At 36.4% G+C, this 72,089-nt stretch overlaps 2 protein-coding genes across 2 annotated transcripts; both read right to left on the reverse strand.

The window, feature by feature from the left end:
* Positions 1-17,045: 17,045 nt before the first annotated feature.
* Positions 17,046-33,196, reverse strand: LOC140148027 (calcium-activated chloride channel regulator 4-like). The gene is made up of 13 exons (XM_072169862.1): positions 33,178-33,196; positions 32,054-32,155; positions 30,064-30,222; positions 27,977-28,154; positions 27,572-27,687; positions 26,770-26,932; positions 22,436-22,692; positions 21,811-22,018; positions 21,209-21,381; positions 20,634-20,805; positions 20,291-20,413; positions 18,958-19,101; positions 17,046-18,240 (listed from the first exon to the last, which is right to left on the reverse strand). The coding sequence occupies exons 3-13, from the start codon at positions 30,217-30,219 to the stop codon at positions 17,252-17,254; spliced, it is 2,679 nt and encodes an 892-aa protein (XP_072025963.1). The 5' UTR covers positions 30,220-30,222; positions 32,054-32,155; positions 33,178-33,196; the 3' UTR covers positions 17,046-17,251.
* A 22,078-nt stretch (positions 33,197-55,274) lies between these two features.
* LOC140147619 (hyalin-like) lies at positions 55,275-65,701 on the reverse strand. The gene is made up of 7 exons (XM_072169396.1): positions 65,452-65,701; positions 65,098-65,340; positions 64,095-64,334; positions 63,493-63,732; positions 57,374-57,538; positions 56,644-56,792; positions 55,275-55,939 (listed from the first exon to the last, which is right to left on the reverse strand). Exons 1-7 carry the CDS (start codon positions 65,627-65,629, stop codon positions 55,769-55,771), a joined length of 1,386 nt encoding a protein of 461 aa, XP_072025497.1. The 5' UTR covers positions 65,630-65,701; the 3' UTR covers positions 55,275-55,768.
* Between the last annotated feature and the right edge of the window lie 6,388 nt (positions 65,702-72,089).

The raw sequence follows: 72,089 nt of genomic DNA on the forward strand, positions 1-72,089 counted from the left end.
ATATGGGGTTTAGATGCTGTATCTGGGGTTTGTGTTCCTTATCTAGGGTTAAAGGTGCTTTATTTGGGGTTTAAACTGCCTTATCTGGAGCTTACGTCCCTTATCTGGGGTTACGGTGTCTTATCTGGGATTTAGATGCCTTATCTAGGGTTAAGATAGACTATGCCATAGTCGAATTTTATTAAAAATATGTTATTATTAGTCATGATGAACCCATTTCGTTGAACTCAAAATTTTACTGATGATGTTTATTAAAATTAAAGTATTCAATAGTAAAATGGTCATAAAGAGTTAAAAATATCAGATAATTAGTGACAATAAAAGTAACTGCCAGTAGTCCACTTGGGAAGCTAACAAACAGAGGGAGTGCAGTGACTGAAAAGATCAGATACAAATGTGAAAATCTATCAGTTGCACACAAATCAATATAAATCGGAGTTTTATGCTTAAATGTAATGGTCAGAGTATGCAAAATGGGCAAGTGGACTACGGAGAAGTCTAGGGTTAAGACTGTGTTATCCCCAACTAACGTCCCTTATCAGGGGTTATGGCATCTTATTTGGGGTTTAGACTGCATTATCCTATATTTACAACCCTTATCTGGGGGTAAGGTGCCTTATCTGGAGTATAGACTGCCTTATCTGGGGTTTACGTCCCTTATCGATGGTTAAGGAGCCTTATCTGGGTTTAGATGCCTAAAGAATGGATCTGGGATTTAGACTGCCTTATCTAAGGTTTACATTCCTTATTTGGGGTTTAGACTGTGTTATCCTAGGTTTATGTCCCTCATCTGAAGTTAAGGCGCCTTATCTGGGATTTAGATGCCGTATCTGGTGTTTACGTTCCTTATCTGGGGTTAAGGCGCCTTATCTGGGGTTTAGACTGCCTTATCTGGGGTTTACGTCTCTTATCTGGGGTTTATGTCTCTTATCTGGGGTTAAGATGCCTTATCAGGGCTTTAAGATCCTTATCTAGAGTTAAGGCACCTTACGTGGTGTTTAGATGCCTTATCTGTGGTTTATGTTCCTTATTTAGGGTTAAGGCAGCTTATTTGGGGTTTGGCCTGCTTTATCTGGTGTCTATACGTCCCTTGATCTGGGGTTACGGCGCCTTATCTGGGGTTTAGATACCTTATCCGTGGTTTAGACTGTTTTGCTAAGGTTAAGGATCGTAAACCCCGAATAATGAGTCTAAACCACAGATAAGATAAGATATTGGCAAAATTCTGCATTTTAGTGGTGGTTATTTTTCAATTTTGGCGGCCATCTTGGGATTTTAAGGTTCTGTGCTGTTCTAGATCATTCTAATGGATTTCTAGACCCTGTAAACATGGGTATAGACACCAGAATCACACTTCTAGGACTTTCTGCACCCGAGATATAGCCAAATTAATTTTCACTGGCGGCCATTTTGAAATTTTGGCAGCCATCTTGGAATGATAGGTCCTAGGCTGTTGTAAATGACTCTATTGGATTCCTTGACCCTGAAAACGTGGGTATAGACATCAGAATCGTGCTGTTGGGTGCTTCTCTGACCAAGTTATGGTGATTTTAAGGGATTTTGGTGGCCATTTTGAAAAAGCGCCCTCAAGTGATGAAAATTGTCACTGAGAATTTCAAACCAAGTTGGAATCAACTCCTTATGGGTTCAATAACAAGGTCCATATAAAAAGTCAGACTTGGCATAACTTTATGAAGTAGAATACGTGTGCCCCCTGGCTAATATGGACAAAAACGATTCTCTTATAAACATTCATGCGCACAGTTTCCACCTCGATACACTTGAGCACACATTTTCGTCCAAGAGCTCTCAAGCAAGCAGTGAATTGTCTCCGCAGAGTCTTTGATTACACTACACAGTTGAGTGCATAGCAATGTAAGAGCTGTGTAGCATCTTGCTGAAAAATGGGCCTCTTTGATTGGTTTTTGTAGAAACCTCAAGTGTTCCCTTCATCCAATGAGAATTTTTTTTATATATTAAACGGAAGCTAACACTTCCCCCTAAAAACACTTTTCGTCATTAGGTCAACAGATAACGCAATTCAATGTTTTAGAAAGGCGAATGTGGAAAATCTGTTGAAAACTACCTATCCAAGCACATTTTTTGACCAAAATGTAGGTTTTAAAAGTCAAAACCTCAAGTGTTCCTTACAATATTTTTCAAATTTTATATCATTAAATGAAAAAGCACACTTATAATTATTGTCCATATACTAGCATCATTAGAATGAACAATGGCCAATTCTCTTAAAATTGCAAATCTTGTGCAAAAAGTTACTATTTGCGCCTGTTTTGGCATACGGTTGTAAATTCAATGAACTATGACTTTGGCTAAAGAGCGCTTACAAATTAATATGATGGGCGGAGAGAGACAGTAGAGGCTAATGGCCTTGTCTAAGGACATAACACTATGACACCACTGAGTTTCGAACCCGCAGCTATCCAATCATGAGTAAAAACCCGTACCGCCGCGTCGCCATGCCCTCATTTAAAAAAAAAAAAAAGTAATCTTTTAAATTTTTTTTTTATAATTCGGACATTTTAAAAACAAATACTGTATTGTAGCTTTAGCGCTCATCTAAACCCGGTAAGGCCCAGCTTATTTTCTCGGCACTTTTTTTCTCGGTGTCACAAACGCAGCATATTCGACATTGAAAATTACGTCTTTCTGTTCTTTATTATGGCGATATTTTCCTTCAATCGATTGATTATTCAAATTTCACTACGCGATCTTTTTTCCATGTCGAGCACGCCTGACTAGATCTCTGCGTATTCAACGCCTTGCTCTTGATGGGAACACATTATGTAGTGCACTGGTAATCACATTTTATGTCGTGACAATATGAGTTGTAGATTTAAATACTATAGACGAATCTAATTTCACGCATTCCTACACCTTAATGGCTGCCAAAGTTGGGTCCGTCGGCTCCATCTCACCTAAAATGTGAAATGATGTGGCTTTGGAGGGTATTTTAAACTGCATTCTACCACCTGTGTTACACGTATAGACAAAAGAATAATGACAGTGTACAACACAAAAGAATCTAACATTGAATTTTAAGCGGCTTTAATCCACCCAATTGGCCAGTCACTACACCAGTTTGGGGCATGCGGGGACCCGTCATGGCCGACCAAATCCTCACCATGACTTGGCTCGTTGGATTCGGCTATAGTGAGTTTATATCCAGTGTTCTACCTATTTCTTCACGAGTGGGTAGCTATCATGGTGTGATTTCATTCTCCATAACAATGCCATTATTATAAAAAGGCGAAGGGCACAGAGGGTACCTGCTTCCAGTAATAATCTTGTTATAAAACTTTAACCTTGCTTTAAAAATTAGAAAATCTTCTGCTGAGAAATTCTAAATTATATACTAACAGCCTATATAGTGAAACCTTATCTTGGTTTCTAAAAAGAAATATCTATACATAACCAAAGTCATACTTTTAGGTTTATAATATTCAAAACTATGAATATTGAAAGATCATTTATAACATTCAAAACTATGAATGTTAAAAGATTATACCAATCATATCGGTCTTTTGTGAAGTTTTGGTGGCTCTGAAAAGAGCCGTTCATTCTGCGGTTCGAAAACCTTTTCTGTCTCTTTTTTAGAAACTATAGAGTCCTTTCTTGGACTCGAGTATGATATCAAGTCCAGACTAGGACCCGATACCGAATGATGAAACCTGAATAGGTTTCAAAAAACATCAAGGCCGCAGGCCCAATATAGAAGGGCTCCGTAAGGCATGAAAGCAATTATTTATTATTAAGACTGTGAGTCCTTTCTTGGACTCGAGTTTGATATCAAGTCCAGACTAGGACTTGATACCGAATGATGAAAACCTGACTAGGTTTTAATATTGACGGTGGTGACTGCGAGTCCTCTACTGGACTCTGAATTTGATAACGAGTCCTGACTAGGACCCGCTACAGAATGACGTTTCTTACTGAGAACATCGCTATTTATCATATATCTGCTGCACTCTCATTGGTCGGTAAACCGGGATGCCTGATTGGACGGTAAGATTGGCTAATCGCGGAGCTCGCTAAAATGGCCAATCAGAGACGATGCTATTTTTCTCGCCGTTTCTCGTTTATCTGCGTAGAATCGGCTAACATCTTAGCATCATATACAATGGTAGGCTTACCATTCATATATAAAACCTTTTTTGCTGTGGTTTTTATTTATAACTACGACATTCAGAACTTTGAATATCTTAAATTTAGAACACCCTTACCAAAATAGAGAAACCTATACTTAGTGCGTAAACACATCATCACTTTAAAACATGTATAGGTCTGCATGTTTTTAAACTTAAAAACACTATAAATATTTCTTATTATAAGTAATAACTATTACTTATAAATAAAATATCCATGCCGACCGGCTTGGATAAAAAAGCATACAGTTAGCTAGACAAGCCTGTTTCGATCCTCAAGGGATCTCATCAGTAGCACTGTTAAGGTCTATTTCTGACCTATGCATTAAGTAAAAATTATAAATAATTTCTACTCCTCAGAAGACTCGCTGGTCAACCGACTTTCTTTTTGAACTTTTGGTGGCTCTGAAAAGAGCCGTTCATTTTACGGAGAATACTTTCCGTAATATCTTGTGCGATAAACTTATCACTTTTGAAGGGTAAAAGCTGTCCCTTTCACAAACCTATATAAAAGTAAACTTACTTTTTAGAATTTATGGTGGCTCTTAAAAAGAGCCGTTCTTTGTGTGATGGATCAAAAACATAAACTTTGTTTTTGGTAGAAGGAAAACTGTCGTTCTTAAACGATACTAGGTTTTTCTGGATTTGGTATGAAGTAGGCCTTTCCCGAGTGCTTGAAATTCTTGATTCGATAATTTGTAATCTTACAAATTCATAATTGACTGTTTTGCTTTCTTAATTAAAAAAGTTCGTTGCTGACTTTTTAGTTTATATTTTGACTGTTCGTCTTACAGTCTGACGTTTTATTATATATATATTATTGCGATACTTTTGTTTCGCTTAAATTGTTCGACCCGTATTCTTGTTCGAAATTGTTGGAAATTATGATTGACCTCAATCACTATTTAATGCAATTACTTTGCATGAAATATTTCTATAGTACTGCCCTCACGTGGGCTAATTTAGATATTGATAGGCTTACTTGAGATCTAAGCTCGGTTAAAAGTTAACCTAACCTCACTGGGTTAGGCACAAGTTTTAAAATAGGTTAAAACCTTCAACGAGGGATTAACTGCCCACGAACCTATAAGGTCTATGCATCAATACTATCCCCCCCCTCCCTTCAAACCCGCACAAATGGCTGCATACCACTTCCACCTTCCACCGGTGGTACCGCTACAAATGGGGGTTAAAATAACAAAATTATAAAAAGGCGAAGGGCACAGAGGGTACCTGCTTCCAGTAATAATCTTGTTATAAAACTTTAACCTTGCTTTAAAAATTAGAAAATCTTCTGCTGAGAAATTCTAAATTATATACTAACAGGCTATATAGTGAAACCTTATCTTGGTTTCTAAAAAGAAATATCTATACATAACCAAAGTCATACTTTTAGGTTTATAATATTCAAAACTATGAATATTGAAAGATCATTTATAACATTCAAAACTATGAATGTTAAAAGATTATACCAATCATATCGGTCTTTTGTGAAGTTTTGGTGGCTCTGAAAAGAGCCGTTCATTCTGCGGTTCGAAAACCTTTTCTGTCTCTTTTTTTATAAACTATAGAGTCCTTTCTTGGACTCGAGTATGATATCAAGTCCAGACTAGGACCCGATACCGAATGATGAAACCTGACTAGGTTTCAAAAAACATCAAGGCCGCAGGCCCAATATAGAAGGGCTCCGTAAGGTATGAAAGCAATTATTTATTATTAAGACTGTGAGTCCTTTCTTGGACTCGAGTTTGATATCAAGTTCAGACTAGGACTTGATACCGAATGATGAAAACCTGACTAGGTTTTAATCTTGACGGTGGTGACTGTTTGGGGCATGCGGGGACCCGTCATGGCCGACCAAATCCTCACCATGACTTGGCTCGTTCGATTCGGCTATAGTGAGTTTATATCCAGTGTTCTACCTATTTCTTCACGAGTGGGTAGCTATCATGGTGTGATTTCATTCTCCATAACAATGCCATTATTATGCCAACGGTTCTCGTAAGATTGATCCATAACATACCTCTCATATAGTCCATTGTCTGAGGCCGATTCCGTGTGCGTAAGACCGCCCCTAAGTTACTCTCCACAGTTGTATAGTAGACCATGAGACTTGATAAAAAAAGTGAGGGTAGACTTTGTGTTACCCGGCAATAACTCCGCTAAGGCCCTGTATCCATATGCTGTTCCCTTGTGGCGTGTACCCTTGTTCCGTGTTCACTTGTTCCCATGTGACCTGCCACACAGACAACGAACCTTTTGCTCGTTTTATCTTTTCTGTTTCGGGAGCTCTATTGTTCAGAAACGAAAACGCAAGGGATTGTGTGAATTGATCTGTTCCTTGAATTCATTGTTAAGTTTGAAGTACCAATCAGCTTATTTCAATAGAGGTAGATACCTGTTGTTAATAAACAAGGATGGATAAGACGAGGTTATGGGACACCCACTGTGTGTGGAAGATCGGTGGTTTTAGTGGTCTAGCGCCCCTTTCGCTCGAATGTCCTCTAATATAATACCGATAGGCCTTTGATGTTGGTAAACTTTGGGCTTTCTTAATTCATCTTTTTATTGCTAATTTTACCCTGCTATGCAATTTGAAAACTTTAGCAGTTTGCCTATTATCAACATGGACAAATTTAAATAAACTGAATAAACTCATCACTCCTCTACTCGTCCTCCTCTCCTCTCTTTTCCTCTCCACTCCACTCCTCTCCTCTCCTCTCCACTCCTCTCCTCTCCTCTCCTCTCCTCTCCTCCCCTCCACCCCTCCACCCGATCATCTCCTCGTCTCATCATCCCCACTCTCTCATTTCCCCTTTGCCATCTTTAACATGTTTAACCTGGTCAATAAATGAAAAATATTATCAGATTACCAATTCCAATGAAAGAAATCCAATTAGTTTCACTTCAACGCACTTCTTTGGTGTTGCATATTACCAAATTTTAAGGTGTATTTGGGACAAAAATAACTCCTCGTTTCATCTCTACATAATCATATGACCGATTTTTGCGCGATTGCGCGAACAAGTAAGCCCCTTATACCTAATTCTTGGCAACACTGATTACTAGCGATTAATGTATATTAATGTATATTTCTATGCTGGGCTATTATCACGAGCCACTCCCGCCTAGGCTGAAGTACCTTTACACCCAACGCAAGTCAATTGAAGCCGTACAATTTATCGCGAATTTACGACCGTAAAATTTAGACACTTCTTTTGTCTAGATTAGCATCAACCCTCTCATCTCACGTTTTTCATGTCAGAAATTAACATAACTCCCGAAACCGAAACAGAAGTTATCTTCGTTCAACTTTTCTGTAGTCAACAAAATATTAGAATAAAAGGATTGTTCACACGTTCGATGCTAAAACCGAAACCGAAACAGAAACAGAAAAGATAAAACGAGGGATAGTATTATATTTTCATTGAAGACGAGCTTTTAAAATTGTCAAAAGATTTGCTTCTTGCATAATTAGAAAGAGTAGGCAACCTCAATCACTAAAGTACCTGAAACCTTAATCAGTCCAAGAGAACGCCAAATATGGATCAGGAGTATTACATAATAATACCCTGCTATGACAATAGCTGCACTAGGTTATAATCGTATAATCTCCTTATGTGGTTAGCATGACTGGGCCAGGAAATCCACAAGGTCAGCCAATGTATGTACATGTATTCGGTACATGTCCCATTCTTTTACAATGGGTGATAAATTTCTGGTTTGTTTTATTTCAAAACGCAACATTCGATTTTCTAAAGCTTGGTCCAAATCCAAGAGAAGAACCAACTCTAGTAATTTATGTGGTTTCAAATTATATCAGACGTTGCCTTTTTGATAGAAATGGTGTTTGTTGAAGTGCACAGTTTCCCATTAGATCATAACATGCTGTTGTACATCCAAGGTCAAAGGTCTTTTAATCCATATTTGGCGTTGTTCTGGGACTGTTAATCTAGATGAGAATCTATAATAAATTACTGAAACTGGGGAATTGGTAAGGTTAAAAACTTTTACGGTTTACATTATTTTGGAAAACAGACCGTTGCAATGCGTTTACGTTAAGGGGTCAAATTAAGTTAATTAGTTCCAAAAGCACTGAAAGGGCCTTTCGGGCTAAAATAATAATGCCATATTTTTCGCTCGCAACTACTTTTTTTGTCTCATACTCCGGTCACTGCATCAACTATTACATCACACAGTAGAAACTCATTAAAATGTATTTAATTTGTCAGCATTAGCATGTATTGTGTTCAGAGGGTGTCTGGGTTTTTTTTTATGGAGAACCTATTGTCGACAGTAGAGTGTCTGTTGCTTTTGTGTTGAAGGACAAATAATTCAGGGTTGCCAAACTTGTGGTTTGGTAGCCCAAATGGGTGACTTTTGAACATTTTCCCTGAGACTTCCCATAGGATGTTTAAGAAAAAATTGGGTGACTTCTCAGCAATGCAGGTGCAAGTCTGGTAAGGATAAGCATTTGGATGTCTTGAAGGCCTACATTTATTCAACTAAGGGACTGCGCAATTATTAATTATAAATCCTGCTCAGAACCTGGGTCGGAGAGGGTTTGTCTGGTATCGGGTCACTCATACAGGAGTATAGCTGACAGGTAATATGTGTCTCTGCAAAATATTTAGGCCCATGTTGAACGTGAGTGTCCTACAAAAGTGTAAATAATTTATTTTGATTGTTCTGAGACTGCACTTCAAGTTCAAATTGCGCTACATCAGGTGAAATTGACCCACAACTTACCCCAAGGTAAAAAAAATAACTCAAACATTGAAATTGCACCTGACCTTCTCAATTGTAATTTTAAATGACAATAATCCTCTCACCTCACTAACCACGTTAAATAAATTATATAAAATATCAGTACCGCAAAAGACAGTGACCGCGAAAGACGGTGACCACGAAAGACGGGTGACTGCTAGTACATATTAATTATGAGGAAAAGCAGAGTTTCAAGTTAAATTTGCCATAGTAAAACTAACTGTAGTGCGCCCAAACAGTATTATTGTGTGCGCTCGGCCGTATAATTCAGTAGGGCCTATACATGTAGAAATGCAACGAATAAGTTTGAAATGAGGGGTAGGGGCGCAATCTTTTTTAATTGAATAAAGGGTTGGGGGCATGAAATTTTGACCATAATATTGGAGGAGACATGAAATTATATACAAGGAATGGATGATTCGGGGGGGGGGGGTGAAATGTTTCCTGCGCAAATATATGAAAATCCTCCGTTCCCTCCTGGCGTAAATAGTGTTTCCTCCCTAAATAATGTGTTATAGTTACAGCTGTCTCACATTGTCACATTTTGGCAGCTATTGTTTTCACTATGGCGCCTGAAGTAGATGGCTGCATCACACATCTGCTCTGGTCTATCTCTCTGATCTAATTGTCGCGTACACTCCAAGTCGGGTTTTAAGATCATCCTCACAGAACTTGCTTCGCGAGCATTCCAGCCACACAAGTACTTATGGAAGGAGTTTTTCTGTGGTTGCACCCAAGTTATGGAACAGTCTTCCTTCTCATATTAAAAACTCCGGCACAATTTACCAGTTCAAAACACATCTCAAAACTCATCTTTTCAACCAGGCTTACCACGCTTACTGCTGAACTGCTCGCGAACCATGTTATTTCACATTATTTCTGATTATGTATTATATGATTGATTCGTGTATTTTTTAAATGACCTCAGCATGTGTATATTTGGCTGATTTTAGTCGTTTTTAGCTTTAAGTGTAAATTGGCTCAGCATTATTGATGTTTGTGTATTATTTTGATTGCTGGTTTCATCCTGTTGTAGATTAAGAATTGATTTTAATTTTGATGGGTTTTTATGCTTCTGTAGTTTTTAAGATGTTTTGTAGTTCACGGTATTTTTTCCTTTTGTGCAGCGCCTAGAGACCTCTTTGTTTTGTGCGCTTTATAAATGTCCATTATTATTATTATTATTATTATTATTATTATTATTGCCAATTGGAGCAATTTATTCCGGAGGTATCGAATACAAACCTACAATAAAATACAACATTGATCAAAGCTATATCAGCGCACAATATAACTATATTTAATTTGCATCATTCCTTACACACAATAAATAATACATCAAAATAGTATGCATAATGTAGTACAGATTTTTGATTTAGCATCTAGTTTTCCTACGTTAGTGGAACCAATGTTTTCTTGCATCCTTACACCACAAAGGATAAAACTAGAATTGCTTCCATTTTTTCTATGCTCCCTATACTTCCCACGAGTGGTCGCAAAGTTAAAATCTGTTATATCATTCTGTATACCGCAACTTGTTCCTCTCAAATATCTCATGCACAGAAACCAAATTTTCAAAATGCATCGACTCAATCGAAAGTTGTCTTAGATTACTCCTCTCGGCAAAACAAATAGGAAAAAAAATTGAGAAATCTATTACCTCAGAACCTCGGAATTTCTATTGGACTTTGGCTGCATGAACTCTGAAGTGGGACATGATAATACAAAAATGTACTTAAATTGTCAATTAGATATATGTTTGAGATTTCTGATGTTAAGGGGAGTAAGTTCAGACAAATTTTGAAGAAATCGGACCATTTAAAAAAAAATGACCTCTGTGTATGAAAATATTTTTACATTATTTTGATCTATTCCACCTTAAATGATTTTTTTAATTTCGTGTGATAATAGGAACAATTGGAGATACATTACAACATGATGGGAATTTTTTTAAGTTTTTGCCCCACTGTGACCTTCGACCAGTTGTGGGAACCACAAGGGGCATAAAAAAAAACCAATCAAATTTTATTATTTCAGGTTTAAGGATGCCAAAAAACATTGGTTCCACTAATGTATGAATATAAAATCCCAAACCCATAGTGCCTTGTAATAATGACATTAAAATAAAATAAAATAAAATAAAATAAAATGCCAAAAAGGTGCTATTCATATATTTGTTCTCAAATGTAGAAATCATCATATTCATGAGTTATATATACATACAATGTTTATAATGAAATACTTTGTTTACTTTCATTTTTCTTTTCAGAATAGTACTGTGAATTTAGAGTAAAATTTTTTATTAAACATACTTTATACATGAAATGAATAAATACAATAGCTTCATATCCCCATACTACCCAGCAAACATAAAACGTTTTCGACATCATTCGTAAAAGGTTAGGAAAGGTTGTCAGAAAACGTTTAAATGTCGGGTTATATAAAGGGTATATAAAGGGTATAAAATGTTTTCATAACATTCAAAAACATTTTATGATAACATACTGTATTCTAACATAATGTTATTTAAGTGTTGACAAAATATTTGGCAAAAAATGTTTGCAAAAAGTATTTTACAATAACATTTTACAAATATTTGTGTATATTTTTGTAGTGTGTTTTCATTCAAAACGTTTTAAAAGGTTTTCATAACCTTTATATAACCCGACATTTAAAGTTATAAAAACGTTTTTACCAAAACCAAAAAACACAAAAAAATATAACCTATATAAAACGTTTTTTAAACGTTTTGTGTTTGCTGGGTATGAAGGTGATTTGTTGATTTCTGCAAGTATATAGAGAGACTCGATATCCAATGATATCGTGTAAACTTAACAGTTTCTTGATCACTCCAAATGGGCTTTTCCATTTAAAATTCACACTACCCCGGTGGAAGACTTTGGAAAAATATTTCTCATTGGAGTATGAACTTCAAATGGAATGAACACATTTGGCATCTATATTTAAATTGTATGTACGTATATACCCTCTGAAAAAGATTCAAACACTGAGGGAGAGTGAATTTATTCACATAATGCGTTCATTCCATCTGAATTTTATACTCCCCCTGTGGAAATTGCCAAAGTCTTCCACAGGGGTATGGTTGGGGTTATGGTTGGGGCTAGGTTTGGGGTTATGACTCTCAAACCTACCTATTCAAATTTGAATAGAACCTATTACGAGGAACACTTAATAGTATTAGAAGGTAAATGGCGATGCCAAGGGGGGGCATTGGGAAACATGGTCTGGGAATGGTTTAGTCCCATATCATGTCATCAAATGCTTGCCATCCTTTTCTCTCTCAACTGACCTCCTAAATTGTCTTCATTTTGAATAGATTCCTATTAATTATTGCGTTTCCATCGTAATAGATTATATTCAAATTTGAATACCGTATTTCCTTGAATAAACACACACGGGGGTGGGGCGTTTATTAGAGGCAGCGGCGTACCTGGGATTTTTTCAGGGGGGGGGCAAGCCTGTATGGGGTGGGGGCCCAAATCCAACAAATTTGTCTGCACGGGGGGGGGCGGTGACCCAAATAGAAAAATTTTGCCAGGCTTATTGATAATCGTATGGTATTCGCTACTTGCACGGTTCCGCCATTATGCACTATGTGCGGGGAGAGCCTCGAACTGGCAGCATACATGAATGGGAATTGAACTACTGTCTGTTCAATTAGCTTAGATTCTTGAATTTTTAAAGATATTTGAAAAAATAAACAAATGTGGCCAAAGTCATCAAAGAAAAGTGTTAGCACAGCCTTAGACCTAACGTGATTTATACTTTTCAAATTCCAAAGTTCAAGTAAAAACCCCATTTCTTTTCAATTTTGCCTCATTTTAGGCAGTTACTTGGGTCCACCAAAAGGGTTCGCGACCTTTTTACCAATCGAGTGGGACGGTCCATTCTCAACTTAGGGCATAGACCCTATCCAATTTAGCAAAGCAATCTGTCCACTAATCTGTCCTGCCATTTCAATTGTTATACCGTTCCGGTTATTGGATAGGTTCTATAGTTGATGATGGTTCACCGGTTTTTGTTACAAGAAATTATATAGCGCGATTACGTTTTATGCATAACATTATTCTGAGCATTATTTATTTCCTAAACAATGACATTAAAATCATGGATTTCGTTCTTATTTCAACTGGTTTACAATGTAAATTAAGTTTTGTTTAATACCATCATTCCTTCCCAAGAATATCAGTATTCGCTTGACATTTTCAGATACAGTGACTGTTACAAGAATTGTTTTCTATAACCTGATTGTTTTAAATAATATTTTCTTGTACAAAAGTTCTTTTGTTTCCAAATGTCCTTCTCATAGTTTGTATTCAACAAACAAAACGAAATAACAAATTGAAAATAAATGTGTAGTTTTATAATAGGCCTATAGGTCTACACCTTCTCAGACCCATTTGCACAATAAATAAATAAATAAATAAATAAATAAATAGATAAATAAATAAATAAATAAATAAATAAATAAATAAATAAATAAATAAATAAATAAATAAATAAATAAATATAAATAAATAAAGACACAAGGAATGTATTTACATAAGCTGAGCCTATTTTAGAAAATCTTAGTTCATAAATAATAACGTAATGTTTCAACAGTAGGGTTTCAACACAATTTAGGCATACTCATGTAGGCCTACTGGCAAATAGCTATTTTGTTGGACAATACTTCTTGATGCGGATGGTCGAATAAATACTATCTCATCGCATTATGACATTCGTCCCCATTGCTCTAAATGGATTGATTCAAAAAAGTTTATGGTACCCGACGTTCTACGGCTTTTTATAAAAATATCGCGGGAAAAGACCAAAATTGAAAAGAAATGGGGTTTTAAATTGAACTTTAGAATTTGAAAAGTATAAATCACGTTAGGTCTAAGGCTGTGCTAACACATTTCTTTGATGACTTTGACCACAATTTTTTATTTTTTCAAATATCTTAAAAATTCAAGAATCTAAGCTAATTGAACAGACAGTAGTCATAACGTTCTGTGTAAGGTTACATAATTCTTCCTTTCATGTATGCTGCCAGTTCGAGGCTCTCCCGCACATAGTGCATAATGGCGGAACCGTGCAAGTAGCGAATTGCATATCGTATGGATTCCCCATCTCTCTGTCCCTCTTTTTCCTTTCTCCGTCCTTTTTCCTCTTTTTCCCTTGCACTAGGGGGCGGGGGCCCAAATAGGCAATTTTTGCAATTGCCCCCCCCCCCCCCCGGCAGCTACGCCACTGATTAGAGGTCATTTTCAGAACGATAATTCCCGTTAAAATTATTACGTAATCTGAAAACACTGAAATGACGAACTATGAACAAGAAACACTGACTTCTGGTTCACTTCCGGGTTTCCGACCAGATTTTAGCCGATTTTATATCGACGCTATTATCGACCATGTGAGCAACTTGGTAAGCTTACTACACAAGACAGCATGGAAATATCGGCTTTTTTGAATTATATTAAAAAAAAAAGTGGTGGCAGTGGTGGGGGGGGCGTTTATTTGAGCGACCTTATTGTCAACATACGTGCTGTAACCGGTACAGAATCTGTTCTCTATATGGAACCCTCAAAGGTTTTGTAATGATCCAAAAAGGTTCTAAAAAGGCCAAAATGGTTCTACAAAGGATTAAATTGCACTTTTTAAGAGCCAAAAGGGTTGTTTCAGTTTAAAGAACTTTTTGTGGGTTAGGCAAAAAAGGCTCTTCAAGGCCTTTTAGACCCTTTATTTCTGAGAGTGTGGAATTTTCAGTAACTGTAAATTCAGATTTCGCACATTGGCGCCAAAAGGCTACATGTACAAGCTGTATCAAAATGATCATCACTTTCATTGATAATAGATGAGGCTGACCCAAGATCCAAATCACTTTTAGATTAATAATATTGCATAACAAGTCATAAAATATACATTCTGAACATTTCAACAAGAGTATTCAATGTTGCATTTGGAAGAGTTTTCAATAAACATCAATTGATACACCCTGTACACTCGTATCATAAAAAGATCAAATGAACATATTATGAATATTGATTTTCCGCGGCATACATTCCATTACGCTTAATCGCGCCATGATTCTTACATAATTACTGATTAACTAATGATTTGACACTCTTTATCATGCAAGAAATCAACAAAAGAAACATTTATAAAAATATATAAAAGAGCTATATTTTACTCTCTTTCTCTCTCCCTCCGTTCCTCGCACTGCCATATACATCAAATGTATATTTAAAGTACATAGACGAAAATGAAAGGTACAAGAATTTTTACCTGAACAAATGTTGCATATTATTTACATTAACGTAGTTTGTGATTGTCCTGACATAATAAATATTTACCGCAGCCCAGCTGCAATGCAAAGCAGTTGTATAAAAATAACCGTAAATTCTCTTCAACTATATTCAACTTTTCTGATTAATTCCACATCGCTTCAAATCACAATGCGCATTTTTCATCCTATTCCAACTTTGTTAAACACGATGGGTTTCATGCAGCTGTCTTACCATGTTGCTGACGTAAAATAAAATACCAGACTTTATTTACTTTATGTAATATCACCGTGAGCATAGACGAGATAATAATAATTTCCTCCAATGATGTATTTTGTTTCAATTCCATGCTTATTATCTTCAAGTTGTTTTTGGTACAGCTAAAAATTGTATATTTCAACTATTTCAAACAGTATCTGCAATACCTTCTCGTCCGATTTCATATTGGTTTTTTTTTGCCGCGCATAGGTCAAATTAATCACTGTAGTTAGGTTAACAAAACGACTGGAGGTCTAAGACTAATTCAATTAGTGTGACCTGACCGTAGGTCAGGTCAAAGATCATTCCTTGTTCAGCGAAAAGTTTGTATTATTCATGTTATTACAAGGATTCTCGAGTACTAATATACTATAGGATAAGCCACTCGTTTGCGCAAATGAAGTCAGTCATTCAGCCTATGCGCCTTCATGCATGTGATGGCATAGTACCCCTGTACGTGTAGGAGTGTATTTCCTGTGGAAGAGATGATGCAATGTTTACGTCATCGTTTCCAAAAAAATTAAATGGCGAAAAACGGCGAACATTTGGTCGAATCTTTCCATTACTATCATATCGTGAAAAACCAAATAGCTGAGGAGTTAGCTCAATATGCTAGGAAAATATTATAACCGATTACCCCGTGACGAGACTGGCTAAATAAGCTGTATTTTTGCCGGAAAGGGTCCGAATAATTGGCAGTCGATGGGCGCCATCTTGGAAAAATAGCTCAAAATAGACTTCCTCGACAGTCGTTCAAGATTGAGGAGATTTTAGCCTGACGATGTTAGACTTGATCAAGACGGAGTGTCGTTTGCACTGTATCGGTCTAAATGTGCACATTTCATACATAAAATTAGCTTGAAATTCAATAAAGCAAGTAAAATATGGGTCTAATATTATCTCTACTAATATAAAATTTGATGAAAATGGTATTTCTTTCTTAAAACAAATAAACATACTTTCAAATTGCGTTACAATCGTACCTGTACTTGCAGGTCTGAAACTAAGACTAATTTACCACCTCGATGCCCTAGCAACTGTCAATCAAATACAGGATAAGTCCTTTTGACCAGTAAAGCAGTAACGCGCATCATAGCCGTTCACAAGTACGTAAGTTTTAGGCTTACCACCTCGATGCATAGCAACCGGCATAGCAACCGTCACTCAAACTGCCGGCGAAGTGACTTCATTTTTTATACAGGGATTGAATACGAGTGTCACGGCCCTGGTTATTATCTCCGTCATTACCCGTCAGTTGTAGATTCTCTAGCTGTATTAAGGATAAGGCATTACTATATAAAAGTTTCTTCACAAAGCTAAACTTTTATGTGTCAGTGTTTTGAGTCACATAACGTAGGTTTAACTCCAGTAAATTTGGTTCACGCAAGGCCACTTACGTTACTCGGTGTGCCTTAATGAGATCTTATGTATTGTCTTCAAATCGGTGGAGATGAGATTGGATTAAGAATGTCTTGACGCGAAGGCTGACAGTATAATTGTTCAACTATATTTTAAGGAATGGGATTCTCTTCCTTGTTCTTCATTGTCATTATATTTAATTCTTCATCCTTACATGACGACATTTACGTCTGCTTCAGCCTTGATCCAAGCGTGTCTCCGCACGGATCACCAACAAACAATCACGAAGGTAACTGAATGGCAAGTATAGGGTGCATTACGATATAAAGTTGTCATATTTAAGATGATGTTCTTAGCTTTACACACAAAATATTTCACGATATGAGAGCACCATCAAAATTTAGGTAATCATGTTGTTCAATAGTACTCAGGTTCTTGTACATTCATCTGTTTCATTCTGTTCTTTTCTCGCGAAATCTCGTCTTCTTCTGAAGAAGAGCTATCCCGCCGGTAATTCTGATAGTAGGTGCCGTCTCGTCTTAGCCCAGGTTTACGTCCATTAGCATAACCGTTTTTTCTATCTGGAAGTTCGCTATAAAAGTTTTGTCGAACATCTGGTTTTGACTGTAATGAAGATGGTCCTGCAGGTGTGTCATCTTGAGTCACTACAACAGCCTTACGTGTTCTATCAATGGTCGAAATTGGAGCAGACATTCCAGCATTGTCGAAATCGTCCTCTGTTCGACTCACCACACGAGCAGTTAGTGTTGGTGTCATAGATGCTGCTGGTGTTGCTGCAGCAAGCATATCACCGGTATCTCCTGCGTTACTCACCACGCGAGCAGTTCTTGTTGGAGTCATAGATGATTCCGCTGCAGCCGACATATCTGCTGCGTCTGCATTTGGAAATACCAATACAGCCACACGTGTGTCATCCACAGCTGATTCTGGTGCAAATTCTTGATTCGGATCATTCACATTACCATAAATTGGCATTTCTCCATTAGGCTGTGCTTCGGTTGTTTTTAAATTTTTATTTCCCTTCTGCTTTCTTTTACAGCATCCGCAAAACAAACAACATGCAAGGAGTAAAAGAGCCAGGAGTATGGCGATCAAAGGTGCAGCAACAACAATAGCAATCAATAGAGGCGTAAATGCCGTGCCATTTGGGTCTAGTGTAGGTTTTAGCGGCAGCGAAGTGCTCGCAGGTTCTGTTTTTGGTGACGGCTGAAAATTCCCTCCATCAGTTGTTGGAATCAATTGAGTGGTTGTTGTAGGTTCTGGCGGAAATGTCGCTCCAGGTGGAAGCGTTACAAACCTCATTGAAGCTGATGCGATGTTTGAAACCAAACTACGATGGCTGGAGTCATCTATTGCAACAATTGCGAAGAAATAACTATGAGGACCTGTTTTGGTAAGTGATAAGAAACAAACAAACATATGGTCAGAAGAATCATAATTTATATAGTGTGACATTGCATAAGAATATGCTTGTAAAAATAAACACATCAGGCACATATTATAGCTGAGCTTTATAGCAATATGCTCCCTATTAAAAGTGCCCTATAAATATTTTGCCCTCCTAATATGTTTTCATGTTCAACAATTTTTAACTCGGGAATTTCATTCCAAACCACATTATTTGTTGAAATTAAGCTATTACAGTTAAAATTCATACACCTCATATGGAAGACGTGACCTTAACATTCCACACAGGGAGTGAGAATATCAAATGGGGTTACCTAAATGGGTGACTCCATTTGAAATCTACACCCCCTGTGTGGAAGAGTATGGTCATGTCTTCCATAGGCGATTGTGTATTTCAACTGGAACAGTACATAGGGTTAAGTAATTCAGTTAATGGAGTTTATCAAAACGCGTGAAAGTACGTGATCACAGTGCATCATTACAGAAAATAGTTCATCTCATTTTCATCTTTCTACTTTCTCACGTTGATGGCGTTTTTCTGTCATTACAATGTGTCAATCAACATGATCGATGACGAGTGACAAATTCTCGCTCCATTGACGATAATATTGCATCTAAGCTATAATAAAAATGAAATATTGGTTTGTTACCAATTTATTTGACAAAGACGATACCATACGATTGAAATAACTTACCGATATCGAGACTAGGGACTGTGAAGCTTTCTTTCGATCTTGCCAAATTATTGCCGAGAATAGTTGTTACGAGGTCAGCACTTTCAAAATCGTCATAGAGAATGTTGATATTACCCTTTGAACTGCGAATTTCATAGGTCGAAACTAGGGAAGAAATACACAAAATGTAGCGTCTTATTTTATGTGAACATGGTGAAAGCGGTCTTTATTTCCTAATAATAAATATAATAATATAATAATGCTAATAATAACTAACAATAAGCTATTTCTTCCATGACCAAATTTGGACAATTAGGAGGCTAAGGAGGTGCGAATTCGCTCCTTGCATGGTCATCAAGTTTTGGGTAGAGCCTCCTCGAACTGACAACATATATGAATGGGAACTGAATCAGTTATACAACAGTTATGTAACTTGCAGTAAAGTTACATAATTCTTCCTTTCATACCCAACATGGCGGAACCATGCAAGTGGTGAATACATGTCCATGTAGCGCGGCGCAAACTGCATCTACTCAATAGGTAATGATAGACATCTAGGGTCGATTCCGAAGTCTTAAAGTTATTTTTTTTATTTCTTCCGTGGTCTAGGTACGCGATAGTGGTCGGCAATCGTGTAGAAGTGACAAGGTCTCCTCCCCTTCTACCCGCTAACGACCAATGGGTAAACCGTCTTCTTGCCAAGACCATTGATCAGCCAATCAGCGTGATTGTTTATCACTTATGTGTTTACACTCGTGTACGCACAGCGCACTGCCCAGACCACGGAGGAAATAAAAAATAACTTAAAATCCTAAACACATCGTAAGTCTCACATAAGTATGATAACTTGGTCGTAAGTTAGTAAAATGACCCCAGTTTAGCACGGGTCCTGTGCTGGATGTGACACATTATCCCTGGCAATAACCAATAGAAACTAACAATTGCCTTCCAGTCACCTTGTGGTCAACGCGATTCGTATACATCGCATTCAGAGGAATGAGCCCATTCTACCCCAGTTCAACAAACAAAGATGAGCCTTTTGTTCATCTGGCTCCGAGTGGAATAAACTGTGTCTAGAGCATTGTAGAGATTGAACACTGTCCTCGATTTGTAAACAAATGTAAAATCTAAACACCAATTTACAACTGCAAAACATCATTTTAGCATTTACACATGTTTACAAATCGAGGACAAAGTGGTGTATAGAATAGTTATTAATCTCTAAACACTTTTTGCTATGTAAATCTGCTCAGTGTATCAATGAGACTGGGGTTTAAAACACTCTAAATTATATTCACGTATGCCATTGGTATCTTGGATCTGATGACATATAACACTAAAAAGAAAAGCTCACCTGTTCCTGTCATTAAATTATCCCCAGGCGCAGTGTATGAAAGCGTTACATCTGGCTTAGCTAGATCCAAAATATTCGCTTCCAAATCAAGAATTCGTGCCGGTGGAAAAACGTCAATAGTTCCTAAAATAGAAACCAAAGAGTATTTACAACCAATTCAAGTAGAGTGATTGTTATATGTGCAAGCTTCAAGTTTTAACAAGCTTCCTTTAAATACAGGTTTAGCATGTTTAGAAAAAAAAACCGAAGACGAAGACGGATATGGTGACGAAGAAAGAGGAAGAAAAGGGTTCAAGAAGTAAAACGATTGGAGGATTTATTCAGTATTAAGGAGGATGTATACCTGCACAAAATACGCCCTCGCAAGTGAAGCTTCCACCATTGACGACCCTTTGGAATTGCCCTGCTGGTGTTTCTGACCATACTTGTTCATCATCGGGATGGATGATCGAACCTTGACCAAGGACCGTTGCTGGAGATAGCATGGCTGTATTTCCAGTATTTTCAACCATAACCTAATTTATACAAATGATAGATAATGTTTTCATTAACGTGAAGACACAAAATTGTAGGCTATACAAATTGTTTTGATCAATAATAATAATAATATTATAATTAACAAAATCTTCGTTAAAAAGTGTGAAGTCAGCCACTTCGTAATTTGTCTTCGCAGTTGGTCAAAATAAACACAATTCAAATACCATCCTAGAAATCCGACGTGCTTTCTTTCATTTATAAATTGATGTCCAAATTAATTGACCTGTTTAACAATTCCTATTTGCAATTGCCAATCATATAATGTGTGCAATTCAGTCTTTCCAATGGCAATAAAGAACAACGCCAAAAAACTGCACATTTATAATTTGAACAGATACGCTGTAAAAGAATTTTGTCAAAGAAAACCAAATGTCCACATACACTCATTCCGTAGCGCCCCTCTCCTTTGAATTCTGTCAAGAAAGCCGAGTAAATGCCATCGTTCTCCTGGATGTCTGCTCCTAAGCCATCATCATTAACAGCGAAGGGCTGGACATCTCCTCCCGGTACGCTGACAGTAGCCGTAACACCGGCATTCAACACTGGTACATATCCTGCAAAGATCATGAAATGTTTTATTATTCCGGTATAATTTTTCCCTACATTAAACTGGTTCATTGTTTTTTATCGAATACGTTTAGAAGTCGTACCGTATGGATTCCTCCCTGGCCTAAAAAATCGGATTAACTACCATAGCTATATCGCCCTGGACTACAACGTTCACGCGGTACCTATGCATTGAAACATATCATGCTGATCACTCGCACCTGTAAGTGTAATATTAGTATCTCTGAAAAGAGCGGTATTGTATTCAATCTATGATTGCAGGCATACACAGGTGATGAGTGCAACCTGCTTGCAGTGCAGGGCGATATAATCAAAATTGTATTCGTCTATTGCCATGGTAGTTAATCCGATTTATGACGTCACTTCTACAGCAAATAAACAAGACACATTTTAAAAAGCTTTCTTCAATGTCATACCTTTAGAAACTGTTACAAAGAGGGTCTGATTGTTAGTCGCTACCGTGTCACCCATTATGCCAACACTTTCTTTGCCCCATGTAGCTGTAGCACGAATCGGATCAACTTGATTTCCACTGCCATCCTTTCTAGCTCTAGACTGTACGATTATGGTAACATTTTGCGGGCTGGGACTTGTATTCATTAGATTTAGTTGCCATGGTCCTGCCTGCAAGGGTGATAAAAAACAATAGGTACTTAAAGCCATATTATAACATTTTAAACGGCGCTTTATTATTACGATGGAATTATTAGTCGAACGCATACACGATGTTCATACCACACAGTACGTACACGGCGTGCGCGGTGATATACACAACAGAGGATCGTACCACAACATGACCGAAGGAGTGCTACGTATTGGCGACATGTGCGCTGGTAGTAAATTCCAATTTTCTTTGCTTTGGCGTAGTTGTTCGGCTCAAAAATAAAAGGGGATATATCTGTCAGTAAAAGCTAACATTTTAAGGCAAAGAAATGCTAATCTATTTTGTTTGAAAATGTTATAATATGGCTTAAGTGCTTGTGATGCTGAGACAAAGTTAACAATATAAACGATAGATAAATGTACAAAAACACTACTTACCGTAGCTTGTCCAGTAATAGTTATACGTGTTAGGCTAAAATCTGTATCTGTTACATATTCTGAATCTGTTTTGGTAATAGTGATACCACCTGGTCCTGTAAGCGTCCCTTCAATGCTGGCATCGCCTTGGCTATAATCGAACAGGAACTGAGTGTCTCCTCCAATACTCGCGTCAATTATAACGTCTGAAGTATCAGTCTGTGTCGGTGCTAGCTGAACAGATTTGGTGAATACTGTGATCAGAGCATCCGAGGTATCTGAAATGTGAAATAGGGATAATATCGTCAGAATAAGAATTTTTAACCCAAACAAAGATAGAGAAACAAGGCCACGGGAACATTTGTCTCGGTCCCAGCCGGTTTGTATTCCTCCGTCACCAGGCGGTGATGGAAGCGATATCGCTTTGAGGTCGCCATTGGATTAACACATAATCATGAAATATTCACAAACAATTCTAAATTTGTTATGTGGCGTCAAAGCAAAATTATCTGAAGTGACGATCGCTGATTGGTTAATGAATTTCCAAATAAAACTGTTTTCAATTGGCTATATAGGACGGACTTGTAAAGCGACACGAAGCAGGCCTGCCACGAAGCATCAAAGGCCCCCACGATTTGTAGATACCGCAAACGCAAAATATACACTAGCTTATAGCAGCCACTGAGGCGCCAATCGTCTGATATCGCCTTTCATGTCACCGACTCGTAGCGCGTACTCACGTACGTTGTGTAGATTTATGTAAACCGCATAGCTGTCCATCGTTCGCTGTACATGTATGCGCTGAAGCCTTGTCTCGGTCCCAGCCGGTTTGTGTTCCTCCGTCACTAAACAAACCGTCTGGCGACAACCCCGAAATGATGATTGCTGATTGGTTAATGAATTTCTAAATAAAAAGGTTTTCAATTGGCTATGGCTGATGAATTATGGCTTGACTTGTATAAGTGACACAAACATCGTACTTTTTAGATACCGCAAACGCAAAATGTACGCTAGCTTGCAGCCACTGAGGCGCCAATCGTCTGATATCGCCTTTCATGTCAGCGACTCGCAACGCATACTCACATACATTGTGTTGATTAATACGGGGATTTATATCAACGCATGGCTGTCCACCAACTTGCCTATTTAGCAACCCAATATTTTACTGAGTTAATTCAGCCAATCAGGAAAGACGTACTATGAGGTTGTCGCCAGACGGTTTGTTTAGTGACGAAGGAGCACAAATCGGCTGGGACTGAGACTAGCTGAAGCCCTGCACTGATTAGTCTCGGTCCCAGCCGATTTGTGCTCCTTCGTCACTAAATGGTTTGTTTAGTGACAGAGGAACACAAACCGGCTGGGACCGAGACAATGCACTGATTACAGTCATATCACAGTCTTAACATTTTATGATGACGATGATCTGAAAAGACGTACTATGAGGTTGTCGTTAGACGGTTTGTTTAGTGACGAAGGAGCACACATTGGCTGGGACCGAGACTACGGGAACATGACTGTTCCTAAACCATGGCCGTATACTTCACTGGTAAACAGTCATGAACATGTTAATGGTAATGGCACGTACCCGGAAGATTTAAACAATAGCGAGATCTGAGCGACCAATCACAAGCCAGATCCAATTAAAATGCATTACATCATGGCCAATCAACCCAAAGTAAGTATAGTCCACTTGGGAAGCTAACAAACAGAGGGAGTATGGTGACTGAAAATATCAGATGTGAAAATCTATCAATTGCACACAAATTATTACAAATCAGCGTTTTATGTTTAAATGTAATAGCCAGAGTATATGCAAAATTGGCAAGTGGACTACGGAGAAGTCTAATATGTGAATTGCAAAGTATAAAAGTCATGTAAACCTTCACACTTTTTTTTATTTTATTTTAGTGTTTTATTTTATTTTAGTGTTTACAATTTCGGCACTTAACATTTACTCATATTAAAGTTATGTCCTGTTAAGGGGTGGGGTATGAACCTTTGGACAGTATTTATTGTGGGACATTAGAGCACATCAGACATATCGAATTGCATTCTGAATACGAAGAATGTCCTTCTGATATCAAATACTTTTTGAAATTCGCAATGTAATGCACATTTTATGGCAAATCATTAAAAATTGATATTTTTGATATTTAACAGTACTCGAAGTACACTTTATAAATCTGATGATTTATATTTGAAGTGTATGTAGGTGGGATGAAAAGCCGACGATCAATTGAAAATTTTGACCTTTCGTGTTGAAGATATGGATTTTTTTCCCAAAACGCCAAAATAAAAAAGGGATTTTTGGGAAAAAAATCCATATCTTCAATATGAAAGGTCAAAATTTTCAATTGATCGTCGGCTTTTCCTCCCAGCTACATACACTTTAAGAATATATCATTAAATTTATGAAATTTTCTTCGAGGACTGTTATATCTCAAAAATGTGAAAAATATCAAATTTTATTAATTTGTCATAAAATTTGTATTTAATCGTTAATTTCAAAAAATGAAAATTATTTGATATCAAAAAGACATGCTTCGTATTCAGAATGCAATTCGATACGTCTGAGGTGCTCTCATGTCGCACAAAAAATACTGTCGAAATGCCATAAACGCTCATTCCAGATCCCTTAAACGGGTGAACTGAACAGCAGTTATTTTTTTAAATTCTTAAGGGCTGGGGTATGAGCGACCTTGAAGTTCCGGTATCTGGAGAGGGGAAGCAATGAGTTACCCCAAATCACAGCGGCAGGTAGTGACTGGGCCGCCGAGTGCTAATATATATTTATTTTGGAAGGTTCGTGTTTGTTTTAAATTTTGGGGCGTTTTTCCAAAATTTGATATTTTTAGTCATATTTCAAAAAAGCGACATGCCAAAGACAACTCTTTGGGCACATAGTTTGTTATTGTTATTGCAGTTCTTTTCCACATACCTACGTTAACATTCGATTGGGTGATTTACTAATATTATATATTTTATGACTGCAATTTGGCGTTTTCAATGCGTTTTACACGTATCATGAAATTAACGCAAATATCTAGTCACGCTGCTTTTAGAATTTTTACCTGATCGTCGGCTTTTGCAGGCAACAGAATGCAGATTGGCTCACGATAGATGTTGTATTCCTCTATGTGGTTCACTCATTGATAAAATGAGTTTGCATTCCTTGTAACAACATACACATTGCCGTCTGGAAACCGGGTCTGGTACTGATTTTGGGACAGCCAATAGACTTCAGCGCCGTATCAAATCTCATAAAAACCACACGACTGACGACTATGTGTTTATGTTTCCCGCACGAAAGCTTGTGTCTACATCTATTATTATACTTCTTTGGAAACGTTGACCTTTGACCATTCTTTGTATAACGCCCTGATATGACCTTGATATGTTCGCTTGATTGGGTACGTTATAGCATCCATTTCATTGAGGTGTTAGGACTTGGTCAGTAGATAATACTTGCAGGGATACAACATGGTGTGTGAGCATGGTGAAAGACTCATTATTGATTAGGCGCGGACATATTAAAGGCACAGGTCCTTTGCGTGTATAGCAGAAAATTATAATAGAATGTGTGAATAGAATGTTTGGAATTTTGCAACTAAAATACTAACTGCATTCTGCATTATGTATTTATTTATTTATTTAGGCCTATGCCTATTTATTTATTTACTGACTTATTTATTTATTTTATTTATTTGGTATATTAGTTAGTAGGCCTAGTTAGTAATATTCCATGATATGCCTACGTCGGTTTATTATTGATTGTTGATAACTTGACAACTTGATTGATTGATCGATTGATAGTCATTTCACATTATATTCCTAGTTTATAGGCCAATTTGAATAACATCGTACATTAGATAAATAGACCTATCAGTATTGATTTATTCTATTCAGCAATATCAAGGATTACTATCAAACTTCTCATAGCTGATTGTCAGTTGGCTCAGTGGTAACGCAGTAGGTTTTACAACACCGAGGTCCCGGGTTCGATTCCCACCTCTGCCTATTTTTTGCAAGGCTGAGAAAAAATGAAATTTCTGGACTGCAAACTTATTTGGCGCGCGATCTGAGCTGGTCCTTTTCTGGTGGCTGTGTCTGTTACAGGCACACTCCCTCTGCATCCAAACCAGGTTCACGCTCATTACACCTCCCTTAATCTGTTTAAAAATTGTAAGCAACTGGTTGTTCCGTTCACCTCTAACACAGTGTTATTTAAACTTTTAAACAGCATACATAATATTCACAGTGCAGTAATAAATGTGATCCAGTTAAGGGCTTATTGTTCTTTCATTTATTTGCTAATAGCTATTGAGATGATTGATATCCAAAAAGCAGTCAATTACCTCTGTTCCTTTCAGAGAATGCTTTAAATGCTTCATCAAGAGTTGACGACGAACCGCTATGGTAGAAAGACTGCCCTCCCGTCACTCTGGTGAGTGATTCCAAATCTTCATCGGACTCCGGTCCAATGGCTATAGTATCCACTGTTATCTGGTAATCATCTAACTGTTGACAAAATGTAACGACATATTAAAGTTAAAGCCTTAATGCGCGATTTCCGTCAAATTTTTATTTTGTTATTCTTTATTCAAAATGTTGAAATAATATAAGTAATAACTGGCGGGAAGGGTTGCTGTCCATTTTAGGTTGAAATAACAAGGTAAAGTGAAAGAAACCCCACCGATTATTTTGGTCACTTAACACACAGTTCTATGGGAGGACATATTATCATAATTTTAAAATTATGATAATATGTCGAACTTTGCTCTGTTGACCTACAAAGACAACAAATTTGACCGATTCCATTTAGGTGCAAGTTGGAACATATGTAAACATTACAAATATGCAAAAAAATCAGGTTTGAAAAAAAAACAAAAAAACAATTTCGTCTTATAAGATCGTGCATTATGGCTTTAAGGGAGAGAATAATATGGTCCTTTATCATACTTATGTCTGCGCAGGGTACATCAAATAGCAAAATTCACCCTCATTTTGGTCTGAAATAGTCTTAAATTTGAACTTTTTGGCGCGAATGTCCCAGTAAACAAAATGTAAAGTTACAGTTAAAGTTTTTGCTTCCGCCCTCACTAGTTGCATTTGAAAGAATACAATGTGTTCATGGCAGTCACTGCATACCATACTTACTAAATGAATTATGTTTGAAATGGATGGGGAAGAGTTTTCTTCGCCGTCTGTTATCACAAGCATACGACCTCCGAAGATGTTTTTATTGGCTAACTGAGCTCGTCCGAACTGTATTCCTGTGGTATAAATTCAATAATGTATTCAGTCAAAGAAGATTATCATCACATCATCACAAATTTACGCACCATGCTTTTTGCAAAAGAACCTTAAACTGGTCCCTGATGCATGCAAGTTACCGCATGTACACGAAGGACTTTACAGCTGCATAAGCAATATCACTGGGATGTCATGAATGGGTAACTGGAGATCTCATGAGTCATGACTGTAGGCCTACTCATTACAAGTGTTCGAAAACTAAGAACTCCCGAAAGTGAAGACAAAATAGGGTTATGAAATTGTACCTACCTTCACCAATATTGCTTATTCCAGCTGCTTTAGTTGGAAGAGCTTCTATGAGTGCATTACGATCTCCTTGGTCCCGTATTTCCCTTAATGGTGCATTGATTGTTACTGTGCCATTAAAACTAATGATGCTTAAACTTTCGTACAACTGAATCGCCGTGTTTATGAAATTACTGGCAGCCTGCGTGGTATTGATATAAAAGAAAACAAATCATATTGTAGAAAGAAGTGAAGAGTTTGTTTCCAAAAGTCCAATAGCTGCCTTGTGTCACATTTTTTCTGGTATATTTTTACATTTTTAAAGTTTAAATGACATTTAACGATTGGAATAGATAATGTTTGTCACTATTTTCAGTATCATTAATTTTGTCCCCTACAATTCTCCAATGCCAGGGTTTAAAATGGCTGCTATTGGCCTTAATGCATTTTGGAACAACAAAAGAAATCCTTTTATATTTATTGTTTTCTTCTTCGCACGTGGGAGGTTAAAGAGATTTGCAATTATTTTTTTCAAAGATTACCAAAAAATTGTTATAACCATTCTACTGCTCTAATCATAATGTTATTAAATTGGCAAGGTTACAGCTACTCTTAGGAATATCTTCAAATAAGAAATTCCACAAAGCAGCCTTTGGACTTTTAAGTCCAAATGCCTTTGGAACCAAACTCTGCAATTGTTATCATTTATTATTCAATTATGGAAATTATGGAACATATATCAGCATTAGAAGTATAATTATCAAACATTAATTAAACTTAATAAAGGGTCAGCGAAAGTTATTATTACAAAGCTAAAGAAAAGGGTCAAATAACCTGCCCTTCTTTTCATGTCTTCATGCTTTTAGGTCTATCAGTAGGCCTACATTATATGAGCAAATGTTAAAAAAGATTTACACGGGACAACAAAACCAAACGACAAAAACAACGCCTGATGATTTCACACCACCAAATAGAATTATATCGTTGTGCGCCCTTAATTTCACTTCTTAGAAAAACCCATGCATTAATTTAAGCATTAAAATGAGCAGAAATTTGCATAATTTTAGCCAAATTTGGATTGATCATGATTAGTAATATTATTTCCTGCAAGTGCACCACAGATGGGCGAGATCAAATAACTTTTAATGATTTTAAGCAGCCTTTTCTTTACAGAAACACTGGCATGGTTTTGCCTGTAAAATAGGCAATTCCCAGACATCGTAGACTTCGAGGGCCAGTCGTAAAAAATAATGACGGTCAACCTATATTTTTCCCCAGCCAGAGGGATCAGGCAAGGGCTGATTTCAACCATCATAGCTGTCGCTTAAAACTGAGTCGCTCCTGTGAAGAAAAAATTTAGCACATATCTCTATGGGACTCTGATTTGGTGGTGTGAGATCTGATGATTCAATACCACGAATTGTCTATACAGTTTTCAATGGAAAATAACTAATTTCGGGTGGCAATATATCAGATAAAACTAGATGATTTAGATGCCAAATAATCAAAACCTCAACATAGGTTGACCTGAGACATTTCTTGTTATGCCTTAAAATGGCAGTGCGCCCTCGAAGCTGAAAGTTATAATTAGGTAGGAGACATAATTACTAAAAACCGATACCGTGCGGATGAATTTTGGGAATATTTCAATAAAAATTTCATATAATGACAGAAAATAGATCATTTTGAAGTATCAAACCCCAAAATGTACCTTTTCCCTGTGTAACTTTGTCAATTTTAGTGATTTTAAAGCAAACTTTTCAGATGCCAGACAAACAAATAGTTCCTCGTCGTATTTTCATGCATCACCCAGGCCTAATTGGTGGACGGTGGTATATAACCTGATAGGCCTGAGACATGTTTCTTTTGGACATTATGAACAAAAAAGCTACTACATGATATGAATTTCCATAATACTGAACATACGGACGTCATATTTGATGGAATGATATATATCTTGATGAAACTTTTAATTTTCATGCCAAAATAATGAAAAAAATCAGACCACCCACAGGTGTTTTTTCATTATACATAATACATATTAATCTATTGTTCTGTAATATGAAATATTTAAATTGAATCAAGGGTGTATTAATCAAACATTGTTTTACCTGTCTCAATTGACGTAGCCGTTCCCCTTTCATACTCCCAGATGTATCAAGTACAAGAACCCAATTGTTATGATCTGGCTGAACGATCTTATACGTTGGTGTGGTGTCTGTCGTAGCAGAAATCGGACCAGATTTTAAATCATCGTGTTCTCTCATCACCTACAAAAACAGAGCCATTATTTACAGATTTATTTAAAAGCATTGTTTTTGGACAGTGAGTTTTGTGTGTGTTCTGATGCAATTGTTTCATCTCCGTTTCAACGCCTGATAGAGTATAACGAATGCATGCATTTGCAAGGCATACATTGCACAGTCAGTTTCAAGTCTATAGTGCTTCTTGTAATATATGCCAACTGTGATAGGACAAGAGAACAAGAAATGTGATTAGCCCATGATGCAGTCATGTCTACAGTAGAATTCATCTCGACCTTTGCAGGACTTAACCCCATTAAAAGCTATTAAACCAAGATAACACTCATTGAAACAGCTCAACTGATTAAATCGGATCTTCTCTGGCTGTGCACATGTGACTGTTTTCATGTGCGATATCGCAATAAAGTTTGCGTATTATAGCTTCAGTTGGGTAACCGATTATAAAGGAAACGAAAGGAAACAATGGTATGTGTACTTTTGTTCACGAAATGAGACAATGGCGTGCTTTTTGTAAACCAGCATTCTTGAAAATGAGCAACATAATGATTGTTGATTTAACACGGTTTGGAAATAATTTCTTCATATTTTTGGTGTTATCTGTCGTTTACATATCCTTCCTAAAACACAAAAGTACGACCCTCTCCAAACACCTAAATTAGCTAAAAATTTAGGACATGTTACAAAACTATATTGTCTAGAATTTTAGGAGAGTACTTTTAATATTGGCCGGTTATTTTTCACACAGCGACGTTAACTAGGCAATGTACTATTACCTATAACATTAACTAAAACACCAAAGTACGAATATTTCCAAACATCTAAATTAGCTAAAAATTTAGGACATGTTAAAAACTAAATTTTAGGAGAGTACTTTTGATATTGGCCGGTTATTTTTCACACAGCGACGTTAACTAGTCATATCCCCATACATTTAACGTAGGGCTATTTGTAGAGGTCACGCGTCAATGGGAAAGAGCACTGTGTATTGTGTATAGGAAAACGGACAGTAACTGCAGTATGCCAGGTTTTAACATAATCATGATAATTGAAAAGGAAATATAATTTTAGCATATCTATCATGTCTATTGAAATACCTAGACTCTTATATATCCATTATATTGAGTTGGGCGGGGCGGGGCGGGTGAGGGGGTCTCGTATCCCGGTACAAAAACCGCTTCACCCGGTAAGACGTCTCTCTCGTCATTCCACTCCTACTTTATACCTCTCCATCAGAGAATGGAACACATTACCGGACGCAATAACCAACATTACCAGCACAAACTCCTCACGGCAGCCTAAGCAACCAATACACTATCTTCATTTCACACGCACTATAATTGAAGACAGAGATAAAAGGACTATATCGCGTCTGACATCATAAACTCGAGCAGGGTTTGTATACAAGTGTCGTGATGATGACTTGCTGAACGCGGCGGTATAACCGGGCGCCTTATTGTTAATTTTACACCTTCAAACATACAAACCATCTCAAAATTTAGGTCTCTAAACTTTCTCTCCCGAAGGCACCATGTCAACAATGCCTAGAAAGTTGCTTTTTGCTTTGTAAAAGTACGTATTTTTTGCCATTTTCTGCTATTCCTTTTCTCCGATTGGCACCAGATAAATCGCCTTCCTTTTACGCGCTATTAACCAATCAAGGATCGTAGGAAATTTGATTGACAGTGATGTCAGACGCGATAAAGTCTTTTTATCTCTATCTTTCATTTTATTCATGTCCGCATTACTCCGACATTAAGGCGTTGGAGAGTACACTACAAGACAAGACAAAACAAGAACTACGAAACATATGATTTTCTTGCATTTCAAGTGTACTTACTTGCCACACGCTCTTTCCGAAGCAATGGATATTTTGTAAATTCGGTGCTTCCTGTTGTGTTTACTTTTGCCGATCAGTTCCATCATCGCAAAAGTCAGTAATCTAAACATCAAGAGAAAGATACGAACATGTTAGAGCAGTCACCGATGGATTAATGGGTAATAGCACATTTCTTAATCTAAATAACTAAACACGAAGAATCAGGAAGAGATATTTCATACATTGCTGATATCCTATTATTATTAAAGAGCCTGGTTACTTTTGTATGATACAGAAAATGCATAAACAACAATACTGAAACCGCAACCTTATATCGATATTCCACCCAATCTATATAGATAATGAGTTGAATATGAAATAAACATGTGATTTTGTTACAGAATTCCATGTACGGTCGGATACATGTGAAAATATATCCGACCTATTCTCTGCTGAATATAAAACATTGTTAGTTGGGGATGCTGTACTCCAGTGAGATAGAATAACCAGAAATCCATGCTTATTAACACTATCCCATGTTATACTGCCTATATATATTATAGATAGCCTATTGAATGAACTTTCTATTGCCCGTTTCCCTACACAAGTCGGACATCGCAGTAGAATGACGTGGATAAATTATGTGGTACGTAAACACGCATGTCAATTTGGTACCCTTCAAGAGGGTCGATTGGTTAGAGTGACATAACGTGACCACGCGTTCATGTAGCGAGTTCAGGTACATTCATATACCGTAAAGATTCGCCTCATGACGCACTTAGGCTCATTTGCCTTGGGGTAAATTTCGTGTGCAAATACAGAAGCTCCCTCCTCTGAAATACCAACAAGAAATAAGGTTCTGTGTGCCCTGTTTTGCTGGTAGAAATTTTACTGGAGGGCACTTTTAGGTTGTCCCTAAAATTCCACTTGTGTCAAGTGAGCCCATAGCGCCATTAAGGCGAATCTTTACAGTAGTGTTGTATAGTGTCAAAAGACAAATATGGTACTACATGTACCACCATTGAAAACCATACCATAAAACTCACACTTGTATCCACTTTATTCATTTAGTATAGCGTTTTACATATTTTACAGTATTAAACGTTTTTACTCTATGTGACGGCACGTATACGTGCATCTCTTACCTTGGGAAGAAATTGTTTGTAAAGTAAAGAAGCCTTGTATTTCGACGTTTCATCATCAACAAATCGACAGTGTTCTGGTGGTTTACCCAATAGTGGGTCACATTCTGCATCGCTTTTACCAGGTTGAGTAGCTACTGCTTGACCTATAAATAAGATTAGATTAACACATTAACAGTTCACTTAAAGGAGTATTTCGTGATCCTAGCATCCTCTATTTATGTCATTTTTCATTAGATATCCACAAAAAAGCTATTCCCAAAATTTCAGTTGATTCCGATTTTGCGTTCGCGAGTTATGCATGATTATGTGTATTACACTGCTCCATAGACAACGCGTTGTAATTTCGTTCTGGTGCACCAGAACGAAAATCAAATTTCACGATATCTTTGCTGAACGAATTAATCTGCAAGAAATATTTTGTACATAAACATTATGTAGCCAGAGGTTTCCAGTGATATAAAAATCTCAACTTTTTTTGAGAAAAGTGGGGGGGATGCGGCTGTGGATCACAAAATGCCCTTTTAAGGGTAGACTAGGTATTGTTGGTCGAAGCAACCAAAAATCAATTTTGTAATCTAAATCAATATATTGTTGAAAAATAACACTTTGATGTTTTGCAAAAGTCGGGAAAAAAGTTCATTCTACAAATCATATACTTTGAAAACTTGCTTGATTTATTGTTGTAAATGAGTTATGGTCGTGTGTCCCTAACTCGCCACCCTTAGCGTTACATGACAAATATTATGAAGTTTTACACCAACCAGGTTTCTAATTAGATTATCTCGACAATCATCAACCCTAAACTAGCAAAAGTATACATTTTTGGAAAGCTGAAGGCATAAGCAATTCAGATATATACATTTCAACTCATTATACGGGGTGACCTGCAAGTTAAACAGGGTGGAATAAAAAAGATTTGATAAAAAATGTGTCACTCAATGCATTGCTTATTACCAACTTACAGTAATAAACTGGAAGTAAACAACATTCATTTGGTTAGAGGATATGGAGAGCCAACTGTCTTTGGAAGAAACCAAAATCACAGCTGTTTGGTAATCTCGGAATATTGGGTGTCCCAAAGTATGTTCGATTGTTTTACAATTCAACATATTTTGAACCTAAACATTTTCCACCTAACCAATACAGAAAAAATACGTCCATATTTAGATTCCTCGTCAAATTTCCCTTCAGAAAATCTATAATTTGACTATGATAGGATAAGTAATTAAAATTTTACAGTAACTTGTCGATTTTGAAGACATCTGTATTACTTACTACAGTGTTTAATATGACAGCGGGTAGTTTTGTATGGAAAAAAAAAAAAATTATTAAAAACAATTAGTATAATTGTTTAGCTGTAAGGTCATGAGTGTTTTAGATGCTAAATAGAGTCAAAATCCAGTTTACAGCCTTTACAGAAGCAGATTACGCACTAAAAATACCAATCCCATAGAATTTGTGTGTACCACATCCCCACCACCACATCCCCACCACCGCCACCCTGTCCATTCTGAATTCTATGAAGCACAGTGTCAGTATTAAAAAAGTTCAAGTATTTCTTTTTAAAGGGTTGAAAGTGCATTTTATTTAGCAATAAAATGAGACCACAAGCATGACAATACCTTCTTGCTTGACAGAGATATCATCATTTGTTTTGAGTCGACTTTGGTAAAATGTAACGTTGCCACCTTTTTTTGGTGGCGAGCTCAAGGCACACGACCTTATGCACGTTTTACAAAAGTGTTGTTGTTTCAGCCCTCTTTACAACATAACTCAAGAACCACAGTACCTACAAAAGCTTACAAAAGTATATCTGTGATATTTGAATTCTTCTACACGTTCGCTATGAAATGATCAATGCAATTTTTGCCAAAGCTCAATACCATTGTTGTGAACAACCAACAGTTTATCTATGAAAGAACAGCAACCAAACAATATAAACGTTGGGATAAAAGGATAAGCATAGTTCTGCCCTAAGTAAAGGGAACCTCCGAAGCCCTAAGAAGAAATGCTTGTTCAGTTGACATCAGAGAGTCAACCAAACATCAACCAAACCGCGACGGGGGCAGATACAAGTTACCAAAGGTGTACGACCAAGTTTTGCGGTCACGTGTCCAAAAGGTCACTGATCCCGAACTTAGGTTGCCAGTCTCCTGATGAAGGTCAAAGTTGCGACCAAAAAGTTGAGGTACGTCTTAATTTTGTGTTGAGATCATAGGTTTAAATAATTAGCTATTGTAAAGTCTACCAACAAAGATGAACTTTCATGCTAAGATTAGACATTATTGGAAGAGTATATGAGTTAGATTTCAGAGGTAAATTTCAGAATTCCAGCTATTCCCCTGGACAAGGAACTTAATGCTAATTGTCTCGTTAAACCCGTACGAAACTCCGGGAGCTGATCCTGGTTGCGATGGTTATTTGTGGAATGTCTAGGGTGTGCGCTCTTGAAGCAGCAAATTCCCCAATTTGTTGTTTAATGGTTTATGGAATGATGTGTGGCAACCAGTAAAGTGTGCTGAGGCTTGTGTGTCAACGTCTAGGCGTTGTGCCTGTGCGTAGCGCACTATAAATCACTGCGCGTTTTTATTGATGAATTGTAAAGAATAATAATTAAAGGCCATAATGTGACAAAGATGATGTCTCGTAGCTGACATTGGAGATGGAAGTAGAAGAAAAGGCATTTTGAAATGAAGAACACGGCAGAAATAAACTTCACCCAGATTGTCTGGGAGGGGATTGCTGCATAAACTGGTAGAGTTGACCTTGAAATATTCCTGTTATCTGGTTTGTACATTAAGGGAAGGGGTATGAACGTTTGGACAGTATTTATTGTGGGACATTAGAGCACATCAGACATATCGAATCGCATTCTGAATACGAAGAATGTCCTTCTGATATCAAATAATTTTGATTTTTTGAAATTCGCAATGTAATACACATTTTATGGCAAATCATTAAAAATTGATACTTTTGATATTTAACAGTACTCGAAGTAAACTTTATAAATCTGATGATTTATACTTAACGTGTAAGTAGGTGGGATGAAATGCCGACGATCAATTGAAAATTTTGACCTTTCGTATTGAAGATATGGATTTTCCCCAAAACACCAAAAAAAAAAAAATTAGGTCTTTTGGGAAAAATCCATATCTTCAATATGAAAGGTCAAAATTTTCAATTGATCGTCGGCTTTTCCTCCCAGCTACACACACTTTAAGAATATATCATTAGATTTATAAAATGTACTTCGAGGACTGTTATATATCAAAAATTTGAAAAATATCAAATTTTTATAATTTGTCATAAAATTTGTATTATATCGCGATTTTCAAAAAATGAAAATGATTTGAAATCAGAAAGACATTCTTCGTATTCAGAATGCAATTCGATACGTCTGAGGTGCTCTCATGTCCCACAAAAAATACTGTCGAAACGCTCTAAACGCTCATTCCAGATCCCTTAATATAAGAGCTTCTTCTGATGGAAGTAATGGTATTATTCCAGTACACATTTCAACAGGTTAATGAGAATAATTATGGTCGACAATCCATTACATATGATTATTAATATAGCATTAGTAGTGAACGTAGCGTATCCCCTTACCTGGTATGGCTAATGTACATCTGGTAGCCTCATAATGTCCATTTGAAGCAGCATAGAAAGAAGATGCTCCTGGTCGTGAATATTCATCAAAAGCACCCCATCTGTAATGCGCCCATTCGTGGGCTATTGCCTGAATAATGTAATTAACACAAGATAATCTGTAAATTGAGTTATAAGTTCAAAAGGATATGTGGTATAGTATCAAGAAAGTATCACATGAGATATATTACCTATTTCATGTTAATTATACCGAAATTTATATTTTAAATGTTAGATTAACGCGATTATAGGAATGCTAAATGCTCAAAACGAACCTTACAACCAATAGTAGGCACGTATTTTGCTCTCAAATATAGGAACATTGTAGGCTACAATTTCATAAACAGGTGTTACAAACAGATCAACAAAGGATAAACGCCAATCAAGGGTCATGGAGTTAGTGTCTGTGTATGTGAATGTTAGGTGACCATTGATGGCGAGGACATTCGGACCATAAAAGCACACTCTTGCTTTATAGTTGGGATGACCATCATAATTTCATGTTGCCCCTTTTGCTACAAAAGATTGTTTTCTGGAAAGAACTCATCAACAGAAGTATTTTGGTGGTTAAATGGTCAAAATCGGTCAAAAACTTTTCGAATTATGAATTTTCAAAGTTTCCCATTCTGACCGGTCATTGGAACGAAATAAATTGACCAAGTCTAAATATAGCAATGTGAGCAAAATTGGTATAAGCATATATTTACCTTTTTATATTTCTTTATTTTAATATATATGCAAACATGAAACAAGCATATTGTGAAAGTATCAAAGGGTTTCTTATGAAATGGCACTTTACTAATCAATAGCATTAAGTATTTCTTCAAACCGAGGCACTGAAATCATGCTTTTAGAAAACATTAGCCAAAAATCATCCATAATGGCCAAAGTGGCACAAAATCAAAAGTCCAGGTGAACTTTTTTTCCACAACAATAAACACTACACATAAGAAAAATACTAATGTACTACAAGGGATTTTCAACATAGGAATCCAAACAATCAAGTACCAACATGCACAGCTTTGTCCTGATATCACTTCTAACAAAATGTTTAACCTCTATTGTGATTGGCAGCAGCATAAGGTGTCTCTTTGATAGCTGATAATGCCCAGCCATTCAGCAAGTGGCTAATAACAGACCTTGATAGGCTTGAATGAATACTGTCATGTGCTACAAAACCATCACATCCAGGGCCTGGTCACTCCATATGCTACAGGGAGCACACTACTTTAACAATGGAGTGAAAGACTCATTATTGATTAGGCGCGTATTTTAAAAGTACAGCTCCTGTGCGTGTATAGCAGCAAGTCAGTGCAGATGGTATAAATATAAGAAAATGTTTAGGGTTGAGATCAGGTGAATAATACAACAAATGAGCATGAAACTTCACATTTATGTTCAGAAAGGTGTCTATTTAACATGATTCGAAAGGTGTTTGGAAATTCCAAAGGGAAGCTGGTGATTTTATTTTTAACTCGAGATCTACTTGTCCGTTTTTTTCCTTTTTACAGAGGGTATGATAGAGGTAATAACAACAACTCTGCCAAATTACAGCTCAGTAGGTCAAGGTGTTCACCTGATCTTTTTCATCTGAATATTTTGTGCCATTCTGAGCAGTGCTGCACTGGGCCACTGGCAATTAAGCGCACTGTGGCGATGGACCAATTTTGACTCACACTTACAGAAAAACCAAATAAGTTATGATGCTGTAATTTGCAGGATAGTTACAAAACATAATTGGCATTAACATCTCCAATTTTACAGAAAAATTATGAAAAATAAAAGAATGAGCTCAATTTAGAAATGTCTGTGCAAGCAGTGCACAGTTGAGCTCCCTGCATGTCTATGGGAGTGTTCTAATCAAGTTGATGGTTCATTGGTCATCCCTATTTATAGTCTTCTAAAAGGCATCACGAGGGAGATCATTGGAAGAGGAGATAAAATATTATTGGGTACCAATAGCTACTAATCATTCTAACTCGCTAAACACAGACATACAATCACATCTGAGGGAGTTTCGTGTAAGATGACATGTTGATTTTCACTTTACATGTGATTCCCTAAGGTAAAAAAAAAGCGCGTAGAAATAAAAAACAAAACTATCACACATTTATCAGAAAGTAAATTTTCAAATCAATTGATATACCTATTACCTACCTTCCCATATCCGCCATATTTGTTAGCCTCATTACTATCGGAGATGAATGTTGGTGTAAAATGGACGTATCTACCTGGTTGACCACATCCAGAATCTTTGTTGGTAAACGGTCTATTCGGTCTAGTTTCTTGTGACACGTCGATGATGAAATCACTGGTTTCAAAGCGCTCTGATTGGATGGGGTCTGGAGCGGTATATGAAGTCCAGGATCGAGGAACCAAAATGGTGATTTCAGAAAAGTAAAGATGATTCCTAAAAAAACAACAACACAGAGATTACATTTAATGTCATAATTGTAAAATGATGCTAAGCGTCATAAAGGTTTCTTAAAATGTTTTTAAGAAGTTTTTAAAAATTCCATTCATGCATTTTCATGAACATTTCCGGTAGCAATTTTGCCAAATTTGGTTCGTAAAAAGCTTCGGTAAAATTTTATGTAAATTACCATAAGAATAAAAAAAAAATCTCTGTTTCCTTATTACGGAAAGCATCTCTACAGAACATTAAAAATCAATTGGACTTTTCCAGTTGAAATCCAAACACCCCTATTGAAGATATTACCTTAAATTCCCACACAGGGGGTGTAGATTTCAAATGGAGTCACCCAGACAAGTTTAATGTCCTATGTAAGGGGTGTATGGATTTCAACTTGAATAGCTCATTTTGATTTGACATTGTAAGGGATGGCCATTATACACAAATGCGTATGCTAACGAGTAAACTTTACGGAACGAAATTAAAAAACTTAAATCAATCAATATCAGTATTCTATGTTACATGTCAGCCATGCATACCGTGACTTTGAGAAATTATTACAGTGCCCTAAAAAAAATCGTGACTTATCTATCTATCTTGTATCTGGTTAATTTGTTCACCTTTTGCCTAGTTTTCTTGTAATGTTTTTCTGCACATAAGCCTAATACACTTCAGATATATGAACACTTATTTTTTAAAAGATAAAACATTCTTTTTCAAATGAAGACTAACCTCAAAAACTTTAAACCCTCATCTAAAGAAATGGTGGGGCAGATGCTAAAGCGGTCAAACAAACCGCCGAACGGCCCCATATAATTGCCTGCGCTCATTTCACCGTACCATTACCAGAGGCTCCGGAAGATTTTGAATATTGGGGGGGCCCAAAATGTGTGGCCTTCTCCGAGGCGCGAAACGCTGAAGGGGGTGGGTGCGGGAGGGGCCATCGCGCGGAAGCTTTTGACATGCATACATTTTTACATGAATTGTACCTTACATTTTGTATTATACCCTAAAATAATGAATTTTACCTTAAAATTATGAATCTGACCCTAAAATTATGAATTTTACCTGCAAATTTATGAATTTGACCCTAAAATTAATGAATTTTACCCGAAAATTTATGAATTTTACCCTAAAATTATGAATTTTACCTCAGATTATTGGGGGGGCTCTAGGGTACTTGGGCCCCCCACCAAAATTATTGAGGGGCCGGGCCCCCCACGCCCCGGCGGTTCCGGAGCCACTGATTACTATATGGACCACAATGACCTCATCATGCTCAACCCTAATTAAACAGTAGTGTAAAATTTGACGTCAAGTTGCAGAGTATGAGTTCTTGTACCCAAATTTTCAAAGGTTGTTGAATGAATGTACAAATGTATAAGGTTAAAGAATTGTGTCCTGATAGATGAGCATAATTATAGTGGATCCTATAGTGCATGGGTATGTAAGGCCATCCGACTTCGAGGGTATGGTTGTTGAGGCCCATGTACATATTTTCGTCCATTTTTGCACGAAGTTTTATGGACATGGAACTTCCTATATCTGTGTTACACTAATAATGATTTTCTACGATGTCCCGTAATAAATACTGTAAAAATTCGAAGTTTCTATGATTCGAAGTTTCTATGATTGGTGACTGGAATCCAATTTTTGGCGACTTCTAAAATCAGCGATTTTTGAGGTATTGGTCAATTATGACTCATTTTGCCGTTAATCTTGGAATCAGATGTTTTATATCGAAAATCCAGAGTGGAGTACCCGTTTGTTCGAGGTGTTACCATGGTTACAAAGGCAATATCAGTGATCGATAAATAAAAAATGCAAATAATCATCGAAAATCAGATTTTTGCATTTTATAAAGAATATAATATTGTGCAAATAAAATCTAAGACGACCTAATAAGGGTCAAAGGTCACATTTTAGTCAATGTTTGAGGCTGAGTCTGGGTTTGCTTTTATATTTCAAAAAATGTTTAACCAAAACAAACAAAAGAAAAGAAAACAACAACTACAAACAAAAACAATAAACAAAGCAAGAAACAGCAAAAAAAAAAAAAAGAGTCATAATTACATTAAATCTGATTTGCTATTTGATATAATCGGGTGCATTACATAGTGACGGATCTACACTTTATACGGTAAAATCCATAGTGACCGATGTTGAGCTCTCAAAGTAATTGCGCAAGACATAGTGACGAATAACGTTGGCAATCTATTACATATCCCAGCAAACAAAAAACGTTTTCGACATCATTCGCAAATGGTTATAAAAGGTTGTCAGAAAACGTTTAAATGTCGGGTTATATAAAGGGTATATTAAGAGTATAAAACGTTTTCATAACCTTAAAAAACATTTTTGATAATCTACTGCTCAGCAAACAAAAGTGTTTCACAGAAAACGTTTAAATGTCGGGTTATATAAAGGGTATAAAAACGTTTTAATAACATTCCAAAAACATTCTTGAAAACTTGATACAAAACATTCTAAACAGAATGTTATTTTGGGGGTTTAAAAAATATTTTGCAAAAAATGTTTGCCCAAAATATTTTCAATAACGTTTTAAAAACGTTTTCATGACCTTTATATAACCCGACATTTAAATGTTATTAAAAGGTTTTGAAAAAACATTTTAAGAACATTTCTGTGTTTGCTGGGTTCAAATATTTTAACATAATGTTATTTAAGTATTGACACAATATTTGGCAAAAATGTTTGCAAAAATAGCTTACAATAACATTTTTTGAAAACATTTAAAAATATTGTTGTAGTGTGTTTCCATACAAAACGTTTTAAAACGTTATTATGACCTTTATATAACCCGACATTTTAATGTTATTAAAACGTTTTTACCTAAACCAAAAGCCAAAATATAACTTATTTAAAACGTTTTTAAAACATTTTTGTGTTTGCTGGGTATGTGAGATGTACGATTTTACTACATTTAACGTTTTGACAAAGACACATGAATTGCTGAACATTAATGGCAAGTTTATAATCTATGCCCAATACAATTTACCTACTCAACGTTTTCCCGATGTCCATTTTTTGATAAATTTGCGATCAACATCCGTCAATATATATGTAATGCACCCCAGGTTTGAAATTTGTCAGTATGTAATCCACCCGAGTAATTTGAAAGTGTGCCAACCGGAACAATATTATATAAATAAACAAACATCTCAACAAACAATGACACATAATATTTTGAAAGTTCGTCTACTAGTCATTTTGGAATTTTCTATACTGTTCTATTTCCGCTAAGATATAAGTCAAAATAATTAAAGTCAAACAAACAATATATATTATTTACAAAGAAACATTTCCTACTAACAAGTGACTCTCTATGGAAAGAATTTTCTTTGGTAAATTTGTAACCACGTTTTGTTGAAATAATATAATTTTGACAGTTTCCGTTGTCAAAAGTTAGAAATGTTAAAATCCAGAATTTTAACAATGGAAAATGTCATGATTTCGGTATTTTGACAATTTAGAAGAATATACAACAAATATGTTACCCTTGGAAATTCGGTTAAGAATTGTCAACTTAGGTATACGTTATGTAGGCCTATTGCAGATGCTCAAATCATGACAATTTTACATGACATCTGATAGGTAAAGGGTGTATTTTGTGTCAATAAAATGAAATGAAAAAACGATCACTCCGTCCTGATATTCGTGTGTTTTTAAAAGTTGAACAGATTGAACAGATGTTAGTTTTTGTTGGTCTTCTTACTCTCTCTGATAATAAACACGCAAAGTTATGTTTCTTTGCTTTTTGTTTGTTTGTTTTTTGTTTTGGGTAATTTTTTCTCGGTATCTCAAAAAAAGTTCGCACGTCAGTCGACGTGCTATCTTAGGTAGATAGCACTAGTTTTAAATATCTGTACCTTACGATTAGATTTAAGGTAACTGGTTATGTTAATAAATTCTCTTTCAATCAGATTGCCCAATGGACAAGTTGCTGTGGCTCACCACTGGTTCACGTCTGATTCGCCATCAGAACTAGCCGGATAAAAATACAAAATACAAAAATACAAAAATACAAAAATACAAAAATACAAAAATACAAAAATAAGAAAAAAAAAAAAAAAAAAAAAAAAAAAAAAAAAACAAAAAAAAAAAAAAAAAAAACAAAAAAACAAAAAAAAAAAAAACAAAAAAAAAAAAAAAAAAAGAAAAGAAAAACCATCTGATGATCTGGAAACGATTTTTGACAGAATAAAAAATAAATTGAGAAGCAAATAAAAACAAAAACAAAACAAAGATCAGATCCCAAATCTGCATACAATTTAAAAATAAATATTATCTACTTGTATAGGTACCAATCGTGTTCATGGTCGACCTTTTGCCTTTCAATGTCACGTCAGAAAAGCCCAGACAAAACAGACGACTGTAGAGTCAAGGTATTGTTAGTTATAAATAACTAACAAAGGACTTTTTTCATTTGATAGTAAACGTCATTCTTTACTTGCCATTTTCTTTCTAAGTTTAAACTGATGTCCAATTTAGAATACAAGAATTGTTTTAAAAGAAGGACACGATGTTTTCAAGGTAGAATGCGAAATATTTTTGGCCTCTACAATCCAGGAAAAAAAGGTTGGCACAGTTTGCCTGTCTTTTGGTATATCTCTGCCCCCTGCCCCCAATTCAATGTTGGACCAAGCCATGTTGTCAACAGGTCCGTGAGACCTCCAACATTGAATGATGGGGAGTGGGGAAGGGTGAGATATAGGGGGGAGTCTGTACTTCACATATATTGCATGCATGTTTCCCTCGCCTCCCCAATTTTAATAGGGCACGCATTTCCATTGTTTAGTGCAGGTGTGTCAACTATTAATTTCCTGGGTTGTAGCTTAATAATGAGTTCACAATAGTATTCAAGTAATAATACTTATAAAGTTTTGTTGTTTTTTGTTTTGTTTTTTATGTTAAGTTTTGAATGAAGGACATTTTTGTTTGGGTCTCAGGAAACAAAGAGTAAAAATTCAGAAAAAGGAAAGAAAACTAATTACTGAAAACAACTGAGCAAAAATAGATTAAGTGGATCAAGGATACGAGGTCAATGAACACATTGTGGATTAAAACAGCTGAATGAAAGAGTAACCTTGTATTGTTTGACAACATAGAAAATAATAAGGTAACATAATAAAGATAATATAAAATATCTAAATTTTACGTTTATATTATCATACAAGAGTATTATTTGTTTTGTTTATGACCAAACTTGCTTATTATATTGAGACTATAGTTACATAGTTTACTATAGCTATTCATATACAACTACATGTATAAAATTGAATTTTAATTGAATTGTATACAGTTGTATTGGCCAAGCTGTATTAATTATTATGCAGACAATAGTTTTGGACATTTTTGAAATATTTCCAACAAAATAAATCAAACTTGAATATTGTAAATACGATTTTGTAGCACCGGTTCTGTTGTTGTTTACAGTTATGTTATATAACTGATATTCGACACTAAATCGATTACATAACTTCGTGGTTCAGTTCATATATTTATTGTTTATTTATTGTTTATATTTATTGTTTATTATACATTCAGTTTTTTGTACATCTACTATTTTACCTATAAATGATTAATTCCCAGTGTAATACTTCTTTCCGTTGTTTGCAAGCTTTACGGTTAGCAACTACTGTATTTTAAACTGTTGCGATTTGGTAGTTCACAGCATCTTGCGAATGGTAGCGAGCTTTGGCAAATATTGCATTGATCATTTCGTAGTGAGCGTCTAGAAGAATTCAAATATCACAGCAGTGGCGTGCGCAAAGGGGGGGGGGGGCAGGGGAGCACGGCCCCCCACTTTTGTTGGTCATTCGGGGGAAATCAGTCATTTCCCCCGAAATGATTGATTTCGCCCGCAACTTACACTCCTAATCAGACTCCATTCGGGGGAACCGAACAATCTGGCCCCCACTTTCAATGTGCTGCGCACGCCACTGTATCACAGATATACTTTTGTAGGTCCTGTGGTTCATGTGTTATGTTGTAATGAGGGCTGAAACAACAGCACTTTTGTAAAATGTACATAACTCATCAACAACGATAAATCAAGTAAGTATTCAAAGTATATGATTTGTAGAATGTACTTTTGCAAAACATCAAAGTGTTATTTTTGAACAATATGTTTAATTTAGATAATGAAAATTTTAAATAATACTGGAAACATTAAACGTAGGCTACATCTCAATTTTAAATTCTAACTAATAAGTCTCCATACGGGTGAAAATTCAAAAATCTCAGAATTGTACATTTTCATTGCCATTTGGAATCAGCATGATTTATGCATTAGAATGAGTACAAACAAGTCTAGTATTGTTTCAGTGGTTCTTGAGATAAACTCTAAATAACTTCAGAGCTCTGAAATAACTTTAAGAAACTATCTTAAAACTTCGGACTTCTTATGTTGAAATCTATGACCTAACACACAGAGCAAAGACGAATTTGTTTTATTTTTTTACACAAATTCATGATCTAACTTCACAAAAGGTTTGGTGGTTTCTTTGATATAATGTTCAGTGAAATCAAGGTCATAACTATTTCCAGTATATGAAACATAACTATTGACAAGTCAACACATTACAGGTTTCGTTGCATAGCAAGTTACATATTCATTGTGTTCATAACCCGTGGGTTCAACAATAGATTTTTCAAGTTTAAAAGGTATATAAAATTAGATACATGTACATTGGTGACTCATTGTTACTAGTTGAATGGGAAACTCCGGTTTCGGTCCTTTTTTGGTATTCACGATTGACACGTATGTCTCTTCTAAGTTCAATTAGTTATTTATGTCATTTGATTTTTCTTTAAACGTAAAAAAATCTGAGATGGTGCGACATCTGATTGTGTTTTGTTTATGGAATTTTTCGAATTAGGTAGTTAAAGTAGTGGCTTTCTTTGTTTCTTTATTTTTTAAAATTAAAGACCCATTCTGTGATCCCAGCGCAAGTGTAAAAAAAATAAAATTGTTTATAAATTGCTTAAAAGTCCTTCAAATTGTCATTTGGTATTTTTGAAATGACAAATTTGGCCAAACACGAAGAAAACAGCAGTACTAACGAAGTTGAATCCCCATTCAAATACACGTAGCTAATTTAGATACTGTCAGTACCTAAATTACAGATTTGTGTAAAATTTCTTATTTTGTCTTAAATACACGGCTTTCGGCTGAACCACTAGCAGGCTATGTTAGCACATCTATGGCAATGACAAAGGTACCAAAATCTGAATTTTGATGATTTTTACGATCGTCTGGATGAGCAAATCACTGAATGTGCCTTTAATAACTGCATGTAACTAATGCCAGCATGCCTTTTAAGGCCCTTCTTGGCTGAAACTGATTATTAGCCTCCCAGCAAACACAAAAACGTTTTAAAAACGTTTTCTCTCTCTCTGTGTCAGGTGGCGCTGTGTAGCGCTGCTGTGGTCTTCACAAGAGTACGCCATCTCACTCGATCTGATGCCAAGTGCGTTGCACCTTGCATTCCCTGGTTAGAAACCAGCTTCACGTCATTAGTCCAAGATGTTGGTGGACGTCCTCTTCCTCGTTTGCCTTCCATAGCCCCTTGCAAAATCTGTTTTTCTACACCTCCATGTTTCCTGACAATATGGCCAAAGTACTTCAGCTTTCTCTCCATTATGCCGCTTCTGATGGTTAGACTTGTACCAATCTTGTCGAGGATCCAGGAATTTGTTCTCCTGTCTTTCCATGTCACTCTTAAAAACGTTTTAAATAAGTTATATTTTGGCTTTTGGTTTAGGTAAAAACGTTTTAATAACATTAAAATGTCGGGTTATATAAAGGTCATGATAACGTTTTAAAACGTTTTGTTTGAAAACACACTACAACAATATTTTTAAATGTTTTCAAAAAATGTTATTGTAAACTATTTTTGCAAACATTTTTGCCAAATATTGTGTCAATACTAAAATAACATTATGTTAAAATATTTGAACCCAGCAAATACAGAAATGTTCTTAATATGTTTTTTTCAAAACATTTTAATAACATTAAATGTCGGGTTATATAAAGGTCATGAAAACGTTTTTAAACGTTATTGAAACTATTTTGGGCAAACATTTTTCGGAAAATATTTTTTAAACCCCAAAATAACATTCTGTTTAGAATGTTTTGTATCAAGTTTTCAAGAATGTTTTTGGAATGTTTTCAAAACGTTTTTATACCCTTTATATAACCCGATATTTAAACGTTTTCTGTAAATCATTTTTGTTTCCTGAGCAGTAGATTATCAAAAATGTTTTTAAAGTAATGAAAACGTTTTATACTCTTAATATACCCTTTATATAACCCGACATTTAAACGTTTTCTGACAACCTTCTATAACCTTTTGCGAATCATGTCGAAAACGTTTTGTGTTTGCTGGGCTGATATATTACTTAGTCTCTGTTTATTGGCATGGCTTGTGTATTTTTTGTATATTATCTCAGTGTGTTTTTTTTTCACAGGTGAGATTATAAGCTGTCAGCGTGTATTCTTTTGGGCCAAACATCATGAACGTGTTAAACAAACAAACAAACAAACAAACAAACAAACAAACAATTGATGTTTTTGTTTAAATATATTCAAGTTTTTCTAGTTTAAACGGCATACTTCTATAGTAACATTTTGATTGGTATCATTTGTCATCTATTTTTTGGCTTATGTTTCTGATAACAAAAATGTAGGGTTTAATATAATCTAACTTTTGATTGGTTCCCTAACTTGGTATATATCAATATATTGATTTTCCCCAAAATAATATTGTAATTAACACAAAGAATAAGAAATCCAATACAATATTCCTTACAAATTAAAGGCCCATTCAGTGATTTGCTCATTCGGACGCTCATAAAAATTATCAAAATTCAGATTTTGGTACCTTTGTCATTGTCATAGATGTGCTAAAATAGCCTACTAGTGGTCCATCCGAAAGCCGTGTATTTAAGACAAAAGAAGGCATTTATACTGACAGTGTATCTAAATTAGCTACATGTATTTTAATGGGGCTTAAACTTCGTCGATACTGCTGTTTTCTTCGTTTTTTGCCAAATATTTCATTTCTGAAATACGAAATGACAATTTGAATGACTTATCCTTCACTTTTGAGGAATTTATAAACAATTTTATTTTTTTTACTCTTGCGCTGGGATCTTTAAGTCTATGAAGATTTTGACATGTATCTATCATGGGCTGAAGTATACGTATCACAAAAAAGAAGGATTTTGACATTTTGTTTGAATGTAAATATCAATGTCAGCGGAAATTTTTCAGAAACGTATTATTATTAATTAGTAAAAAAAATAATATGATTGTGGTTGAAACGATTCAGTTTCGTCACAATAGACATGTAATGATGATGTGGACAACACATGTAATATAATTCAATATAAAATAGATATTATTATGAGCTAAAAATCATTTGAATAGTACTCAGCAAGTTCATGTATAAGGAAGCATTTGCGTAGTGCAGAATAATTGACTACCTCACTTATTATAATATAATATTGGATGATTAAACTCATTAATGGAAATGTTGTAGTTTGTGGAAAGATTTCCTCATCAAAACGTACCGTTTCCTCATCAAAACGTGGTGCCAAACTAGACTTTTGAATCGAGAGGAAGTCAGGGAAAAATTTGCAACCAGTAAACTCTAATTTCACAATATCCATTTTTCTGAATCCCTGCTCATTTATTTTTGATTATTGACTATTCGTTTTGATGAGATATATTGTTAATTTGGATTAGGTATATTATCACTTTGAACGGACAATCTTGTCAAAATGAATAGTTTTATTTTAACAAGTAACTAATTAAATTAAAAAGATCTCCAACTCATTATTTGACAAGATTATCCATTTCAATTTGAAAAGGTTCTGTTATATTCCCTCGGATAAAATTACATTTGTTTGGTCATTTTTGATAAGAAACTATCCGTTTTTGACAATAACCTATTCATTTTATTGCCAAGTCAATCTTATCAAATTTGATGAGTATCTTGTCATTTGATGAGAATATCTGATTCATTTTATAGAGAATCTGTTCATTTTGAACAGAAATCTGTTATATCCCCATCCGAATACTTTCCCTTGTCAAATTTGTCAAGTTTCTATTCAAAAATGAGTGGTTTGTTTTAAGAGTGTAGGAGCAAAATGGGGGTCGAAATACTGAAATTACATGAAGGTGTATAAAGTATCCTTTCTAAAAATGCATGCATTATTATTGAAAAAAAAAATCACTTTCACGAATAAGCTTCATTGTTTAGAAAATGGTCATATAGAGGCCGATTGTTAAAAGGCAACAATATAATTATAACCATTTGACTTTAATTATGATTAAGCGTTTTTCTTTAAAGCCATGACGTTTTGAGCTGCCTATACCGTAGCAGCTTGTATTCAACCGTTTACTATCATACCATTAAGTACCATTAAGTCCCATTTATAACCTACATTAAATATAGTTCATGCAATGCATGCTTTAAAGGAGTATTTTGTGATTATAGCATCCTCTTTTTATGATATATTTGAGTAGATATCCACGACAAAAGTTTATTCCGAAAATTTCAGTTGATTCCGATTTTACGTTCGTGAAATATGCATGGTTATGTTTATTACATTGCTCTCTAGGCCACTGTGCTGTTATTTCGTTCTGTAATATTAAACATGGTTAAAAATCATATAGGCTCTTTATCGTTTTGCTTGTTATTATGTTAAAAATCTACTAAAAGGAAGTCTTCGAGAAAACACTTTTTACCAGTAACACGGGTAACACAGGTTCCGGCCTTAAGAAAGAGGAACTTATATAAACTTACTTGGTTGCCTCAAACAGGAAGCTGGATGCTGTAGTAAAATCATCTTTAATCCGTTGTAGTAACGTCACGTCTTCTGGTACTCGTTCACCAATAGCTACAACAACATTAGTATATCCACCATCCGTTGCTATTGCGTTACCAGCGTAAGTTACCGTAAAATTAAGCACTGCTAATATTACGAAAATAAGGAGTATCCACGACCGTAAATTCGACGTTTCCGCCATGATTGTATATCTCGTCTAAACTATGACGGAATTAGTTTGTTGTGCCACACACCAATACACCGCAACTTGACGTTGCAAAGTACTTCCCTATGATGACAAATTTTGATTCACTATAGCGAAATATTCCCCGTGATTTTGCTGAGGTCACTGATCATAATCAAGAGATTTTCATACCAAATTTAGTATAGATAATTCACGCCCAATATGTGTAAAAAATATAATATGATGAACTTGAAATTGCCGAAGGCATATCAGAAATTCCTATGTACGTTTTTTTGGGCGCTAAATTGTAGTGGCAACCAGGACGTATTGTACAGAAGCAAACAGATCTAGCTCATGCAAAGAAATTGTTAACTATTGTTAAAACGCATCGAAGCCTGGTACATGCTTTCATAGTCCAAGTTCACGACTTTTTTGAGAGTATAGTGTATATATATTAATATAAATAAGGTAACGGAATTCCATCCACTATAGTTTACAAAGGTTAAGTTCAAATTACTGCTAATTGATTTGTATATGATTTAAAATTTTGAAAAAATAAGTATAATTAGCTGAATACATGGAATTAGGCAGGTGGGCATGAACGGGTAAAACTACGGAAGTCTACTATTAGTATGTAAGGCCAAATAAAGAAATGGATTTGTGTCATGTCTCCCGCGCGCATTAGAATTATGCTTATGCTCATGAAAAATTGCAGAAGTTGATTTTTTTATATTTTTTTTTTCATTTTAACGATATTTTGCTGAAAATCTGCTATAATATTAATGTTCAATTAACTCCAATCGAATCGTCAACTTCAAAAACACAGCTTAAACGCAACTTGAATACTTCAAACCCATGAAATTGCAGTAGTGTTTTCAATACTATAACATACATGGGGGAGGGGGGGGGGGGAGGGGTGCTGTATATGACAACACTAAAGAATTGCATTTGGGATATATAGGCCTATACTACCCCAAATTGGCAGTGTTGAATTAAATAAAAAATAAAATTAAAAAAACGCATACCGCATTATATTTTCTATTCCCATGGGACATTTTTTAATACATGAGACAAATCAATTTTTTTGTTTGGCCGAATGATACATGATCATGTCCGTCTGTGGTGGTGGCTTTGCTACATAGTATGATATATCATTCCAATAAATCAACAAAAATTAAAATTACGTTGTTCTTGTTTTCGCAATAGATGTAATTCATGGTGATTGAAGCATTAAGGTTAGCAACTATTTTAAACTTTTGCGATTTAGTAGTTCACAGCATCTTGCGAATGGTAATGAGCTTTAGCAAAAATTGCATTGATCAATTCATAGCGAGTGTATAGAAGAATTTAAATATCACAGATATACTTTTGTAGGTCCTGTGGTTATTTTGTAAAGAGGGCTGAAACAACAACACTTTTGTAAAACGTACATAACTCATTAACAACAATAAATCAAGAAAGTTTTCAAAGTATAATGGTTTGTAGAATGAACTTTTGCAAAACATCAAAGTGTTATTTTTCAATAATATACTGCGCCAAGAAAGTATCCTTACACTTGGAAAAATAATCACAATTTCAAAACTGAACCATATTGGAATAAATTTGTTTTTTTTATTAGACGCACTATCTAATCCGGCACATTATGACGCCCCATTGAATCCAATGTGACCTCAAGAAGCAAAGTTACAAGCATTTAATTAGACGAAAGTCCAGTTTTAAAAGTGACAAACAGGCCTATTTAAAACTCCACGGACAAGGCATCTGGTTTGAGAGTGGTGAATGGCTAATTTATGCGTGCCTTTAATTTAAAACAAAAGGAACAAAAGAAAACTGAAACAAAAGAACTGACAAATAAAATGAAAGTTATGAAAAGTACAGAGAAGTAAAACTGAAGAAAAAAATGCTTTAAATAAAGCTTCATTGAAGAAACTGTGTTGTCTCTTTGTTGTGCTTGTTGGAATCTTTTTGCGCCTTGTATAGGCCAGTTTGTCACTTTTAAAACTGGACATTCGTCTATTCAATTGCTTGTAACTTTGCTTCTTGAGGTCACATTGGATTAAATGTGGTGTCATAATGTGCAAGATTAGGTCGTGCATCTATTACAAAATCAAATTTATTCCAATATGGCTCAGTTTTGAAATTGTGATTATTTTTCCAAGTGTAAGGATATTTTCTTGGCGCAGTATATATTGATTTAGATAATGAAAATCGGGTTTGACTGCTTTGACCAACAATACCTATAGTCTACCCATTATTCGTACTTAACATATCTAATGCGCGTGATATTTTGGTAGTTGTTTAATCGGATTGCAACGTTTGCACATTTATTGTGTGACCTGAGAGCACATCAGGCACACCAAATTGCACAATGAATACGAGGAATGTCCTCCTGATATCAAATAATTTAGACTTTTTGAAATTCGGATTATAATAGAAATTTTATGGCGAGTTAGTAAAAATGTTATTATATTTTTGATATTTAACAGTCCCCGAAGTAACCTGTATAAAACTAATGATATGTACTTAAAGTGTACGTATATAGCTGGGATTAAAAACCGTCCATCATTTGACAATTTTGACCTTTCGTATTGATGATATACATTTTACAGTTTTAGTAATAAAGCAATATCAGATAAGCGTTCGAAATAAGAAATCGTAATATTTCAAATGTACCATATACGGCGGGCACGTATCATTCGATTATCTGTAAGACGGTTATATTGTTTTGTGCAAATCGAGGGTTGACAAACAGAAGGCCTTAACTCACTTTTGGCCATTTTGAGATATTGGTACCAAAATAATCTGTAATACCCACATATTCTTAAAATCATAAGCCTTAACCCAATTCAACTTTCTATTGCATCTATAGCACAATAATACTTGGTCACATCTCAATGCAAAATATTATTTTTACTCATTTTTCTCAAAAAGGCACTTTTTGAGTTAAGGCCTTCTGTTTGTCAACCCTTGAAATGCGATATATCTTCTTTGATATCTCAGCTGTTCCAAATTACAATACTTGATAAAATGCTTCTTTTGAAAAGACAACACGCAAGCACACACACAAACAACTTTCCAGCACCCTTCTAACACCAGGCCTTCACAAGTTTTATTATTATCATTATTATTATTATTTTTTATATAGATTCACTGTTGTGGATAATCATTACACATAATGTTCAGGCACCCCATGTACGCACCAACTTTATATTCATGGCTACATCATGTTGCATCGCCTGGTATTTCGGACACCTGGCCATCACTTTGCTGGGCTTTGCCCGCATCTACTTTTTACAACAGTCTGATTTTGTACTTTTTATTATAATTTTTAAAAGAATTTTATGATACTTCTTTTAAAAATGACCATAAAAACTACAAAAATATTTGTAAAACAAGAATCTACCAGGCCAACTCAACCCACCACCACTCTTTGTTAAATGCCAATATACCATGAATAATGCGGGTGGGTAAAATAATATCAACATGCAATTCTTCTGTAAAGCTAAACTGTTTGAATAGGTCTACTTATTCCTTTCGGGTAGTTGTTGACAAAAAGTGAAGCACACCATAATTATACCTTGTTGTTCAGTGTTGTTGTTGCTGCTGCTTTAAATAATGAAAAATAAGGCGCCCTCTATACTCTGAGTCGGTGAATGCAAGCGAAGTATTCTAGCCCTACTTTGATCATGTTGATGCAAGTTGCTATTAAATGGAATACTGGGTGATATTATAAGTATAGCAAACGCTTAACGTTTTGTTGTCCCACTCTGTACATACGACCTTACACATAACGCACTTTTTCCATTTCCCGGTTAAATACAGAGCATAAATTACAATGTTGGGTGTAGCCTTTAAAGCATTATTATTGTGAATAGGTAGATTACATAGTCATCTGTTTCTGATTCACTTGTCCCACAAGTCCACTTTTTTCAAAATCAGCCCCCAATAAATCCTAGTTAAACTACCAGGCCAGCTCAACCCACCCACCACTCTTTGTTAAATGCCAATATACCATGAATAACGCGGGTGGGTAAAATAATATCAACATGCAATTCATTCGTAAAGTTAAACTGTTTGAATAAATCTACTTATTCCTTTCGGGTAGTTGTTGACAAAAAGTGAAGCACACCATAATTATACCTTGTTGTTCAGTGTTGTTGTTGCTGCTGCTTTAAATAATGAAAAATAAGGCGCCCTCTATACTCTGAGTCGGTGAATGCAAGCGAAGTATTCTAGCCCTACTTTGATCATGTTGATGCAAGTTGCTATTAAATGGAATACTGGGTGATATTATAATTATAGCAAACGCTTAACGTTTTGTTGTCCCACTCTGTACATACGACCTTACACATAACGCACTTTTTCCATTTCCCGGTTAAACACAGAGCATAAATTACAATGTTGGGTGTAGCCTTTAAAGCATTATTATTGTGAATAGGTAGATTACATAGTCATCTGTTTCTGATTCACTTGTCCCACAAGTCCACTTTTTTCAAAATCAGCCCCCAATAAATCCTAGTTAAACTACCAGGCCAGCTCAACCCACCCACCACTCTTTGTTAAATGCCAATATACCATGAATAACGCGGGTGGGTAAAATAATATCAACATGCAATTCATTTGTTAAGGGGGTACTACACCCCTGCCCAATGTTGTGCCTATTTTTGCATTTTTCTCAAAAATTATAGCGCATTGGGGACAAGTAAGATATGTATATTATAGGGCAAGGACTACAACTACTGCACTGGAAATTTTATTTCAGCACAGACAACAGTTGTGGAGTTACAGTCAAAAATGAGGGAAAACCAATATTTGATCAATAAATCAATAACTAATTGCTTTGAGTTGCTGAATTTTCAGTACAGTAGTTGTAGTCCTTGCCCTATAATATACATATCTTACTTGTCACCAATGTGCTATAATTTTGAGAAAAATGCAAAAATACACAAATTGGCTAGGGTGTAGTATTTCTAAGCTAAACTGTTTGAATAGGTCTACTTATTCCTCTCGGGTAGTTGTTGACAAAAAGTGAAGCACATCCTAATTATGCCTTGTTGTTCAGTGTTATTGTTGCTGCTGCTTTAATTAATGAAAATAAGGCGCCCTCTATACTCAGAGTCGGTGAATGCAAGCAAAATATTCTAGCCCTACTTTGATCATGTTGATGCAAGTTATTAATGGAACACTGGGTGACATTAGGCTATATAGCAGACAACAAAACATTACAATGTTTTGTTGTCCCACCCTGTACATACGACCTTACATAATGTATTTTTTCCATTTCTCAGTTAAACACAAAAAATTATATATTATTATTTATTCCAATCAGTGGTGATAACATCGAGTATTGTGTACTTTAGAGGGCCTACTTGTTTTCTGCTTTGGCACCGTCGTGTTTCACAGTTTTAATGTTAATTTATATTACATGTCGCACGGCTTTGATTATTGCGTGCCAGCAGCGTTCGAGCCGTGGACAGGTGACGCCAGTTAAGTCAATTTCGTGCGTCACGTGTTTCATTTTTGCATCCTAATATTTCGAATCTCAAAGTTGCGTAGAAGCTATCCGACCCATCCAGACAAGTGATGCGCACGATACGAGCATTGACGGGCTCAGGGAAAGTGGTGATCACCTCGCTGCTTATGTCGACGTTGCCTGGAAATATCTAACGAATAAGAAAATTATGTTAATTCCAAGTCAAAATTTTAAACATGTAGGTCCATCTTTGTTGTAATTATCTAAGATATGATGACTTGCATGATCATTTGTGTGCACCATGGCTAATCTATAGGTCAACAGCAATTGTCTGATATTCTAGTTGGGGCCAACTTGTTTTTTTAAAAATATTAATACCGCAGTTAACCTCTGTCTCCCTCTGGTGTGATATAAGAACCAAGGAACTTGAAATTGCCCATCTTTCAATTTTCAATCTCGTCTTCTTCTATCTTGATCTTTCACTCTCCGTGAAATGTTGATCAAAAGTCCTTGATCCTTGCTCACTATTCTAAGCTGCTCAACCATGTTATTCACTCTTCCTGTTGGCATTTAGTGTTGTATCATCTGCATAACTAATATTCCAGATCGCTCTACCCCCAACCACTTTACCAGTCCTCTCTGGAAGACCCTTTTCGACTTCTTTCGTGATTTTTACACCAACAGCGTTGTAGAGGAGAGAACAAATTAGGCAACCTTGTCTTACTCCTTTCTCAAATCGGAGCGATTCAACGTACGCCTAATACGCAACTTCGTCACTACCAAATTCATTCGAGGTGAAACAAGGAACCATTCCGGTCCCATCTTTAATTAAGTCTCCACACATCTAAATAACTGAGAATATATGTATACGCTACAAACATCAGGTCTACTCACCACTACGGCTCCATGTTGATCTGTAATGAATACCTCGTCATTCAATGAGGTACTCAAGAAGGTTGACACTTTAAATGACGTCGTCCAAAGTTCCAGTCCAACGGGACCACTACCTTGCGTAATAACTGCGGATACATTGGTCGCGTAACCTTTAAAATAGGCAATTACAATAACTTATAATTAAATACGAGACGGGTAAAAGTCACAACGAGAAGTTAAGTAAACAATAAGCATGATAAATGTGTACCCAGATATCTGAGTGACTTAATTTGACAACAACAAAAACGATGTAGTGATTTATAGTGCGCTACGCAAAGGCACAACGCCCAGACGTTGATGCAGAAGCCTCAGCACATTTTACTTGATGTCGCTGACCACAATGGCCCCATCCTAACATTCCTTCGAGTTTCGTAGCGGGGTTTCGTACGGGTTACAATGAGACAATTAGCAGTAAGTTCCTTGTCCAGGGGAACTTTAAGCTAACTCCATTTTTTTACGTGAGCGTATTACTAAGCCACTGCCAGGGTTCGAACCCGCAAACTTTTGCACATAGTCGAACGCTTTATCGACCGAGTTTAGACTGCTAAAGACTACTATTGTATCCAGTCAGGTTATTACAAGGCGCCATTGTTTCCATACGATTGCGTCAAAAATAAAAATTTCCAAAAGGAAGCCCTGCACGTACCCGTATCACCCTCTCTGATTTACAAGCCCCTGTTTGTTACATTACCAATATCAGCTTGAATCCAAGGAGGTATGCTGGCAGCATGCAGGTCAGTTGCCCATTTGCTGACACCATTCAGTCTTCCACCCTGGGCTGGGTACAGAGACGATGACGCTTGAATATTACCATCTGGTATATCGCCATTTTCCATTCCCAGAGGATCGTTGCAAGCTAGAATATCAAGATATTATAAAAAACGCGGCAATTGGTTAAAATGGACATCGCGTATTAATCGCTGTATCATTAAATAAACCGCGATTTCTTTGTTAATGCAGTTTTGATATCTTATTTAATTATATAGTTATCTGTTTACACATCATTCTGAGGCACCAGAGCCAAATTTGTCGATGATGCTTTGATGCTTATTATTAATGAACTCACAACTAAATAATCACAATTAATGCTAGACTTCTCCGTAGTCCACTTGCCCATTTTGCATTCTCTGACAATTACATTTAAGCATAAAACTCTGATTTGTATTAATTTGTGTGCAATTGATAGATTTTCACATCTGATCTTTTCAGTCACCGTACTCCCTATGTTTGGTAGCTTCACAAGTGGACTACTTACTTTCGATTGCGGTTAACTTGCTTAACACGGTTGTCTATGGATGAGATTGTCGGATTTCTGGCCTACCAAAATTGGCCATGGTGTAATGCATCTTTAAATGAATCTGGCTTGTGATTGGTCGCCCAGATCTCGTTATGGTTTAAATCCACAGGGCACGTGCCATTATCATGAACTACATCGTACACAACTATCTGTGGTATTTGCGGTGCTTTTGGGCGCGACAGAAAGAAACTCTCATCATACATCTAGTGCGTCTTGTACTACCATGCTTAGAGCTTGTGGTTAAATTGGATTGATAAACAAGTACGATTGACAGCGTGTGTTACAGAACAAAGTCCCGGGGTAAAGTTCTGCTTAAAATCCAATGTACATAGTCGGGTTTTTTACTCGGGCTTTCGCAATCAATAAACTGGTAGATTCCAAAATCAGAATAATTATTCAGTATTGAAGTGAGCCATTATATGCAAGATATGTCATGATGTTGCATTCAATAACATAGGCCTACGTATACTTTATTTTTACTGTCACTAATTATATAAACTCTTTATGACCACTTTACTATTGATTTTAATAAACATCAGTATAATTTTGAGTCCAACAGGATGCGTTCATCATGATTAATAATAACATATTTTTATTTATCAAAATTTGACTATGGCATAGTCTAAATTAATGCTAAAATAATATTTGTTAATATCAATACAGGCAACGATTCATTATGTTATCACAATTAACAATAGTTAATTAATTGATTTCATAAATAGTAAGGATCGACCAAGCATCAATAGTCGCTCGGAAGATCGAACCAATTTGTTTCTATCGCCTAAACAACTTTCTTTTATGTCATGGCTAGTCTGTAGGCATTGATGCTGACGGGTTGGCGCCGTGATAGCAATTAACCACCCGCCTTCATATTCTGGTTTGAAGATACACGTGTGCCCCAGCAGAGTATGGGAAAATGATTTTCTTTGGTAGATGGTCGCGCGATCTAATACAACGCCTGAGGCTATAGTTTACAGGTGTATGAAGCTCCGCCACAAAATTAGCTTCTCTAATTCTGTGAGCTCCGTTTAATAGTATAGCTGACATAAGAGATCTGGTGATATGCGATAAACATGCGATGAAAGCCATCGGAAACTCTCAATGTTTTGCAATGGCGCAGATGTTCAATATGGTAGGGTACCAATGATACGAGTAAATCGCTCTTGATTACATCAAGTTGTGAAAGTGAGATGGGCGTTGCGCCAATCCATGCTGAACTTGTACATTCCATTTTAGAGCGAACCAGACCACGACTGATCACTTCTCTTTGGTTCGAGATAGGGGCAGCTCGGCGAACCAGTCCAAGACGTTGGCTTGCTGTTCATGTCTGTTTGTCATTTAGGTGACCACGGGTGTCCAAGACAGCTGAGGTATTACAGTAATATAATACTATATAAGTTAGGCAACGCCGTCAGCTTCTTCAATAGTTGTTCCAAAGAAGAGCGGATTGGGATGGCTATTAGGGGCATCTCTCCGATTTGACAATACTTGTCTTGCTCAACATCAAATAGCACGATCCTAGAGATGGCCCAGTTCCCGATCTCCTGAAGGTCAATGTTAAGCAAAGAATAATTGTTTTCTCTGTCTTCTCTGACCGAGAATGGATACATGAGGAACGTCTGATATAATATCCGAAGCCACAGTCTCCACCCTTTCCTTTTTGCACGCCTGGGTGGTGAGAAGAGGCATGTGGATTGAGACAGTGGTGTCCAAATAGAATTCAGGCGGAAAGTATAGAACATTACCTCATTTGTAGAACAACATCATAACCAGAAAAGTGCCCAACGAGTGCAAACTCAATTGCTGCACAGCTTGCACAAATTTGTCGTTGTCGAATCCAGACCTTCACTTCTCATGTCAGGTTCCCAGCAAACACAAAACGTTTTCGACATCATTCGCAAAAGGTTATAAAAGGTTGTCAGAAAACGTTTAAATGTCGGGTTATATAAAGGGTATATTAAGAGTATAAAACGTTTCCATAACCTTAAAAAACATTTTGTGATAATCTACTGCTCAGCAAACAAAAATGTTTTACAGAAAACGTTTAAATGTCGGGTTATATAAAGGGTATAAAAACGTTTTATAACATTCCAAAAACATTCTTGAAAACTTGATACAAAACATTCTAAACAGAATGTTATTTTGGGGTTGAAAACATATTTTGCGAAAAATGTTTGCCCAAAATATTTTCATTAACGTTTTAAAAACGTTTTCATGACCTTTATATAACCCGACATTTAAATGTTATCAAAAGGTTTTGAAAAAAAGATTTTAAGAACATTTCTGTGTTTGCTGGGTTCAAATATTTTAACATAATGTTATTTAGGCATTGACACAATACTTGGCAAAAATGTTTGCAAAAATACTTTACAATAACATTTTTTGAAAACATTTAAATATATTGTTTTAGTGTGTTTTCATACAAAACGTTTTACAACGTTATCATGACCTTTATAAAACCCGACATTTTAATGTTATTAAAACGTTTTTAACTAAACCAAAAGCCAAAATATAACTTGTTTAAAATGTTTTTAAAACGTAATTGTGTTTGCTGGGTTAGCAAGGATGTTTCAAAGGTATGGAAGTGTAATAGGAGGATAATTATGAATATCACAATTGCATTCACCATAGACGAGATGACACAGGCACTAAAAATGAAAGCAGGGAAGGCTTCAGGAACGGACAGCATCCATCCGGAACTCCTCCTAAAACGCAGGCGAAACTGTCACTGAGTGGATCTGCAATTTCTTGTCACATTCCATGGAAAGGTAATAAATCCCAAAGATCTGACGCAGAGCAAGAGCTATTGTCATGCCAAGTCGAGAGATGATTCAAAGAGCTGCAGGCCCATGTCACTGCTGTGCATACCATACGAGTTCCTTGAAAGGCTGACCCATGAACGAATCAATCCCATCATTGATTCCGACCGGCGGTTGAACCGCGTTCCATTGTTTAGAACAATAGAAACAGGCCGGTCAACTGCATGCAGAACAAGTGACTCTTCTCACACAGGACATCGAGGACTGCTTTGAGGCAAATGAGAAAGCTGATGCTGTCCTTGTTGACTATTAACGTTGCATATGACACAGTATTGTATCGGGGACCTGATGGACAACAAAGTATAGGCTCCGAGTCCGACGACAAAACAATGGCCTCCCCAAAGTAACTGCTTTTCATTCAACGACCTGTCATCCTGAAGACACACAGAGCTTGGAAGAACATCAAGGGCTCCCTTACCCAGGATATGAGCATTTTGGCACAGTACTTAAAAAGTAGCGCCTGTAAAACTGAGCGAAAGAAAGACGGTATCAACAGCAATCCACCTTAACAACAGAGAAGCGGAAGCTAGATGTTTATGTCATCTACTACTACATACCTAGGTTATTGACAGATCAATCTTCTTGCCCCAACATCCACTATTACTACCGGTTGCCTACAACCTACACCAGTTGAACTTACTTCCAGTGCTTGCAGGCATATCGCCTGCAAATCTTAAAAAATTAGAGTTCGCCTAAAATCCAGTCACCCCTTTGCCTCTGCAATAAGAAATTCATCTCTTCCACTGAGACAAATTTTCACTGGACAACAAAGGGATGGCTCGAAGAATGTCTCACAACAACAACTGCCTTACACGGGTATATCGACGATCGAGACCCAACAGAAAGATGTTTAGGTTTTGACCTCCCTCATCAACATGATCAAGCACAGTGCAGGGGTTGGAGTCGGACGTTTCAAGCCAACATGTGCAGATGGTCGGTCCGATAGGCCGACAGCTCAGGCTGTTAATGTAGCCGGAGCAGAGCAACAGGCATTTGATCCTGTTGAAGTTGTTGAAGTTGATGAAGAAACAAGGGAATGTCTGTTCCAAAAGCACCTCGAGGTCTGATATATCTGTTGGTTTTCAGGTTTTGCACGCAACAAGAAGAAGATGTTTACAAAGATGTTGGTGTGAAACCAAAATCTTCAAAGAAAAAAACAAAATTTTAAGCATATTTTTAACAATATTCTAAACACAAACACAAAAAGAAAGTCCTCACTTCAAGTATCCGTCATAAATTTAAACATGATCATGTGATAACAATTTCATTGATACGGTCGTATGCAGAATCCTGTCAACTACCAAAAGCTCTAAATTGACAGTGATTGATACCAGCATTTGAACATTTGGTGCGTTTTCAAAAGTCACTTGCCCGTTACGAGCCCCTGTCGACCATCCCATGGTACAGAGCGCGATTTATTCAATTGTTCATTTGAGACGCATGATTAACAGGGGTGTGGCAAGGCCCTCGGGGCCCATGTACATACAGTAAGCCAAAAAATTAAGGTACCAGTTGTGTTCACCCCTGTATATCCTAAATAAAGACAAACATGTTAAAATTAAACGAATTCAAAAGTAACACTTTTGTGTTCTAATCAATGAAAGCACGACGCTAGTTTTAACGTGATAATCAATGGAAGCACGGCTCTAGTTCTCTTGTTCGCGAACGCTTTGTGTACAAATGTATGCAATGGAGAAAAGCGCAACTTTTAAATTGGTATCTTGCTGGAGTTTTGGGTGGTCGTGTCTTTATTTCTTGAAAAAATTCCACAAATAAGGTCTTAAATTCGAGCTAAAAGATGCAGCTATTGACTGCTGGTTCCAATTATGACATATAGCTGTCTTCATTTATGATATACAGTGGTTGAAGATAACTGGTACCTTAATTCTTTGGCTTGCTGTAGAGTAGTGCTAGGCCCTTTTAACATCTCCCGATCAGCCCTACTCCTAACCCCGGGGCCCCTGAACTTCATTCGCCCTGTCCACCCGCTTGCTACACCCCTGGGAGTGATAATTAACCCAACATTTCTTAGAAGCATAAAGGGATAGACCATCCTAGCTGGTGCAATTGATATTACCTGGCAATCATTTCTGGCCATGATATGGTCACGCTCTGCAATTTATCTGTGGGTTCTTCTGTTAACTTGCAACATTTGAAAATGCACCAAATTTCATTTATTTGTATAAATCTTGGTCAATTTAGAGCTCTTGGTATCAAATGCGGTATCAATTTTAAGCTAACAGCATCAATCAAATTGTCGCAACATGACCAGGTTAAGATTTATGACTGGTCATTGGAGTGAAGACTTTCGTTTTTGTGTTTTGTTTATATTCACATTGCGGTATTTCAGATTTGAATAAGAATAATGATAATCACACATTTCAATCTTGAAAGGAGGCTTCCATCTCTCAGCTCAAGAAAAAAAAGGAAACGGTATCATGCTTATGATCAGTAGATTAGTCATGATGGTAACATTTCGAATTCCTTTTACCCGGAACCCAAGAGACGCATATGGTAATTTTCATGGTAAACGGTGGTGTAACTTTGGATTTTTAACATTTTGATCCGCAGTGGTCTAATAAAGGTGCAGAATTCCACGATTTTTACTGTGTTCAGCAGAAATCAGTAAATTTAAGATACTCAAGCAGGTCAGAATGGCAGAACAAATGGCAATTCATTAATACACGTCCTTACCAAAGATATCGACGGTAAAGTTGCAGACAGCATTATTTCCACTTCCATCTTCTGCCTTACAAGAAACCACTGTTCGCCCAATGTTAAATTTAGACCCTTGTTCATGGTCACAAGTAATATGAGGCATTTCTCCAGAGTTGTCAGAAGCGTGAAGGTCGCCCCAGGTAACTGTTGCAAAAGGCTCATTAGGTACGATTTTCTGTGAGTGATTTCGGCAAGTCAACTCTGGTGGTTCTGTGTCTGTGAAAAATATAAATAATTTGATATATTGTAGTGTACTGACTAACTGATCTATAAGAAAAGAAGGGGACATTGTTTGAGTGTATGATAAAAATATTATTCTTTTTTAATATTCCACCGTGTTTACAGGATATGATCGAAATATGTCTTCAGATCAAAGAACAATTAAATTGATGTTACCGAAAATCTTAATGCAGAATTCACAGATTGCATTATTCCCATCTCAATCGTGTGCTGTGCAGGAAACTTTGATGGGTCATGAGGGGGAATCGGATTAAAAAAACATGATGGGGAATGTAAGGTTTATAAAGGGGATCCATTCCTCCCATTCCCCCTGGTATAAATATTGAACGGTCCCTTACCAGAGATCTCGACGATAAAGCTGCACACAGCATAATTTCCACTTTCATCAACTGCCTCACACGAAACTACCGTACGCCCAATGTTGAATTGGGACTCTGATTCACGGTTACAAGTAATATGAGGCATTTCTCCAGAGTTGTCAGAAGCGTGAAGGTCGCCCCAAGTGACGTTTGCAAAAGGTTTATTGGGTTCGGTGTTCTGTGATTGGTTTGGGCAATTAAACTCTGGTGGTTCGGTATCTGCAGAATAATATAAATAAGTAGGTTGACAACTTCAGAATATTTCAGTTATGAAGACAAAAGAAGAAAACTAAGGATGTCAGATAACAATATTGTCTTCTGTCGTGTTGACATGTCATGAAAAAAATATGTTTTTAAATCAAAATCAAATATGTGACCGTACAGCACGAATGAGCCATAAATGTCCTAAATTGTATTCTGAGTTTCAGTGTAAAATGTACATGAAGGTCGTATTCATCGGTTCCTCAAGCTGGCGCGACATGTATCTCCTTTTAAACCAATCAATAATCATATTGTTGAAGAGGGTTATAAGCCTCTACCTTAGATGTAGGCCTATAGAATTCTTAATAGCTCTGGTCTTTGTTTGTTTTGGCTAAATCCTGTTCAAGTGGTGGATTACAAAGCATTGTATTTTGTCTAGGAATGAATAACCACCAATTAACAATGAGAGGATATTCCTGAACCTCGTTGACTTGGAAATGATTTGAAATGATCGCCAATTATGATTGTTTGATATTTATTACAAGCAATGTGGAAAAAGAGACACATGTAGAAACGAAAAAAGCTACCATTTTGTTGAAGGAGCAAAGTTCAAGAAACCATAACCCCGCTTCTGGATATCGTTTGAAGTCAAATGATATATCAATTTAAAAGCTTTATAATACATATTTTTTAAACTCGAAATAAAACAAAATTCACCGGGGGAGGAATTTACGGCTCATTCGTCGTGTACGATCACATATTACAATTAAATTGATGTTACCGAAAATCGTAATTGAAAATTCACAGGTGGCATTATTGCCACTGCCATCGTATGCGGTACAGGAAACTTTGGTGTGTCCAATTTGAAACTCAGATCCTGATTCTCTGTTACAAGTAGCAGTAGGTGCTTCTCCAGAGTTGTCAATAGCTTCAGTTGCGTTCCACGTCACAACAGTTCTACCTCCCAAGTCTGTGTTCATCGATTGGTTGTTAGGACATGAGCTAAACGAAGGTGCTTCGGCGTCTAGAATTGGATGTTATTAAACGAGTAAATCGATCAGTAGAACTGTGCCGCTTTTAACGTCTTGGAAATGTTTGCTTAATACTTTGTTTAGAACAGTGTAAAGCTTTTTACCTGATATGATGACAGAGAAACTACAATTAGCGGAATTCCCACTCTGATCAACGGATGTGTATGATATGATTGTACGCCCAATGGGAAACGCCGACCCAGACGTTAGTTGAGTAGTAACCATAGCTGTAATAGGTTGGATTCTGGAGTTATCAGTAGCTTCAGGTTCATCCCACATCATAATTGCGGTAGAACTACCAAGTGTTGTTTCATTGAATCGATCAATTGGACAGAATGTAAAATTTGGCGCTTCTACGTCTGAAATAAAATAAGCCATATGATCGTTATGGCATTTTAACAGTGGTGATTTATGAATTGTGAGTTTAGGATGCCCTTTTGAATGTCTGTCCAATGAACCAAAACTTCTAGGGTAGTGGGGTATATTAAAAAAGAAAGTGAAATTTACGCCAATGGGCAATTTTTAAGGTAAAATCGACATTTCTTTTCTCGTGAATTTTCTTTGACCTGCTCCCACGAAATGAGCATTAAGTCGCAAGTTGGTAGTTTCGAGACGCCTTGGCTACTGCGTTGGTGTTCTTTGTTTCACACCAACCTGATTATGCCAGTAGTATGTCTGTATGTCCCTTGTGAATGGGTGCACAGTGAGCCATTCACGAAGGACACACTACGGTCTCGAGGCTACCAACTTGTGACTTTCGCGCATGATTTCGTGGTAGCATGTCAAATATCTAGATTTCTTACCAAATATGTTGACGTCAAAGCTACAAGACGCTTTATTTCCACTAGTATCTATTGCTTCACAGGAGACTACCGTGCGTCCAATGTTAAACATAGATCCTGAGTCATGGGTACAATTAACAATAAGCACTTCACCGGAGTTGTCAAACGCTCGAGTTTTGTTCCAAGATACGATAGCGAAAGATTCTCTAGGTTCAGTGTTCTTAGATTGGTTGACCGGACAAGCAAATTGTGGTGCCTCAGTATCTGTATAAAATGGACCACACCGCCATTACATGAAATGTTTAAACTAAATTCGTAAACATCAAATTTGGAGAGAATTCTTATATCTCCCTTCGGCGCCTGAAAGTCTGTATAATTGCTTTATCTGCACAACTGTACGCGTCTTGAACATGTCTCAATGTGCATGTAGACAAACATCACTAGGCATTTCGTTAGTGTAAAAGAAATTATTTATGTGCATGCGTGTGTGTATAATATATAAGAAAACTAAATGACAAATCATTTTACCTGATACGTCAATAGTAAAATTACAAAAGGCATGATTTCCAACGGCATCTCGTGCCATGCAGAAAAGTTGTGTCATTCCGATTTCAAACTGAGAGTCAGAATCAGCGTTACAGATAATATTTGGCGGTATACCAGAGTTATCAGTAGCTTTGGGTTGCTCCCATACAGCAACAGCAAACGGCTCACCAGGTAACGTATTCAGTGATTGGTTCGAAGGGCAAGAAGTAAATTGTGGCGCTTCAGAACCTGCAATGATATTGAGCAATAATCTCAACCAATGCATTCTTGTTTGCTCACTCGTTCGCCACATTGTTTGCCCACTCTCTCACTCATTCAGCACCCAACACGAATGTTGACAGTAAATTATCTAACGCCCACTTTCTTGTACATCCATCCTAAACCAAGTATTACTCTTAATTTACAGGAATAGTCAACGTTACATAAAATATACAAGCAAGGGAAGCAAACATGGTAACCGGTCCATGTAATTATTAAGTATCATCATAACTGAGCATGTCATAGCAGTGGTAACCTGATCATGAAAAAAAACCCATCTTGTAACCTTGAATATGCAAATGAGTATTTCTTCGAAAAGCTCAGAGTACATGTTTTACATTTTTATCATATTCTATCTCTATCCCTCACCCTTTCTCGTTACATGCACACCCTAACCCCACATCCACAACATACAATACCCCAGCACCACAACCCACACACTCCCCGATACATTCCCCGACACACTATGGAAGACTGACAACAGATTACCAAACGGATTAGGTTTTACACAAAGGTAACAGAGCTCACCCCAGCAAGTGTGCAATGCCACTCTTCCATATCCAGTGACGACACCAAGAATTATTTCCGAGGGTGGGGGCAATTGGGGGAGGGAGTACTGGGGTGTTAATACTTAAATACCCGCCAATGCCACTTTTAAACCTTACCTTTTATGGCTACAGTAAAAGAACAATATGAAGCCTTTCCTTCCCAATCCCGAGCTTCGCAGACGACATCCGTTTCCCCAATCTCAAACCGAGAACTTGAATTCTTGTTACAGGTCACGCTTACATCACGGCCAGAATTATCAGTTGCTAAAGGCTGCTTCCATTTGACTATCGCGGTAGATCGAGACGGCAACACTTCCATAGTCTTATTTTGTGGACAGGAGACATAGGTAGGGCCTTTTAACAATAAAAGAATAAAGAAAGTTATTTCTACATGTATTTTGTATTACTTAGAAATATCCCATTTGCGAAAGGTTAGAAAGATTTACCAGAAAACAGAGGATCGGTCACTCTCGGTACATCAAAACATGAACTGGGCACACCATCTTCCCGAAGTCAGCCAAGCAACAGCTTCTACTAGTACAGTTATCGCTGCAAGCTTCCTCTCTGCAAAACCAAAACCTATGCAGTTTTCACCCCCCCATTTTTTCCCCACTTCCACTTTTAAGACAAAAAACCCAAAATTACTAAAATTTTCACTTCCGACAATTTTGTGCAAAATTCGTTGACCCCCTGAAATTCACTTTGCACCCCTATTGACCCCCCCCCCAAATCCTGGTGCTAACACTGCCGAGGAGAAATGAAAACAATTTTCCAGCCAGCGAAATTTCAAGCGCACTTTTGTGCTTTTGGGACAACACTGTTAATCGCATCAAAGCACATTATCTAGTCCACAGCTTGCGCACATAGTGCGATTATGTATTTAAGGCCTGTAGCTGTTAATGTGACACTCTCCGTCGAGTTTTTCGATAAATTCATTAATTTCTCAAAAAGTAAAAATAGCAGTTTAACAAATAATAGTTCAAATGAAAGCCATTATTGGGGCATAATTATCGTATCATTAAAATAGGTCTGACACCAATTAAAACATGTGTTTTGATGTCCCAAGTTCATAGTAAAATATGCTCACGCTCTTTTTTACAGATGGCCTGGAATTTCATATTTCGGTTGCAGCGATTGCCCAAAAATAGGTGGTATGCTTATGAAAAGCGTTTCCGCTTGGAATGTAGATAGTTATTGTTGCTATTACTGTTCGCGATTTTAATTTATGCATTCTTTAGCCGACAATTTTTTAAACGAAACTACTGTCCACATTAGTTCCCAAGACTTTGATGAAAACATAGATACCAAATCAGACTGCATGTGACGAACAGATTTTAAACTAGAATTGAAAGAACCAGCGTATGCCCTATGAAAATGCTGTTTCGTAATAAATCGCGTTGTGATAAAAAGAGGGAATTTTAGACATCCTTTTGGCTGTTTTTTTATACCAAGGAAATGCGTGACCTACCCCAAACTTCTCATGTAGCCTTGACTTAATGTCCGTGACTGTTTGATATTATTGAATTTAGACGATTTGAACTATTTACTTACATTTAACCCGATGTTTGGCCAGAGAATGTTGTATTATATTCCAAAGATGGCGACAGCTACAGACTCACTTTAAACTAGTAAAAAGGACACGTTTCTGCTCAGATGTTTCAGAGTTTGAGACCATATATTCACGATTTTCCTATTACAATTCAAACCTATGACAAATTTGGCTGGTTTGCGATATGCGATTTTTCATCCTGATGTGGTAGTGATGTCAGTACAGTGAGCATTTAATTGGACACAGCCACATAATTACTAGCGTTCGGCCAAAGCGCTGGTGTACACATGCACACGCTTAATACGCCACATAGATGCGCGAGCGAAACAGCTGCTTCAACGCGTTGACGTTGACTGCCACATCAGGGTGAAAAATGGTAGGCCTACATGTATGACTATAAAACCTCAAACACGCCCCTCGATAAAGGTTGGCAAATGAAGGAGGCGGCAGTTTAGCGAATATGCGAGTGCAAGCGCCGCCCTAACCGTGGAAGGTTTCCGCATACCGAATATAGGTTTATATCATGGCCTCTAGGCCTCATGGTTTATTTTTCGAAAAGAAAGCATAATCAATTGAGAAGGGAATGGATATTGCCATAATAATATCAAAGTTAATACTTGTCGTCCATAACAAGAAGGAATGCATCACGATTGTATAATATCCAGCTTTGGTATTTCATTTGATTACACTAAACATATGAAGCTTTATCTTTACTAGATTTATGCACTGAACATTTGCAGACCAGGCCTTCTACATGTAGTGAGCACCACATTAGATTGTGTTTACAAGAAATATTTATAAAATAAATAAATAACATGAATCCATATAAGATTTATATAGTGCACCAGAGGATACAAAGCGCTGTAATTTCGCTGCTACTAGTGAATTATCAGAATCAGATATCATCAACTATGCCGATTGTAGCCGATTAGATTGTAACATCCACTTATTATCTCAGCAGTTCCCCAAAGTCCATTGGATGAAGAAAGATGTGAGCGGTATGAATTAATAAGTGTCGCCTCCTAGAAATATCTTAGATCACCAGCTTGGATGATAAAATATTATCTAGAAACAGGCATCTGTTTTCAAGGTCTCCCTTTCATCTATTGACCTTAAAGAAAGGATTAAAATTATTGAATAGAGTCCATGACCTGACGCAACGCATTATTAATGAGTAGCTATTAGGGACAGTCATGATGTTATGGTTGAGCGAGCAACGTATGACCACTACACAGGTCAATGGCCTGATTGCGATCTGGCGGGTTTTTAAAAGCACAGTCCCTGAACTACGGTGTACCATGAGGGACATGCAAACTTAAAATAATTTTTCACAAACTCAAATATTTTTTTGCAAACTGAAATGATTTTCTACAAACTCAAATATTTTTTTACAAACTTGAAATATTTTTTTGCAAACTTTCGACTTTCACGAGAGAGCAAGACTCCCAGCGAGACTCAGGCTATCGAGATTGAGTCTATGCGCGATGCGATATGATTTTTTTTTAAAAAGAAGGGTCTTAGACCGCTCGGCCACACGACTTGTTGGTATCCATCTTGAATTTTTTTTTACATATAATCGCAACCTCAACATAGGCTTACCACGTGGCAAGCAAAGGCAGAAAACATACCATATTTTGGAATTTTATTTGCTTAAAAACATTAATGTGTATTAATAGCGCCCAATTGTTGTTAAGGAGGCTGTGTACTCTCAGACATGCATGTAGTAAAAGTGCAATAACTTTGTAATTATTCGCACAAGACATATAAAAGTATACATTTGTATGAAGGCAAGACATCAATAAATCTTAATATAAATACAGATTTGGGGTAAAAACAACAATTCTGAAGAAAATCACAAAAAGTGAGTTTTTGGCAATATTTGTTAGGTACATCATAACAAAAAACACTCTTTCCAAAATATTTTATTTTGTTTATAGCTCAACTTGAGGCTCCATTCCAAAAGCGGTTTTTTTTATTTTTTTTATATCAATTGGCCTTATATTTTGAGATATTGACCATATAAGACATCAAATTGAACTTTTTAAAATTCACAAACGCCTATTTGCACAAAATGATGCCTAAAATCGGAAATAGACCAAAATATAAAAAAATGAGAAAACCGTTTCTTGAGTCAATCGTGCTTTTACGATGATCATATTGCCTTACCTATAGATGCTGTATTTATTGAGTTATCGTGTACCTAAATCGTCATTTTACCGAGAAAATGAACATTGAAATAATGGCCGTTGAAGTTTAAAGTGGTCACATTTTGCACTTTCATCGAATTTCACAGGGGAATAGGGCAGTTTTCGTTTTTGTACCTTATATTACGTGAACATCGGGTAAATCCACAGCCCCTTGAGAAGTTTGAGCGAAATCCATTCATAACTTGATATTTAAATCGGGGGAAAGAACTTGAAAACCCCACATTTTATCAGCTAAAACGGAGCCATTTGACCACTAGGTTTTTGTGAAATCAGTGCTTCCGTGGTGTTTCCATAAGATGCGCCGCGCATGCAGATAAGCGTCGCGTATGCGTAGCGTATTTGTGCGTTAACAAATTGCGCGATACGCAACGCGATGCGTTGTTGGGCGCGTGTACCCTGCTGGTTCAACAAAGATTTTCTTTCCTTTTCAATTTCAAACACGAGTGGAATAGTGAAATAAAATCCTTCAAATATTGCAGTTGGAGTTTACAAATCTGGATTTTCATTCCTTTTATTTATAAAAAACATAACAAAGTGCAAACATAAAAAACCCTCAATTTTGCGAAAGAAACAATGTCTAGAGTACACAGCCGCGTCAAGAGGCGCACCATTTGATTTCCAAGGGGCATGGGAGTTTTTTGAAAAAAAACTTCGCCCACTAGTGAGACGAAAAAACAACTTCGCCCACTAGTGAGATGGAAATTTTTGTTGCCTCACTGGTGAGTAAAACAAATTTCTCCCACCCAACTTTGTATAAAGGTATACATTATAATTGAAAAATAAATAAAAAAATAAAAAAAGGCGGTGAAAATAAATCCTCCCTTTGGAGGCGATAAAAAATACAAAAAAATT

Source organism: Amphiura filiformis, chromosome 3 (genome assembly GCF_039555335.1).
Source record: "Amphiura filiformis chromosome 3, Afil_fr2py, whole genome shotgun sequence".
Lineage (NCBI taxonomy): Eukaryota > Metazoa > Echinodermata > Ophiuroidea > Amphilepidida > Amphiuridae > Amphiura > Amphiura filiformis.

Excerpts from the sequence above, each read along its gene's own strand:
- LOC140147619 (XM_072169396.1), bottom strand. The coding sequence starts at position 65,629 with ATGATGTGGGATGAACCTGAAGCTACTGATAACTCCAGAATCCAACCT. Across the intron at positions 63,733-64,094 it reads CTTTATCGTCGAGATCTCTG|ACACAGAACCACCAGAGTTG; the intron begins GTAAGGGACCGT and ends TATTTTTCACAG. Across the intron at positions 57,539-63,492 it reads CTTTACCGTCGATATCTTTG|CTTGCAACGATCCTCTGGGA; the intron begins GTAAGGACGTGT and ends TTGATATTCTAG.
- LOC140148027 (XM_072169862.1), bottom strand. The coding sequence starts at position 30,219 with ATGAGAGAACACGATGATTTAAAATCTGGTCCGATTTCTGCTACGACA. Across the intron at positions 20,414-20,633 it reads CGAGGGCGTATTTTGTGCAG|GAACTATTGACGTTTTTCCA; the intron begins GTATACATCCTC and ends TTTCTATTTTAG. Across the intron at positions 19,102-20,290 it reads TAATTTAATGACAGGAACAG|TTTCGACCTATGAAATTCGC; the intron begins GTGAGCTTTTCT and ends TTTCTTCCCTAG.